Genomic DNA, 72,089 nt, shown 5'->3' with positions numbered 1-72,089 from the left:
TTATCCTTTTCATATTCAACTTTCTACTTTATCCTTTTCTGCTTCTTACTATTGACCCGTGAATTAATCTTCACTATATAATAATCGAGTTATCTGGTTGTTGTATAAAAATCGTTCAATCCCTCATCATCATTATCAATTAACTACTGGTATCGGTCTTTTATCTGTTGAACTAAAACTGAAATGGGCGATAGTATAAGCCCTGCCCTGTCACGACAGGTTTTTTTTTGTACCATAACTTGATTACGAAACAAACAGCAAAATCCATAAATGCGATTGTTATAGAAATCGTTTATTTAAACTATCTGTGAAATTTCAAATCATAATTCGTTTTATCAAATCTCAATTTTTGGAGTTAAAGATTTTGTTTAAAAAGACAAATTGGTGTTCATCCTAAAATTTGGAATTTGTTTTAATCTTGTAAGTCAAATTGATGATGCCAAAAGTTTCTAAGAGTGATTTACTGCCTTTTTCATGTTAACATCGTGAGCTATAACAGTGTCCAAAGTCCAATTCGATTTCAAGTTCATACGACCCCAATACAAACGGTTTCAGCATATTTATTTTTCTGTTGTTTATGTTTTAAATGTTTTAAACAATCACGAAGTATTTCTGATTCGTTTACAAATCCTAAAAAAAAAAAAAAAAAAATAATAAAACGAGTTGATAATGGAGTGGAACCTGGATCGAATTAGTGAGGAAGAAGATGAAATAAGAAATCAGGTTTTAATAATTTAGGACGGGTATAAAACAGAAAAACAGGACAGACGAGATGGTTGGTTGTTGGTTCGAGGTAGCAAGTGGTGTTAGGTTCGAGTCTAGGAGCTGGCACAATTTTTTTTTAAAGCTGTTTTAAGAGGTTCGTGAATCCGAGGCCAACCTTATACGTGTTCAATGATGTTATATGTATTTTTACTACAAAATACAGTATGGTGAGTATATAGTCCCTTTTAAACTCTAAATATTTTTGGGCTGAGAATACATGCGCTGTTTTTATAAATGATTTACGTTATGGACACAAGTAACTGAAAAATATATTCTACGTTGAGTTGTACCACTGGCATACTTCCCTGTAGCTTGGTAACTATCATTTACAGCGGTATTGTAAACGCGAATCCTGTTGATAGATCTATCGGGCTTGACAACCCCAACCGGACTGGACGACCAGTATTCAACGGTTGCACAGTACTTCGTTTCGTGACTACACTTGGTACAGTGTAGTAAGATTTCATATTAAAGGGAATATGCGACGTGATTAATTGTTAAGTATGGTTACCAAGTGCTCAACCACTTAGAATATTTTTATTAAACTGTTTATATACGAAATCTTGTGGTCTATATATATATTGCTGCCGGCACTAAACCTATATCTCACCAACTTTATGTTGACATTTTAAAGCATGTTATTCTCAGGTACGAATTAAGCCTTCCGCTGTGCATTTGCTCATATTAAGAACATTACTTGGAGTCGATCATCACAATGGAACCAACTGTTGAAGATTCCGTCCGGGAGGATTAGTCGCGGACCTTTCAGTTGGTATCAGAGCGTTGGTCTTAGCGAACCAGGTCTTGCATTAGTGTGTCTGACTAGTAGTTGTTAGGATACATTAATGAGTCTGGACTTTGGCCGTGTCTACCTGTCAAAAAGTTTTGCTTATCATTTCTAGTCGGAAACCATCTGCTTATCATCTTTGGGAATTGCCTGCTTATCACTCATAAGTCTAGACACGTCTTACTGCATTTACTGCATCGATAGTGTATAGACAAAATTCATATCTTAGCGTATCTGATAATTCATATCTTAGCGCACCTGTAGACTTGCCTAACAAATGCCGTAGGTTCCTTGGTAGTCTACGAAATCTCTAGTATTATACATAGATATTCTATATAGTTAGAATATCGTCCGACATTCGAAAATCATTTCACATCCAAGATCCTTTCCATTCACCAAATTGTCCCCTTGGCGATGAACTAGAATCACTTACCGGCGAACTTGTTCGAAAAACCATTTTCTCTTCTCTTTTCTGAGTATCTCATCACGATTACATACTATCCTATATTTTGAAATCTTATTCATTCGCTCGCTTCAACCGTCGATCATCCTGTAGTATTAGAAGGAGTTAACAAACTACGCGCTCGTGTGACGACTTTGGAGAAACTGGTGCGAAGGTTACGAACACCAGCAGCATAATCAGTACCAACATCATCGACGACGACAGTACCCTTATCATCCCTAAATCATAACCGCGCCGTAACTCTCAACATCACAATCTGTACCTCGAATATCAACATCACACGCCTCAATATTACCATCTGTATTTAGAGTATGATCTTCGTTCTACATATCGTTCTACATCGATTAATTTCGTTCTAAGTATTGTTTTACCTCATTTACCTTCGTTCGACATGACAATTATGTAATCTCTAATGTTTTAGAGATCATGTAATCAAGTGCCAACAATAAATCAAATGAGTATAATATTCTATTGACTCATTAAATTCATAATTACATCCGAAGAAAATATATATGCAGGTATATTTTCATAAAGATTGTAATTAAAACTTCTTTCGTACAAACTGCTAATGATGAGAATATTTTAACGGGTGGGTAGTACCCGAGGAGTATTTAGAATTCACATTAATAAGTTACACTGTACATTCTTCGAATCTGATTCAACGATCATTTACTATCCTACTTACAAATACCGATATACGTATCCGTTCACCACAGAATAACCATTTCTATTCAAATTTAATATTTGGATTTTAACCTATCAGAATCCAACAAGTGGCATAACGAAGAAAACATTGGACAAAAATAAAAAGTGTTAGAAACAAACGAATTAATTAATTGGAATTGTGATAGGATTTCACGCTAACTGTTCCGGCTAACTGTTCCCAGCTAACTGATTAACATTTAATTTATCGCAATTTACATTCTCGCAATTTTATTTATCGTCATTTAATTTCTGTTATTTATTTTTACGCACTTTAAATAACGGGACACGTATGCAAGGTTTCGACTTATCATATCGACCCATCTATATATATATTTCGGAACAACCGTAGACACTCTATATGTGAAGGTGGGAGTTGGCTATACAGGGTCGGTGTTGATTCCAAAATATATATATACTTTAAGTTGTGATCGACACCGAGACCGGTACACGGGTCACGATACGTATTATTAATTCGAATATTATATATTAAATTATATATGAATCATTGAACCATCGGACTATTAGACTGCTAACTTTGGAAAATTAAAATGAATTAAAATATTGATTATAACATATGAAACTAAATAATTCTTCAAGCTTGCCACTTGATTTCATCTTAAACCTCATTCGTATCTCGACAAGTTACAATCTGCATTTCATATCTTTTTATGATTCTTGAAAACACCTCGATCGAGAAGATTGAATCAGCCGCACCTCGTCTACAGAAGAAAGATTTATGCATACAGTTATGCACCCGAAAAACTCTCGAACCCAAATTCATAATTTAACACGTACCCGTGTTAAATCCTTCGCCATTTATCAGCAAGAACAACCTTTCGATTCTTTTCAAAGTAGCCAATTTTGTCACAGCTCCACTTCGACTCCTCAGAAAGACTACTCTTATTATAACCTCGATATTTATACCTTGTCCCTTTGCCATCGTTATCGGAAAACCTTTTATATTTCGCTGCATCATCATCGGATATATCAGCAGCTTGTCATCCCTTTGGCAAAATCCGCAATCAGTATTTTGAAAATCTCGCATAACTTCTCCAGATATACCTACAACGTTTATCCCTAAGAATTTCATACTCCGAATGTGAAGTTTCTGAAAAACACCCTGAACTATGAAGTAGTTTTTGAAATGCTGATGAAGCAGCAAAAACTGTAAACGACTTTGATAGTCAAAAGTTTGACGATAAAGTACAGTGTGTTGGTAAAGCTCAGAAAAAGAGAAGGGTTGGAACTGGAAAAATGAATTGAGCAAAGTATGAAGGAGGCTGTGGACAAATCGCAAAGAATAAGTTTGACTTCAAAGAATCCAAACGATTCAGTGCCTGCTGAACCCGTTAGAAAGAACCTTACTCCTTATTCTAAACCTTTCCAGATGATATTTTTCATCATCATCTTATCTTAGATATTATAAGGTATTTTCATATCTACCGTTATACATATTCTCCATATTTCTGGAGATATTCTCACAGCTGTTCTTATCCGAAATAATGTATTTCTCCGTAATATCTGCGTTACAATATAAAAGAAACTGTGTTAGTTTCTAAGTTCTAAAACCTTCGAGTTTAAAATAGGAATGTTCTGAAGCAGTGTTGGGAACTGATGCATGAATTAGTATAATATAATGAAACTTGATCAACTTCATTATATTACAGTAAGTCATGTTAAGTTTCTAATGGAATGTGATGATTCACAGTACCATCATCATGTGCCACGTTACACGACTCTTACATTCTATCCAATCCAAACATATCAGGAACATATCATTTTGATAATTCTATCGTTTCCAGGATATTCTAGTAATTTGACAAATCAAAAGCGTTCTATTACCATTTCTTTCTTAGAACATTAGTTATGTTCATTCTGAATTTCATAACTACGAATTTCGGACCATTACTCGCTTGACTCGAAGTCGGGAGGAGGAAACGAAAGCATGAAGCTCCGAAAAATAATGAGAAATATAAAGCTCGATAATAACCTCAAAATTTCAAACCGTGTATATCGGTGCAGAAAGTAATATAGAGACACGGGATAACTAGAAACACTATAAACACGAGAGTGTATAGTAGAAGTAAATAGATTTTTCTGGTGGTAGAAGAAAGAAAAAAAAAAATGACAGATGTGAAAATTTAGAATATATCAAGAATCAGAATGGGATGGAGTATATTGGTGAATGTCTTAAAGTAGGAATTATGGAGAAAGGTAAGAAGATGGGAATTGTGGAAAATAAGGAAACGAAAGAGTGGATTTATAGTAAAATATCCGACAGAAAAATCGAAACAGATAGCCGCATTAAATCAAAGAAGATTCTGAATTCCTAAATCGCCGAAGAATCAGATCTTATTACGTAAGATTTTTAAAAAAAAAAAAAAAAAAAAAAAATCCCGTAAATTCCGGAAATCAATCATAACTACGTCATCGGTTAAAACAAGTATATTTTACTCATTTCACTCTTTTGTGATAGCTTCACTCGTGCGCTTCACTTGATCGAATCGTTTTATCCATATCTTCCAATAATGATAAAACCCTATTATTACCTCATATTCGTCATGAAAACATTCCTATTGTTATTTATGACAACCTCTACCAAATTTCGGGGACGAAATTTCTTTAACGGGTGGGTACTGTAACGACCCGGAAATTTCCGACCAAATTTAAACCTTAAACTCTATATGTTTCCGACACGATAAGCAAAAACCCTAAGGTTGAGTCTAGAAAGTTTGAAATCTATATTCGGACAATCAGTTACCCTTTTGACCAAGCCTGACGATTCACGAACAACTATGTGTATTAGATATATTATTATAGATAATATATAGATATGAAATTTAATGCATTTAAATCGTTATCTTTACTAATATTATTACTTCCACTTTTATTATTAGGATATGTATTTAATACTAACAACAGGGTTATTATTAATATTTTGTAAAGATATGAAAATTTATAATTGGCTTGATATATATAATTACTATTATTATTAATATCATTAGTATTGTTGTATCATTATTTATATTGTAATTAGTAGTAAAATTACAATTTTAGTTACTAATAATGATTATGTATTATTATTATTATTATTATTATTATTATTATTATTATTATTATTATTATTATTATTATTATCTTTATCAATATTTCTATTAATAATATTATAAAATTTTAATACAACCTATTATTATTATCAATAATAATATAATTATGAAAAGTTTTAGGATTATTAGTATTTATATTATTTATTATTATTTTTAATATAATTGCTATAATTAATATCACATTTGTTAATTATTAGTATTAATATATTTAATAAATTATAAAACAATGAGATAGATACGAAATCTGTTCTCTTTATAAAATTCACTAAAATCGAATATTAGAAGATGAATTCTATATAAACTGTTAGCTATCCTTTTCTGCTTTATCCTTTTCATATTCAACTTTCTACTTTATCCTTTTCTGCTTCTTACTATTGACCCGTGAATTAATCTTCACTATATAATAATCGAGTTATCTGGTTGTTGTATAAAAATCGTTCAATCCCTCATCATCATTATCAATTAACTACTGGTATCGGTCTTTTATCTGTTGAACTAAAACTGAAATGGGCGATAGTATAAGCCCTGCCCTGTCACGACAGGTTTTTTTTTGTACCATAACTTGATTACGAAACAAACAGCAAAATCCATAAATGCGATTGTTATAGAAATCGTTTATTTAAACTATCTGTGAAATTTCAAATCATAATTCGTTTTATCAAATCTCAATTTTTGGAGTTAAAGATTTTGTTTAAAAAGACAAATTGGTGTTCATCCTAAAATTTGGAATTTGTTTTAATCTTGTAAGTCAAATTGATGATGCCAAAAGTTTCTAAGAGTGATTTACTGCCTTTTTCATGTTAACATCGTGAGCTATAACAGTGTCCAAAGTCCAATTCGATTTCAAGTTCATACGACCCCAATACAAACGGTTTCAGCATATTTATTTTTCTGTTGTTTATGTTTTAAATGTTTTAAACAATCACGAAGTATTTCTGATTCGTTTACAAATCCTAAAAAAAAAAAAAAAAAAAATAATAATAAAACGAGTTGATAATGGAGTGGAACCTGGATCGAATTAGTGAGGAAGAAGATGAAATAAGAAATCAGGTTTTAATAATTTAGGACGGGTATAAAACAGAAAAACAGGACAGACGAGATGGTTGGTTGTTGGTTCGAGGTAGCAAGTGGTGTTAGGTTCGAGTCTAGGAGCTGGCACAATTTTTTTTTAAAGCTGTTTTAAGAGGTTCGTGAATCCGAGGCCAACCTTATACGTGTTCAATGATGTTATATGTATTTTTACTACAAAATACAGTATGGTGAGTATATAGTCCCTTTTAAACTCTAAATATTTTTGGGCTGAGAATACATGCGCTGTTTTTATAAATGATTTACGTTATGGACACAAGTAACTGAAAAATATATTCTACGTTGAGTTGTACCACTGGCATACTTCCCTGTAGCTTGGTAACTATCATTTACAGCGGTATTGTAAACGCGAATCCTGTTGATAGATCTATCGGGCTTGACAACCCCAACCGGACTGAACGACCAGTATTCAACGGTTGCACAGTACTTCGTTTCGTGACTACACTTGGTACAGTGTAGTAAGATTTCATATTAAAGGGAATATGCGACGTGATTAATTGTTAAGTATGGTTACCAAGTGCTCAACCACTTAGAATATTTTTATTAAACTGTTTATATACGAAATCTTGTGGTCTATATATATATTGCTGCCGGCACTAAACCTATATCTCACCAACTTTATGTTGACATTTTAAAGCATGTTATTCTCAGGTACGAATTAAGCCTTCCGCTGTGCATTTGCTCATATTAAGAACATTACTTGGAGTCGATCATCACAATGGAACCAACTGTTGAAGATTCCGTCCGGGAGGATTAGTCGCGGACCTTTCAATACTAAATTCTACACTGAGTTTAAACCGAAAATCCCTTAGCTTTGGTAACTAGTAACTGCCAGTTATAAGAACTGGTGGGCGCGAGTAGTAGTATATGGATCCATAGGGCTTGACATCCCTGTCTGCTCCAGGTATAGAAACCCTAGCCTGAACTATAAAACAGACGTATGCTATTTGAGGTTAGTACACGTTAGTTTGCGTGTATTGTACATGTTGGTTGCATGTATGTTAAAACAGGGGTACTTATTATACGTTAAAGTTTAGTTACCAGGGTGCTCAATCTTGTAGAATGATTTGATAAACGTTTCTGGATGAAACAACTGAAATCTTGTGATCCACTTTTATGTACAAATTATGCAAAACATTAAAACTATGAACTCACCAACCTTTGTGTTGACACTTGTTAGCATGTTTATTCTCAGGTTCCCTAGAAGTCTTCCGCTGTTTGCTTATATGTTAGACAAGCTATGTGCATGGAGTCTTACATGGCATATTTTTCAAGGAAACGTTGCATTCACCAAATCATCACCATGTATATTATTTTAACTGCATTGTCAACGGAAGTACTATTGTAAACTATTATTTACAGTGATTGTCTATATGTAGAAATCATCAGATGTCGAAAACCTTTGATTTAAATATTCATTTATGGTGTGCCTTTTCAAAAGAATGCAATGTTTACAAAACGTATCATATAGAGGTCAAATACCTCGCAATGAAATCGATGAATGACGTGTTCGTCCATATGGATTTGGAGCGATCGTCACACATAGCGACCCAATCGACACCGGTACAGCCGGCGCTTTTGTCAGACGATTTTTGGCCCATGGTTACATCATATGCTTCAAAAGAAAAAGAAGAGACGTGCCATATAAGGTCGACATCCAAGATGAACACGATGATCTTTGGTTTGCGTTGACCCGTTTATTGACCTTGAGGTTCAGTTGATGTGAATTATGTTTGATGGCTGGTTTCAAATTCGGTGCTCGGACCGACATGGATCATTACGTTAATGTCGAGGTTAGGAAGACGACGCATCCTATTACACATTAGTGTTTCCTGGACGTTCTTTCTGAAGCCAGGTTGGCCAAGCTATCCATGTGTTTATAATTGGTTAGTACGTGACACATTACCACGTGTTTGTCATGTTTTAGTGCTTGGTGATCACACATCACGCACCAAATTTACACGCAGTGCGTGATGCATGGTCTGAAACCATTATTGTAATTTCAAAATATTATGAGTATATTATTAAATATTTCCGCATGGATATAAGAGCATTCTAATCAATTTCCCTAAACTTTTATTTTTGGCAAAAAAAAAAAAAAAAAAAAAAAAAACTTTAACATTATAAACTCGAGTTTCATCAAAAAGACGAAAACCCGCAATAAATATACAAAATGAGGCAACGAGGCCCGCACAAGACTAAGCAACAACTGCAAATACCCTAATATGCTAATATCAAAGAACTAAGAAACCAAAAAACTACATAAAACCTTCAATGTTAACCTTTCATAGTACCCGTTTTCTTAACCTTAAACCCCTTCCTCACTATATGTTTCGGAAGCGCCTTCTAATTAAGCAATTTACCTTCCACCCTAATACATCCTTCAAGATCTTTCGCCACCTCCTCAAAAAAACTAGTAGCCTTACCCGATGTGTTACCTTCATCTAGGCCCATCAAACCAGACCCAGTCCCATCAAGACTCTCAAAACCCACACATGCCTCCCGACCCATCTCCTCTCCCTGTCTATTTTGACCCAAATCAACCTGAGGACAACCATCATCCTCCACCACCATGTTGCAAACAAGATGAATATCAGAAACACCATTCACCTCCAGAAAATTAGGAACACGATCCGAACCACAAACCCCATTATCCATTTTGCAATTCTCCGAAACCACGTCATCATCATCCGCTAAACTAAAACAACGAGCGCTTTTGCGACTGCGAATACCATGAGAATCTAAAGCCGCTTGAACCTTGTCTACAGATAACGTAACCGAGGGAGACCGATCTAAACCTAAACCTGCACATTCAGTAGATTTACCCCCAATGCAATTGCCACCTGTACGAGGACCCGTATTCACCCGAGAACTCCCGACTTTTAAAATTTCCAAACGCAAAATTGCCGTCACTTTGAGCAAAGTGCTTGGACTGAACCACAAGACTTGACAGCACATCCGTATCAACCATTATAACCATAACAACATGGCGACCAACACTACCCAAAACAGAGGAACCGAAACAGACTCCTGTAGCCCGGGGAAGGTCACCCAATGTACATCCTTCAAAACAGAAGCGTACAACTCCTGCATAAAGTCACAAGAAAAAGAAAGAACCTGTATTCTCTGCACAGCCGATGTGTCGGAGAGCTCGTTAACCCAAATATGTCCTTTAGCAAGTGAATAGGAGATTAACGCCACCGGTACAAGCTCATGAAGATGTTTAACACATGTAGTTTCAATAAAAGCAAACGAAGATCCAATGCTTGATAAATCAGACGAGGGTTGAGCCACCTTCACTTCCGTACCCACATTGCTAGCAATTCTCTTAATATTCTCATCGGAAACATACTTGACCGAAAAATCTCGTAATTCAACCCAAACGAACCTAAAAAAACTCGCTAGCCTTTGGAGAAAAAGGAACCACCATCTCGAACCCGGACCCATCGCAAGAACCTTGGAATACGACTCTGAATCGACACAATCGACAACCCCAGCAAACGTGCCCATCTTTCTGAAAGTCGAAATACGCCCATTGCAATTGAGAAGGAACTCTTTAACCTTGGCCTCCGCAAGAGGCATATAATCAACCAAGAGCACACACTGATCCAAAATTATCAGCAACGGTTCGATTTGGTGTTGACACACAAGATCATGAGTGAACCCCACGAGTAAAATTCCCACCACTCCGCCGACATGGCCGTCCAACAAAGATAGGTTTTTCGAAGACAATAGAACCATTCATGTCTTGAATCGCCAAAAAAGCATGAGCAATTTGTTCATAGGTAATAAATGCAAATATCCGAAACGACCACACCTTTATTTCCTTAATCGGCCCAAACTTATCGAAAGTGTCTTCGAGCATATTATGTGAAATTCCTTCCTGTCTCAAGAAACCACGTTTAAAGACACAATAAAAATATAAAAAAATAAATAAAAAAGGTAATAAGCCCAATAGGCTCTTAGTCTGACCCAAAATTATTCACCCAATTGTGTAGTGTCACTAATAAGGCGCCCTACAACTACTCATCGTCATCGTTTTTACGACCTCCCTTACCGTCAGTCTCCGTTTATCTCCGGTAAGTGCACATAAACGCTGTTACTTATATCTCACGTTTCCATCATTCGTATCAAACTACGTTCTTAATGAAAATCTGTTTACACGTCAACACAGTAACAAAAATTAGGGTTTTAAAATTATCTGATTCTGCTATGTTGTAATTTATTCTGATGAATGTTAAATTAATATCGATTACGAATTTTGATAACAAATTAATTCTCAAATTATGTTGACCATGTATTGTTTCACAATTGGATTTATTTGTCTTTGTATCAATGGCTTAATTAGATTTTATATATTTGTATTTATTTATGCTTTTATCTCTCTTTGCTGAAATGATATGATTTATTTTTTATAAAACTTTGAGAGACTTACTTTTGAAGGCGTTTAGTTTATAGTTTATAGGATAAATTAAGGGTAAATGTTACAAATTGGTACTAACTTGTTCAAAATTCTCATTTTACACACTCAATTTTGTGTCTAGTGTGTGAATTTAAGTTATTAATTTCGTGTCGTCATCAAAAAGTGGACCTTCTTTATGAGTTTAAATATGTAAGGTATTTAAGTTCTTTTTGAGATTAAAAAAAAAAAAGGATTTTTTTTGACGTTGTGATGCTTCAAAAGCTAAATAAACATAATTTGTATTTGTATGCTAGTAAAAAGAAAGCTTTAGTTCAACTACCATCTAAAAAAAAATATTTTTTGATTATGATGCTTCTGAAGGTAAAAATAATAATCTCTTTTTTGTTGGTAAAATGAGACCTAGATTTTTTTAATTTGATCAAGAAATAGTTGAGTACCAGAAATGAGAAATTTAGTAAAGCTTTTTACCCTTTTGTTAATAATCCATAGACATAATAATGTGAATCAACAGATGATATAAAGCCATGAAGGCAAATATCCATATTTTTTTTATAATTTGGTACTTATGATTATTATTATTATTATTTTTTTTTTTGAAAGGCAATAGTTGACATTGAATACTCTCATATGCCACGCACACTGTTTTATGAAGGAATTTGTTTCATAATACTTATTGTGGATGTGATCAAATGACTTATTGTGGACCTTCACAATACTTATTTTCGACATGTATTTAAGTTTATGTGTTTCATAATACGTAAAATATATACACTTTATATCTTTTGTTATCCTTATTTTTTTTATCCAAAGCTAAAGTGCAATATCTTGGCTCACATAACTAATGCTTTGTACTTTTATGCCTTTTGTAGTGCATGACATTGGTTATATAACTTACGATTTTTTGTGAGATAAGAGCAAAATGGCAAACTACTCGGTTAAGGGAGCCCCTGCAAACGGATCTGTTTATGTTTGTAATCTGCCTCCTGGAACAGATGAAGATATGTTAGCCGAATTCTTTGGCACCATTGGCTTGCTAAAGGTATGGGTTCTAAAAAGGTATTTCTTTACCTGCATATTTCGTTTCATTATTCCACAATATCTCTTTTTTATACATTTCTTAAAGTCTATGTTTCCATTTTGTAGAAAGATAAAAGAACGTGCAGACCAAAGATTTGGTTATATCGTGACAAAGTAACAAACGAGCCAAAGGGAGATGCGACAGTGACATATGAAGATCCATATGCTGCACAAGCTGCTGTTGAATGGTTTAATAATAAAGATTTTCATGGGACTATAATTGAAGTTTTCATGGCCGAGTCAAAAAGTCAACATAATTTGGTTGCACCATCACTTGTTGAACCGAATTTGGTCAATGATATTGGACTGCATGAAAGTGTATTGAACGTGAGTGATGGTGGGGCCCGAGGTAGAGGACGTGGTGATGCTTCCGGAAACGTTTCTTCAAAGGCGTGGCAACAAGATGGTGACTGGATGTGCCCGAATACAAGGTCTGTGATATGACATTGGTGAGCAGCTGATTCTGGCTTTTTTTTAAAACTATTAATGATGTATTGCAGTTTCTTGTAACATGTTTTTGTATTGTTTTTTTTATTACCGTATATTGGTGGCAGTTGTACGAATGTGAACTTTGCGTTTCGTGGTGTATGTAACCGTTGTGGAAGTGCTAGACCAACTGGTGCGTCTGGTGGCGGTGGAGGCGGTGGACGTGGCAGGGGTCGTGGCTGTCCTGATGCAGGAGGTGGTCGTGGTGGAGTTGGTGGTCCCACAGGCCTTTTTGGTCCTAATGATTGGTCTTGTCCAATGTAAGCACTTAACAAGTAAATCATTGTGTTTTATTGTTTCGAATCGACATTTGTTCCTGCTATTAATAGTTAGGCTTTTAATAACGAGTGCCCTTGTGCACTCGTTAAAATTACCTGGAATAAATTTAAGCCGTTGTTTTGATATATTTGGTTTCTATAAAATGAAGACTATTTCACACAAGACATAGGTTAAAGATATTTGGTGATCATGTCTTATATTTAACGGTTAAACTGTTTGTGCAGGTGTGGTAACATCAATTGGGCCAAGCGATTAAAATGCAACATTTGCAACACCAATAAACCTGGTACTACTGAAGGGGGCGTGAGGTATTACAAAGGAACTGAAACTTTTTTTTTTTTCTCATCTAAATGGTAATGTCAAAGTTTGACCAAATATTGTGTTTCTGCTTCAAACCGTAAATGGTTACGTTTGATATCAATGAATGCGCCACTCAAGGCAGAATAGCCGCTTTCTCAAAAGTCGGGACTGCCTTCTTATACATTTTTTTTTTTTTTATATACATGGTATGGTATTCCCATTACATGTATGTTCAATTTAGTTGTGTGTTTAACTAATTGAATTCGAGCTTTATTTTATCTTTATGAAAGGTGAATTAAGACTATATGTTGTATGCTCTTTTTTCTTATGTAGAGGAGGACGTGCTGGCGGGTACAAAGAACTTGATGAAGAAGAACTAGAGGAAACAAAGCGACGCAGGCGGGAAGCTGAAGAAGTACGACCCATTTCTAATATATAATGTTCTTATAAACTTTTATTCTGCATTCGCAAGCCCTTACTATGCAATTTTAGGATGATGGTGAGATGTATGATGAATTTGGAAACCTCAAGAAGAAATTTCGTGTGAAACAACAGCAAACTGAAGTTGGTCAGGTGTTACCTGGAACTGGGCGTGCAGGCTGGGAGGTTGAAGATCTAGGTATGTTAATACTTTTTTGAATGCCTGTTTAATTATAAGTATGTGACAAACGTAGATCAATGTTTATTTATTTGTTTCAATTAGCGTGCTGTAGGCATTAAGTAGTCTTGGTACAGAATTTGATTAAGTAGGCTCATTCTGATCTATGTATCTATGTATAACTGTAGTTATTACTCCGTCTTTTGTTTACTGCGGAGTGTGAAGTATAATTTATGATTTTGGAATATCAAAATGAAAAAATGAATGATAATTTTTAAAAATCATGTGTCATAAATTATAAAAAAATTTGGTAAACTAGAACTAGACGGATAAGGTTTTGTGTTCAAGCTACCTGGTGAGGGTGAGCATTTTTACTCATATGTAATTGGTCTAAGCGGGTTATTCTGTGATCGTTTTCTGACTCTTTTTTGGCCACCACAAGATATGATATGCTGTTAGAACTATTGGTCAACTAAAACTATCGTTGCTTTTTGTGCTGGTTAATGGGAAAAAATGAATTTTAAAGGTCAACAAGATATGGCTAATTCGATAATAAAATCAAACCCGGGCACTCATACTACCCAAGGAACGATTGGCTAAAGCTCAAACTTATACAAATCGTAAACATGTTTTCATGTTATTTGCTGAGCTTTATTGGTTTTGGTTCAAGCCTAAAATTTAGATATTCTAATGGTCAAAAATCAACTGACACGGATCAGATAACTGATTAACCGAGCCACTCAAAACTAATACCTGTTGTTTGTCAAATTAATTAACCAAAAGTTTCAGTTACATGTTATGTTCACCATAACTGACTCGTACCCAAGTCCCCAATATGTTGGGTTAAAGAACATTCTGTGAGAGTTCTCTATTGTTTACTTTGCACAGCATGGTTGAGTGTAATATATTCAAACTCCCACACATTATTGTTCTATATCTCCATGCCTAATTGCACTTGAAATTACAATAACCTAAATTGTTCTGTGTTTGGGGCTTTGAGTTCCTTGCAAGAGGTCTCAGGTTCGAATCTCGTTTGGGACGAATATTTAGTGGTGGCCAGGGAAGGGTTGGAAACATCCATGGAGTAATCCTGTTGGGCTGCATACATCAGAGTATGGGGTCGGATTACTCGCCCTTCCGGGTAGCTCGAACAGGGAAAACCTTCTACCTTTTAAATTGTTCTGTGTGTGTGATACCTGTTTTTGCAGGAGAGAGAAGAGAAAGAAGCAGAGACAGAGGAAGGAACGAAAGAGAGAGTAGCAAGAATAGAGAAGGTGGTGGTGGTGGTAGGCGTAGAAGCAGAAGCAGAAGTCGTGAGAGAGATAGAGGTGGTCGGGATCGGGATCGGGATCGGGATTACAGGTACGACAGAGACAGAGATTATGGTCGAGAAAGGGGTGAGCGTGATCGTCACAGGTATCATCATTAACCCATTAATTGAAGTGGTGTTTATTTCTAAGATTTTTAAGCCGGTGATTGGTTTCGGGTTCGGCATTAGCATTGTGAAGTACTTGCATTCTGTCTTGGACAAGTCTAATCTGTTATGTGGATTCTTTCTGTTAAACAAACAGATATGAGTTGAAACATTTTAGCAGATGGGATATTTTGTTAGGACAGTTTTGGAACTTAATGGTGTCTTATACCCATCATGTACTTTTAAAATTTGTATGTTTTTATTATCTTCTATTATTATTATTATTTAGAAAAGATGGTGCGTAGCCAGTCTCATATAAAACTAAACATTATTATTTAGAAAAGATGGTGCTTAACCAATTTCATTTAAAGCTAAACAGATAAATTTCTGACTAAAATTGTTAACTACTCTTAACTTAATGTTAAAAACTATCAATCTGAAGAATAAAGTTGCTAAAAGCTCGTACATTATCATGTTAGATAAATTAATTTATGAATTGAAGAGATAAAAAGATTACAAAGAAAGATACTCGATTTCACGAATGTAAGTTTTGTTTAGCTCAAAGAAAATTGGACACATTCAAAAGAATTATTTTTACATTTTTTTTTTTTTTAAGTTCTTATTTTTCGTATAAGATGTCTACTTTTATTATAAAAATCATATTTAAGATAAATTTATTTTAAAAAACTGATATTATTATTAATCTATCTATCTTCTATCTTACATACTAAACCTCCACCTGTTTTTGGTCGTTTCATTTTTACGTTTTAAGTTTGCGTTCACACTACAAATGGTCCTCAAACTTTCGCACAAATTACACAACAACCCCTCAGCTTTACACTTTTTCAGGGGTAAAAAACGTAAATTTATAATTTAATTAAAATAAAAAAAACCTTACTCCACCCGAATTTATAACGGGCCCTATCTTCTCGCTCGGTGCGAGTTAAATTTTTCCGAGGCCACCGTTCAACTCGAAAAAATCTCACGAACCCAACGGGACTAACTATATGCAAAACGGACATCGTTAAAAAAACACTAAATAACGGGCCCTATATTCACGCTCGGTGCGAGTTAAATTTTTCCGAGACCACCGTTCAACTCGAAATAATTTTACGAACACAACGCGACTAACTATACGCGAAACGGACATCGTTAAAAAAAATAAATATTTCGGGCTATATTACATACATATATATACATATACAACACGACTAACTATACGCGAAACGGACATCGTATATTCAAATTGGACCGCGCGTCGAATACAACCGCAGCAACGCACGGTCGGATTTTTTCTAGTTAATCATATTTAAGATAAACCAAGTTTTTATAAATAAAGTTTATAATTATTTATACGCATTTTAAAAGATGAAAAAGTTTTATAAATTTACACTATTTAAGAACGAAGATTATATTTACCTTCTAATATAATCGAATTATCTCATAACTGTTTTTGATTCTATCACTTGCCTTACTAAATATGTGGCTAATTAGATTTGAACCCGAGTCCTATGTGGCTAATTAGATTTGAACCCGAGTTCTCTTATGAGAAAATCAAAATCGTAATCATTAGGCCAATGATTTAAGTAGATTATTAATTAATATTAATTATTACTCCGCAAGTTATTAAAGATTAAAAATAAAAGTTTTTTTGTCTCATAGGTAAGAGACTTGAATACCAGGGAAGCCATTTATTCCAATCGTCCCGTGTCTTATCTACGAAAAGTATATATGCTACTCCACATGTACCAATTTCCATTCATGCACCAATTTCTTACATTTCATCTTCTACCCATTATTAATTAATCTCTACTAATATTCTCTGTTAATGTATTTTTAGCATCATTTTTAGGAGGGCAGACTAAATAACCAAATTATATTAATTTTTAATAAGTACTTCTGATCATCTTTCTATAATATTTTTTGTTATTTTTTATTTGGTCAGATTCTTGATTCAACCAAATACTCATAGCATACTATATACTATAGTTTACTTACTATTTGCATTAAACACCCATTTATTTAAAGACATTATATGTGTGGACCCTTTACATTGTAACGAGATCATTGCTCAATTGTCAATTCCCTAGCACGTACGTTGTTATTTTCGTTAATAGTAGTTGTCGGTGATCGAATAAGTTTTGAGCATTTATTGATGAAGATATGGTGGAAGGATAAGGAACAAATAAGATGAGATTATTAGTGATAGATGGATTGCTAAAGAGACCCCATTGCAATGTAAAGGATGAATCTTATGATCAATCCATATGGAAGCCATGGATGGTGACTTATGGTGGGGTTGGATATTAAAGAGAAGACATATGTTAACAAAGTAAAGAATGAACACAAGTGCATGTTCTTGGGTGGGCGTATACAAACAAATATCAAGAAAGACAAACATCAACATTATTTTGATTGAAAATACTAAAATACCTTTTCAAATAATTGAATTTGGTATTTGGTATCTGGTATGTCTTTGGAAATAGTTAAATATATGTGTGCAAAATTAAGAACGGAAATGAGAATATTTTTGCAATTCTCTTAATTGTTGGCGCAATGATATATTCATTAAGTAGTCACGCGTGGTGCAAGATACCAAGCCGAGAAAGCCAAGCAACCACTCCGCTATGTGCCAGTCTCCAGTGCAACCAGGCCCCGATGCACTTGTCTTGTACAAGTTGTTCCCAACCTTGGCAGTAACCGTGAGTTGAAGGCTTTTTCCCACATACAAAATCTTCTTTCCTTATTGAGTCCTTCTGTTATTTCTTTATGTATATAGCCTCTGTTTTTTGTTGAGTATATGTTTGTTTTTGGTTAGCTTTCGGTCGAGTTGTATCATGGGTCCTTTGGACCATTCGGTTGTAATCTTGTTCATAAGTTTTAATAAAATTTGTTGGCTTAAAAAAAAAAAAAAAAGGCCCCATGCTCAATTCCATTGAAGATGCCTCAACTGATCAGAGAAGCATAAAAGGAGCTAGACAGTACTGTCAACGTCTTACTCTTCCTCACAGATGGTTTTAAGTTCAAAACTCACATTTGAGCATAAATAATAATTGCCATTTTCGAGTAGCCAGAAAAGGGTCATGAAGGGTCACAAAATAACCCGATTATAAAACGTACATGTGAGTATCAATCTCACCGTTTCTGCTTAGTGAAAAACTCATCCGTAAATTTGGACTAAAAAGGTTTTAGTTAATTTGGATCTTTATGGTTAGTTTTAGTGAAATGCCGAACCATAAACTGGTCTTTAATACTTTAGTCTCAATTGCCCAATAGTGGAACCTTACACTACCAAAGTAGTACAGTACCACTAGTGAATGGTGACTAGCATCCATGAGTAGTGTTTTATCAAAACTTAAACATGACATTTTTTGTTTGTTTCACTTGTTTTTAACATCAGAAGGAATCGCATATGGAGTTTAAAACTTCCAATAATAATAATAAGTTTTTTAACCCTCGCTTCGCGCTGGGGTTCGGTTTCCAATGTATTTTATGTTGCGTTTATTTTGCAAAATTATTTCGTGGCCAACGATGATGTCGTTGAAACGCAACTCGAGTCGAACGAAAAGGTATAACCCGTCAAAGATTTAAATGTTATCTTAAATTAACAATATATGTATATTTCCGCATTTCGCTATTTTTAAAATTTAACGCAATTAACTCGTTAGCTTATATTAACACTCCGTATGATTTAAGAATAGAATATTTACTGAGTAATATCAAAAAAATTACTAAATAATTTTCTTAAAAAATAATAAGACTCATATGTATATGTTGTTAATAGATGAAAATAGTTACGGAGCCCGTGAGGAAAAAATCAACGTGTATGAAAGGTGGATTCAAATATTTAGTGTTTTTAAAAAAAACGTCCGTTTTGCATATAGTTAGTGACATTGTGTTCGTAAAGTTATTTCGAGTTTAACGATTGTGTCAGAAAAATTTAACTCGTTGCGGGCGAGAAGATATGACCCGTTGAATATTTGAGTGGAGTTTATTTAAGATTTTTTTATGAAAATGTTGATTTGACACATTACCCCCTGTTTTGGGGGTCGATTTTAATTTTTGAACAAAGTGTGAGCGCCTTTTTTGAAGGGAAAAAATGGGAAAAAAGCCAAAAGGACGAAAATACCCTCGATACTATTCATAATTTTTGTCTAATAATAATAACTAGTTGTGGAGACATCGCTTCGCGCCGGGGGCTCCGTTTTGAATGCGAGTTAAAAAAAAAGTCTTGATCAATTTTGTAAAAAAGAATTTTTTTCGACATCTAACATTGAAGGGTTGTTTCTTTTGTGAAAGTTGCTTCTTTTAGTGTTCGGGTTTTATTTAAAAAAAAAAAAGTTAGTAAAGTGGGGGTTCGATTTGTTTTTTAATAAAAGTTATGGGGTTAAGTTTGTGAAATTTAAAAAAAATATACGTATAAAGTGGGAGTTCGATTTCTATTTTAATAAAAGTTAGGGAGTTAAGTTTGTGAAAATTGAATATTAGTAAAAAAAAAAAAATTTTAGTAAAGTGGGGGGTTCGATTTGTATTTTAATAAAAGTTAGGGGGTCAAGTTTGTGAAATTTGGGAAAAAATATACGTATAAAGTGGGGGTGCGATTTGTATTTTAATAAGAGTATAAAGTGGGGGTGCGATTTGTATTTTAATAAAAGTTGGGGGGTTAAGTTTGCCAAAAGTGAAAGAGGAATAGTACTATTCATTTGGCCTATCCCTTTTAGATATAGGTATATAATTGATCCTATCAACTTTGTGAACCAACACTAATTCGGCCCAACACTAATTTTTAGGATTAAATGTATATAATCATAAAGGAATTACAAAGTTTTGAGCCCCTTAAAATGTTTGGTCCCTATGCGATCACACACTTTGCACATATTCTAAGACGTCCCTGTGTACATGAGTGCTAAATGATCGCGAAGGTGATTAATACCTCTTGGGTGATGCCGACAAGTTGATTTTACAAAAAAATCATGTATTATCTTTGAAATGATCATTTTGTTATAACTAGTTATCGAACCCTCGCTTCGCGCCGGGGGTTCGGTTTTCAATGTATTTTATTGCGTTTAGTAAAATTATTTTGTGACTAACGATGATGTCGTTGAAGCGCAACTCGAGTCGAACTAAAAGGTATAACCCGTGAGAGATATAAATGTTATTTTAAATTAACAATATATGTGCATCTCCGCGTTTCGCTATGGAATTTTCGACTTTTAAAAATTTAACGCAAAATCAACGTGTATGAAAAGTACCCCAAATATTTAGCGTTTTTTAAAAAGCGTCCGTTTTGCGTATAGCTAGTGACATTGTGTTCCTAAAATTATTTCGAGTTTAACGATGGTGTCGGAAAAATTTAACTCGTTGCGAGCGAGAAGATATGACTCGTTGAATATTTGGTTGGAGTTTATTTAAGATTTTTTATGAAAATGCTTATTTGACTCTTTACCCCCCTGTTTGGGGGGTCGATTTGAATTTTTTAAAAAAGTGTGGGGGGCGTTGGTAAAATGAAATTTAGTTAAAATTACAAAAAAAAAAAAAATGTAAAGTCGAAAATGCCCTTAGTTACTATTCATAACTTTTGTGTATTAGTTAATATGTAAATAATAATAATAATAATAATAATAATAATAATAATAATAATAATATTAATATTAATAATAATAATAACAATAATAATAATAATAATAAAAATATTATAAATAGTAGTAAGTAGTAATAATAATAATAATAATAATAATAATAATAATAATAATAATAATAATAATTAATAATAAAAGTAATATTATGGAAAATGAATACTGATACATTAAACGTTTTCATTAAATTCTTATAACGTTTATGTATATTTTATTCAATTTATAGCAAGTTTAATTCCTTTAGAACATTAGTTAAAACAGTATAATTTGAATTTGTCTATACCAATTATAAATTATTGATTTAGTTATGAGCAGTCGTGATACAGTTAATGATAGGACCGGCGATCCTCCGGTTCAGGACTCTCTACCGGATGTCGTTGCCGTGCAGTTGTCGGAAGAAACCCAAACGTCGAGTGACCAGGTTAGGGTTCCCAATGTCGACTATGATGTTTCCGAGGATAGCACGCGTGACTCACGCCCCTTGCAAGTTCCAATGCAATTTCAAATGAATGTTGGGCTGGAACAAACAATTGGGTCGGAACAAAAAATTGGGCTAGAGTGTTCAATTAATTCTGAGAATGATAGCTGTTCGTTTAGGCATGAATGTGCCGAGATTGATCCTCCCCACAATGATTGTGACGTGGCCTCGATATTTAACCACACCGCGGTTGCTCGTTTTCGTGCTAAACAAAAATATGTCCATCCTCTAATTAAAAGCCACTTCATTAGGCATGTTTGGGGACGGAAATATATGAAACGTAACCGACGACGAGATAATTTTCGATGGCATGAAAGAATTTTTATCGAGAATGTGATGAGAGAATCGGAAGAGGAAGATGTTTGTTGCTCGTGTTGCTCCTCCTGCACGTCATCGGATTCGGATTCGGAATCGTAGTTTTAATTAGATTGTCGCGAAGCGTTGGTTTTAGTGTCTTTGTGTTTGTTTTCGAGTCTCTGTTGTATTCGTGCGTGTAATTGTGTGTACGCGTGTGGTCTAGCATCTTATCTAGCCCCTTGCTAGATTTTGTATCGTGTTCCTTTTTTATTTAATAAACTTGCTTGCCTTTCAAAAAAAATAAAAAAATAACCACTTTATTATTTTTTTTAATAATAATATAATTTTATTGTATACGGAGTATTATGTTTATTATGGATTATATAGCAAGTTTTACCATTCTTGGTCCATCTTTTTATAGGCATCAAAGGAAGTAGGTTTCATATATTTGTAAATGTGCATTTTCACCAAATTATGAAAGGGGATTATTTTAATTAGCCAGCTTTACCCAATTTTAACCTACTAAGCTTAATGATGATTCGGCTTTTCATTACATCCTTAATTAATTAAGAAGAAAGATTTAGCTTGGTGTCTCAACCAATGCTTCCGACAATAACATTTCAAAGGACATTTATTAAATCCATTTTCGACAAAATGAAATATAAAAATAATAAAATAATAAACATAAATTAATTCCCACTTGTCTAACTACTTCATTTAAAATCTAAATAAATTTTAATCACATCAAACATCAAATCAAATTGAGTTGAATAAAACATCAATCCGTGACTCAAATTAGGCAACTAGCTCACTTCATAATTTTCCCAAACAATGGTTCATGTGCTAAGCTACACAAGGTGATATTTACACATATATATCCTTGTTTTTAGCCAACTCATACTCTCTCTCGTGAGTCATTATTCGTTTATTCATATATTTGTTTGTGGTCCTAATATAATAAAATAAAAAATAAAAACGCACTCATGGATTGAGTAGCAACTAACTCTTTCTTACTTCTACAATCAATGCGAAAGAAGCTGCAACATCATATCATCAATGGCAGCAGAACTCTGTGATTTGCAGGTCCATATAAATGGGCAACAAACATTCTATCTACATGAGGTACTAATTTACCAATCATTATTACAAATTCCTTTTTATTATTATTTATAAATAATCTGATCGACATGGACCTGAATCTTGATTATTATAAGAATCCTAATTAGGGTTTTCATGCAGAAAACGATATCAAGATTCTCAAGGAACTTAAGAAAGATAATCAAGAAAGAGAAGAAAAGAATCCAGATTCGAAAAACCGGAATAGAGATCAATGATTTTCCTGGTGGATCAAATGGGTTTGAATTATATTCAAGATTTTGTTACAATAATGGCGAAATCGATATCTCGGTTTCAAACATCTCTCTCCTTCATTGTTGTGCGGTTTTTTTAGGCATGAATGATACTCTTTTGCCTAAAACTTCCGAGATTTTATCACGGATGTCCGACTGGTCACTGGCGGACATCCGTGATTGTCTCAAGAATTGCACATCAATCATTTCGTATGCCGAATCTTTCGGCATACTTGAAAAACTCATATCTAATCTTGTTATTAAAGTTACCCAAAACTCTGATTGCACAACTTTAATCCCATATTCATCTTCTTCATCTTCTACTGATAGTAGTAATATGAAGTCTAGTACTTTATTAAGATTATCATCTAATTCATCAACCAAAAATTTATGGTGGTTTGATGACTTGACAATTTTACCACCAATGATTATAGAAAAATTTATAAAAGCTTTAGGAGCTTATGGCAATGAAAACAATAATTTAGTTGTCACAAGATTCCTTCTACATTACTTAAAAACTTCATCTCAATCAAAGGTACAATCTTTTTCAAAAAATGAGTATAGTGGTCTTGCTGACTCAGCAGTTTATGGAGTGATATTAATGGGAAAAAATGCATTTTCATGTAGAGGGTTATTTTGGGTATTAAGAATTGTTTCAAGTTTTGGGTTGAGTAGAGAATGTAGAGTTGGGTTAGAAAGATTGATTGGTGGGGTGCTTGATCAAGCAAATGTGGATGATTTGTTAGTGAGTAATAATGGATCAAGTGGTGTGTATGATGTAAATCTTGTTTTGAGATTGATAAGAGAGAGTAATAAAGTTGAAGGGGTGTGTTTGGAAAGAATGAAAAAGGTTGGGTGGTTGATTGATAAATACTTGGGAGAGATTGCACCAGATCAAAATCTGAAGATATCAAAGTTTTTAGGAGTTGCGGAGAGTTTATCAGATTGTGCAAGAGATTGCTTTGATGGGGTCTACAAAGCCATTGATATATATCTTGAGGTAATTGTTCTTTTTATTCACTACATTATATTCATATTTAACTTTAAGTATTTTTCTAACGATAGGCTCAAAAGGCTAAAGGTTCGTTGATAATATGCATTAGTACATTATACGTGGCGGTTATTTAATGGTTACCTTTAGTGATGACTATTCGTATGTACAAAATATTTAAACATCTTAATGACAATCTAAGAGATGACATAAAAAAATCCTTAGTTTAATTAAATTATGGTGTAACATGTTACATGTTATGAATAACCTTATATATGTAAATATACCTTAACTACAACCATAATCATAATAATTGATTGAAACCTGAAAGGCTGAAATGTACCAAACAGTTGCTTGAAAGCATATTATGTTGACAAATAGTGAAAGATTTCATTTTAGTGCTTTAAATATAACAATCGTACATTTTAAGTAATCGTTTCTTATATGTAGAAGGGTTATACTTAAAGGACTAATTAAAGGGAATTTATTAGTTTAAAGTTGTGAGTTTGAGTCTTGTCGTGAACAAACAAATGTGTGTGTTTGCTATTAAAAAAAGTAATCACTACTTAGAATAATATTGCAAAGAATAATATTGCAAAATGCATAGGAAATAATTTTATCTCGGTCATTACTTAATTAAGAGTTGTATACGGTAGTATGAAAACTCTATATATTACTTTAGACAATGCTTGATATTAATGTATTTGGAATTAGTTTGTTAACGAGCTGGACGAACATGAGTGAAGCTTTTTTTTTTTTTTTTTTTTTTTTTTGACAAAAAAAACATTACAACATTCAAACGGATCCGAAGATCAACAAGTACAAATGATACAAGGTGATCCAACAGACGTTACATAACCAAACAGCCCATTAATAAAGTAGGTAAAACCCTTCACTACGAAACAAAATGAAGCCAACCTATGATCACCTAATAAACGTTAGCACTAAATTAAAATAACCAAGAACAACCACCGTCATCTAAACCAAAAAAAAAAAAAAAAAAACGTCGTCTACCCAGCCAGAAAGAGAATTCGACTATCTTCAAGAAACACTTCAAGAAAAAATAAGCAAACATCATGAGCACACAGGATGGAAACAGAACCTTCTGCCAAAAATCTAGACGGCCAGAAAAAGAACCTCACCCACTATATGAACCACCTGCAAACAAGAGACAAAAACACCAAAATCTAGCAAGCACCATCCTTTTCTGACATCAAAGGATGAAAGTAGTCACACATGCAACAAAGTCGACTATTCGAACCAGTAAGAACTCGCCGTCTGAAAAACAGAAGGCGGAAGAGGAGTTGGTTTTGAACTCCGGGGAAGACATCCCAAGAACCACGATCTAACTCAGAAAATTGAAGAAATGTCTGTATTAGTTCACAGTAATTGAACTATGAACACCAGACTCTCACTCAAACAATAAATAAGAATTAATGATACAGAGAATGAGATAACACGATTATAGAATAGAAGACAAATGATATTAATCGTGAAAGTACATATATCAAATGAATCATACGTCCCTATTTATACAGATCAAAAACCAAATCTGGAGATTTGGTTTCCAAAACTACTTTGCTACAAATAAGGAAAAGATAAACTTAAAAACTTAATAAAATAATTCTGAAGTTAATCTTCTGGAGATAAAACCGAATCAAAACATATCTTCTTAATATTTAAACATATCTCCAGAATCTTCCTTAGCTTAGCCATCAAGACATCTTCAAATCGTTGACTTCAATAAGCACCAGAGTCTGCAACCTCAGACTCTACATCTCCAGACTCTAGAATCTGCAAAATACTTTTTGACTCATTAGATCATAATTCCCAACAATCTCCCCCTATCTGATGATGTCAAAACAACCTGTTCACCTACTTCTTCAACTTTGCATACTCCTTTTCAATCAGTTTACACTTGCTCTTCATAAAATGAATTTTCTTCAACATGGACAGTTTGCTGTACAAGTGATCCAACAATTTGACTCTAAAAGGATAAGTCTGCTCTGTCACACATCTGGTTAACAAACTGATCAACAACTCAATACTAGCTCCTTCAAACTGTTCAACCCTAATCAACATCCTTTGATTTCCATTTGTCTTGATCATCAAAGCATCCAAATACTCAACATACTTATCATCAACAAATTCTAAATGTTCAGGAACAGCATACCTTTCTACATGTCCCTTAGCTCTCATCTCCTTCATCTCTAGATCAAACATCCCACAAAATACTTCATAATCCTTGAAACTTATAAACCCTTCTTCAAACACCAAATGTACCAGCATATAAACTCTCTTCAACACTTCATCAACAACAGCTTGATCCCCTGCATATTCTCTGATATACACAGCTATGCCCTTCCATTCACAAAAACCCAAACGCACAATTTGATTCAACTTAACTCTTAACCTCCTATCTAGCAAATGAGTCATGGTAAGCAATAGAGTGACACCTTCAAATTCAGATTTATCAACCTCAACCTTGACAACATCACCTTCATATCTTCTGAATCTAAATCTCTTATTTATCTGAGCCCTTAAATCACCATCTGCTCTTTGAGTAGCAGCAACCACAACAGCACTAGAACTCCCCTGAATATCACCAACACCACCAACAGCAACCATTTGAGTATCACCAAAACCCCTATCAGTTATATTCTCCCCCTCAACCTGATGCTCCCCCTCAATTTGAGCTCTCTTTGATTGCTCCCCCTCAACACTTGCAAAACCTGCATCTGCATCATCTGACCTCTTTCTTTTCTTCCCCTTTTTGACATCATCTAAAGGCAGAGAAGATATGACCTTCCAAATTTCAGTTTGTTGATTTTTGAGGGAACAAATATCAGAAGCAAACCCAGTAAAGCATTGTCTCAGTTCATCAACACCAACCATCCTTTTCTCCAGCTCAGCCAACCTGTGATTAATTTCTGCACCAGACCCTGAATCACCTGCACTAGACAACCCCTGCATATCCCCAACCAACCTCCTTACCTCAAACAGCTCATCTTTTGATACAAAATTATTATTAAAGTTAAGATTATTAATCTTAGACTGCACACCAGAGTGCTTGTCATCAAACTCCTTAGTCAACTTGGTCAAAGCCTGATGTAGGCCAACCATGGTGACTGGTGCCTCAGTCTGAGAAGTAGTGCCAGAAGATAAGGGTAGGGTTGGTATGTCCTCACAGCCTTCCTGTTGTAAAGAAAGCTGATCCTTAGACATAGAAGATTTTGAGGCATGTATCTCACCTTGTGACATGAGTGTGATATTGGCAGCCTGTGCAAGTAAGTGTAAGGATGGAATATTTGGAGTGAGTAGTGGCAGACTTAAGTCTGGGGTAGCAGTTGAAATGTCCCGTTCTTATTGATTAAAAACGTTCCATATTAATTGATGTCGTTGCGAGGTTTTGACCTCTATATGAGACGTTTTTCAAAGACTGCATTCATTTTTAAAACAAACCATAACCTTTATTTCATAAATAAAGGTTTAAAAAGCTTTACGTAGATTATCAAATAATGATAATCTAAAATATCCTGTTTACACACGACCATTACATAATGGTTTACAATACAAATATGTTACATCGAAATCAGTTTCTGGAATGCAGTTTTTACACAATATCATACAAACATGGACTCCAAATCTTGTCCTTATTTTAGTATGCAACAGCGGAAGCTCTTAGTAATCACCTGAGAATAAACATGCTTAAAACGTCAACAAAAATGTTGGTGAGTTATAGGTTTAACCTATATATATCAAATCATAATAATAGACCACAAGATTTCATATTTCAATACACATCCCATACATAGAGATAAAAGTCATTCATATGGTGAACACCTGGTAACCGACATTAACAAGATGCATATATAAGAATATCCCCATCATTCCGGGACACCCTTCAGATATGATATAAACTTCGAAGTACTAAAGCATCCGGTACTTTGGATGGGGCTTGTTGGGCCCGATAGATCTATCTTTAGGATTCGCGTCAATTAGGGTGTCTGTTCCCTAATTCTTAGATTACCAGACTTAATAAAAAGGGGCATATTCGATTTCGATAATTCAACCATAGAATGTAGTTTCACGTACTTGTGTCTATTTTGTAAATCATTTATAAAACCTGCATGTATTCTCATCCCAAAAATATTAGATTTTAAAAGTGGGACTATAACTCACTTTCACAGATTTTTACTTCGTCGGGAAGTAAGACTTGGCCACTGGTTGATTCACGAACCTATAACAATATATACATATATATCAAAGTATGTTCAAAATATATTTACAACACTTTTAATATATTTTGATGTTTTAAGTTTATTAAGTCAGCTGTCCTCGTTAGTAACCTACAACTAGTTGTCCACAGTTAGATGTACAGAAATAAATCGATAAATATTATCTTGAATCAATCCACGACCCAGTGTATACGTATCTCAGTATTGATCACAACTCAAACTATATATATTTTGGAATCAACCTCAACCCTGTATAGCTAACTCCAACATTCACATATAGAGTGTCTATGGTTGTTCCGAAATATATATAGATGTGTCGACATGATAGGTCGAAACATTGTATACGTGTCTATGGTATCTCAAGATTACATAATATACAATACAAGTTGATTAAGTTATGGTTGGAATAGATTTGTTACCAATTTTCACGTAGCTAAAATGAGAAAAATTATCCAATCTTGTTTTACCCATAACTTCTTCATTTTAAATCCGTTTTGAGTGAATCAAATTGCTATGGTTTCATATTGAACTCTATTTTATGAATCTAAACAGAAAAGTATAAGTTTATAGTTGGAAAAATAAGTTACAAGTCGTTTTTTTAAAGGTAGTCATTTCAGTCGAAAGAACGACGTCTAGATGACCATTTTAGAAAACATACTTCCACTTTGAGTTTAACCATAATTTTTGGATATAGTTTCATGTTCATAATAAAAATCATTTTCTCAGAATAACAACTTTTAAATCAAAGTTTATCATAGTTTTTAATTAACTAACCCAAAACAGCCCGCGGTGTTACTACGACGGCGTAAATCCGGTTTTACGGTGTTTTTCGTGTTTTCAGGTTTTAAATCATTAAGTTAGCATATCATATAGATATAGAACATGTGTTTAGTTGATTTTAAAATTCAAGTTAGAAGGATTAACTTTTATTTGCGAACAAGTTTAGAATTAACTAAACTATGTTCTAGTGATTACAAGTTTAAACCTTCGAATAAGATAGCTTTATATGTATGAATCGAATGATGTTATGAACATCATTACTACCTTAAGTTCCTTGGATAAACCTACTGGAAAAGAGAAAAATGGATCTAGCTTCAACGGATCCTTGGATGGCTCGAAGTTCTTGAAGCAGAATCATGACACGAAAACAAGTTCAAGTAAGATCATCACTTGAAATAAGATTGTTATAGTTATAGAAATTGAACCAAAGTTTGAATATGATTATTACCTTGTATTAGAATGATAACCTACTGTAAGAAACAAAGATTTCTTGAGGTTGGATGATCACCTTACAAGATTGGAAGTGAGCTAGCAAACTTGAAAGTATTCTTGATTTTATGTAACTAGAACTTGTAAAATATATGAAGAACACTTAGAACTTGAAGATAGAACTTGAGAGAGATCAATTAGATGAAGAAAATTGAAGAATGAAAGTGTTTGTAGGTGTTTTTGGTCGTTGGTGTATGGATTAGATATAAAGGATATGTAATTTTGTTTTCATGTAAATAAGTCATGAATGATTACTCATATTTTTGTAATTTTATGAGATATTTCATGCTAGTTGCTAAATGATGGTTCCCACATGTGTTAGGTGACTCACATGGGCTACTAAGAGCTGATCATTGGAGTGTATATACCAATAGTACATACATCTAAAAGCTGTGTATTGTACGAGTACGAATACGGGTGCATACGAGTAGAATTGTTGATGAAACTGAATGAGGATGTAATTGTAAGCATTTTTGTTAAGTAGAAGTATTTTGATAAGTGTCTTGAAGTCTTTCAAAAGTGTATGAATACATATTAAAACACTACATGTATATACATTTTAACTGAGTCGTTAAGTCATCGTTAGTCGTTACATGTAAATGTTGTTTTGAAACCTTTAGGTTAACGATCTTGTTGAATGTTGTTAACCCATTGTTTATTATAACAAATGAGATATTAAATTATTATATTATCATGATATTATGATATATAATATATCTCAGTATGATGTATATACAGTTAAATGTCGTTACAACGATAATCGTTACATATATGTCTCGTTTCGAAATCATTAAGTTAGTAGTCTTATTTTTACATATGTATTTCATTGTTAATACACTTAATAATATATTTACTTATCATTTAACATAATTAACCAAGTGTATCAATATCTTAATATGATTCATATGTACCTAGTAAGACGTTGTTATAACGATAATCGTTATATATATCGTTTTCGAGTTTCTTAAATTAATAGTCTCATTTTTATGTATATAACTCATTGTTAAAATACCTAATGAGATACATACTTATAATAAAAACATGTTAACTATATATATAACCATATATATGTCATTGTATAGTTTTTACAAGTTTTAACGTTCGTGAATCACCGGTCAACTTGGGTGGTCAATTGTCTATATGAAACATATTTCAATTAATCAAGTCTTAACAAGTTTGATTGCTTAACATGTTGGAAACATTTAATCATGTAAATATCAATCTCAATTAATATATATAAACATGGAAAAGTTCGGGTCACTACAGTACCTACCCGTTAACTAAATTTCGTCCCGAAATTTTAAGCTGTTGAAGGTGTTGACGAATCTTCTGGAAATAGATGCGGGTATTTCTTCTTCATCTGATCTTCACGCTCCCAGGTGAACTCGGGTCCTCTACGAGCATTGCATCGAACCTTAACAATTGGTATCTTGTTTTGCTTAAGTCTTTTAACCTCACGATCCATTATTTCGACGGGTTCTTCGATGAATTGAAGTTTTTCGTTGATTTGGATTTCATCTAATGGAATAGTGAGATCTTCTTTAGCAAAACATTTCTTCAAATTCGAGACGTGGAAAGTGTTATGTACAACCGCGAGTTGTTGAGGTAACTCAAGTCGGTAAGCTACTGGTCCGACACGATTAATAATCTTGAATGGTCCAATATACCTTGGATTTAATTTCCCTCGTTTACCAAATCGAACAACGCCTTTCCAAGGTGCAACTTTAAGCATGACCATCTCTCCAATTTCAAATTCTATATCTTTTCTTTTAATGTCAGCGTAGCTCTTTTGTCGACTTTGGGCGGTTTTCAACCGTTGTTGAATTTGGATGATCTTCTCGGTAGTTTCTTGTATAATCTCCGGACTCGTAATCTGTCTATCCCCCACTTCACTCCAACAAATCGGAGACCTGCACTTTCTACCATAAAGTGCTTCAAACGGCGCCATCTCAATGCTTGAATGGTAGCTGTTGTTGTAGGAAAATTCTGCTAACGGTAGATGTCGATCCCAACTGTTTCCGAAATCAATAACACATGCTCGTAGCATGTCTTCAAGCGTTTGTATCTTCCTTTCGCTCTGCCCATCAGTTTGTGGATGATAGGCAGTACTCATGTCTAGACGAGTTCCTAATGCTTGCTGTAATGTCTGCCAGAATCTTGAAATAAATCTGCCATCCCTATCAGAGATAATAGAGATTGGTATTCCATGTCTGGAGACGACTTCCTTCAAATACAGTCGTGCTAACTTCTCCATCTTATCATCTTCTCTTATTGGCAGGAAGTGTGCTGATTTGGTGAGACGATCAACTATTACCCAAATAGTATCAAAACCACTTGCAGTCCTTGGCAATTTAGTGATGAAATCCATGATAATGTTTTCCCATTTCCATTCCGGGATTTCGGGTTGTTGAAGTAGACCTGATGGTTTCTGATGCTCAGCTTTGACCTTAGAACACGTCAAACATTCTCCTACGTATTTAGCAACATCGGCTTTCATACCCGGCCACCAAAAATGTTTCTTGAGAACCTTGTACATCTTCCCCGTTCCAGGATGTATTGAGTATCTGGTTTTATGAGCTTCTCTAAGTACCATTTCTCTCATATCTCCAAATTTTGGTACCCAAATCCTTTCAGCCCTATACCGGGTTCCGTCTTCCCGAATATTAAGATGTTTCTCCGATCCTTTGGGTATTTCATCCTTTAAATTTCCCTCTTTTAAAACTCCTTGTTGCGCCTCCTTTATTTGAGTAGTAAGGTTATTATGAATCATTATATTCATAGATTTTACTCGAATGGGTTCTCTGTCCTTCCTGCTCAAGGCATCGGCTACCACATTTGCCTTCCCCGGGTGGTAACGAATCTCAAAGTCGTAATCATTCAACAATTCAATCCACCTACACTGCCTCATATTCAGTTGTTTCTGATTAAATATGTGTTGAAGACTTTTGTGGTCGGTATATATAATACTTTTGACCCCATATAAGTAGTGCCTCCAAGTCTTTAATGCAAAAACAACCGCTCCTAATTCCAAATCATGCGTCGTATAATTTTGTTCGTGAATCTTCAATTGTCTAGACGCATAAGCAATCACCTTCGTTCGTTGCATTAATACACAACCGAGACCTTGCTTTGATGCGTCACAATAAATCACAAAATCATCATTCCCTTCAGGCAATGACAATATAGGTGCCGTAGTTAGCTTTTTCTTCAATAACTGAAACGCTTTCTCTTGTTCATCATTCCATTCAAATTTCTTCCCTTTATGCGTTAATGCAGTCAAGGATTTTGCTATTCTGGAAAAATCTTGGATGAACCTTCTGTAGTAACCAGCTAGTCCTAAAAACTGGCGTATGTGTTTCGGAGTTTTTGGGGTTTCCCACTTTTCAACAGTTTCTATCTTTGCCGGATCCACCTTAATACCTTCTTTGTTCACTATGTGACCGAGGAATTGAACTTCTTCCAACCAAAATGCACACTTTGAAAACTTAGCGTACAGTTTTTCCTTCCTCAATACTTCTAACACCTTTCTCAAATGTTCACCGTGTTCTTGGTCATTCTTTGAGTAAATAAGTATGTCATCAATGAAAACAATGACAAACTTGTCAAGGTATGGTCCACACACTCGGTTCATAAGGTCCATGAACACAGCTGGTGCATTAGTTAAACCAAACGGCATGACCATAAACTCGTAATGACCGTAACGTGTTCTGAAAGCAGTCTTTGGAATATCATCTTCTTTCACCTGCATTTGATGATACCCGGAACGTAAGTCAATCTTTGAATAAACAGACGAGCCTTGTAGTTGATCAAATAAGTCGTCGATTCTCGGTAGTGGGTAGCGGTTCTTGATGGTAAGTTTGTTCAACTCTCGGTAGTCGATACACAACCTGAATGTACCATCTTTCTTCTTGACAAACAAAACAGGAGCTCCCCACGGTGATGTGCTTGGTCGAATGAAACCACGCTCTAAAAGTTCTTGTAATTGGCTTTGCAGTTCTTTCATCTCGCTGGGTGCGAGTCTGTAAGGAGCACGAGCTATTGGTGCAGCTCCTGGTACAAGATCTATTTGAAATTCAACGGATCGATGTGGGGGTAATCCCGGTAATTCTTTCGGAAATACATCGGGAAATTCTTTTGCAATGGGAACATCATTGATGCTCTTTTCTTCAGTTTGTACTTTCTCGACGTGTGCTAGAACAGCATAGCAACCTTTTCTTATTAGTTTTTGTGCCTTCAAATTACTAATAAGATGTAGCTTCGTGTTGCCCTTTTCTCCGTACACCATTAAGGGTTTTCCTTTGTCTCGTATAATGCGAATTGCATTTTTGTAACAGACGATCTCTGCTTTCACTTCTTTCAACCAGTCCATACCGATTATCACATCAAAACTCCCTAACTCTACTGGTATCAAATCAATCTTAAATGTTTCGCTTACCAGTTTAATTTCTCGATTCCGACATATATTATCTGCTGAAATTAATTTACCAATTGCTAATTCAAGTAAAAATTTACTATCCAAAGGCGTCAATGGACAACTTAATTTAGCACAAAAATCTCTACTCATATAGCTTCTATCCGCACCCGAATCAAATAAAACGTAAGCAGATTTATTGTCAATAAGAAACGTACCCGTAACAAGCTTCGGGTCTTCCTGTGCCTCTGCTGCATTAATATTGAAAACTCTTCCGCTGCCTTGTCCATTCGTGTTCTCCTGGTTCGGGCAATTTCTAATAATGTGGCCCGGTTTTCCACATTTATAACAAACTACATTGGCATAACTTGCTCCGACACTACTTGCTCCGCCATTACTCGTTCCGACACCATTTGTTCCTTTCGTTCTATTAACCCCTGGTTCGTAGACCTCACACTTCGCCGCGCTATGACCATATCTTTTACACTTGTTGCAAAATTTGGTGCAGAACCCCGAGTGATACTTTTCACACCTTTGGCATAGCTGCTTCTGATTGTTGTTGTTGTTGCGGTTATTATTGTTGTTGGGATGATTGTTGTAGTTGCTGTTGCTGTTGTTGTTGTTGTTGTTGTTGTTGTTGGGCCGTTTGTTGTAGTTGCGATTGATGTTGCGATTGTTGGGATAATTGTTGCGATTATTGTTGTAATTGCTGTTGTTGTTGTATTGGTGATTCTTATCACCGTTTTCCTCCCACTTTCTTTTGACTTGCTTCACATTGGCCTCTTCAGCAGTCTGTTCTTTAATTCTTTCTTCAATCTGGTTCACTAGTTTATGAGCCATTCTACATGCCTGTTGTATAGAGGCGGGCTCGTGTGAACTTATATCTTCTTGGATTCTTTCCGGTAATCCTTTCACAAACTCGTCGATCTTCTCTTCCTCATCTTCGAATGCTCCCGGACACAATAGGCACAATTCTGTGAATCGTCTTTCGTACGTGGTAATATCAAATCCTTGGGTTCGTAACCCTCTAAGTTCTGTCTTGAGCTTATTGACCTCGGTTCTGGGACGGTACTTCTCGTTCATCAAGTGCTTGAATGCTGACCACGGTAGTGCGTACGCATCGTCTTGTCCCACTTGCTCTAGATAGGTATTCCACCATGTTAACGCAGAACCTGTGAAGGTATGCGTAGCGTACATCACTTTGTCCTCTTCAGTACACTTACTTATGGCAAACACCGATTCGACCTTCTCGGTCCACCATTTCAATCCGATCGGTCCTTCGGTTCCATCAAATTCCAAAGGTTTGCAGGCAGTGAATTCTTTGTAGGTGCATCCTACACGATTTCCTGTACTGCTAGATCCAAGGTTATTGTTGGTATGTAGCGCAGCCTGTACTGCGGCTATGTTTGAAGCTAGAAAAGTACGGAATTTCTCTTCATTCATATTCACGGTGTGTCGAGTAGTCGGTGCCATTTCCTTCAAAATAGTCAAATGGAACAAGTTAATCATACAGAATATTAAGAGTAGTTAATAGTATTTCGTAGCATAATATGAACTCATTTATAAAAGCTTTTTCTTCATATTAGCGTTTTATAAGTTTAAATTCGGGTAGTACCTACCCGTTAAGTTCATACTTAGTAGCTAATATACAATTCAACTACTACAATTCTATATGAAAAACTGATTATAATAATATTTCGCGTTCAAACTTTTATACAATATTTTACAAACTTACAATACCGCTTATTTTACATAAAGCATGAAATATAGCACACAATAACTTTGATACAAGATAGTTGTGAAGATAATTCTAGCTAGTACACAAGTCGTTCAGCAAAGGCAATAAAGACACGTAATTCATACGTCCAGAAACAAGTCATGCATTCTGGTTTTACTAGGATTACTTCCCATCCTTGGTCTTGTGGAACATAACCGTTATGGCCGTTGATAAGACAGCGTGTTGTAACGTCGTCAAAAGGACGAGGGTTACGTAATGTCCAACAGTCCCGTAACAATCTAAAAACCTCATTTCTTACCCCAATTACCGACTCCGTCACTTGTGGAAACGTTTTGTTTAATAGTTGTAGCCCGATGTTCTTGTTCTCACTTTGGTGAGAAGCGAACATAACTAATCCGTAAGCATAACATGCTTCTTTATGTTGCATGTTAGCCGCTTTTTCTAAATCACGAAGTCCAATATTCGGATATATTGAGTCAAAATAATTTCTTAACCCGTTGCGTAAAATAGCATTTGGGTTCCCCGCAATATATGCGTCAAAGTAAACACATCGTAACTTATGGGTTTCCCAATGTGATATCCCCCATCTTTCAAACGAAAGTCTCTTATAAACCAAGACATTCTTGGAACGTTCTTCGAATGTCTTACAAACTGATCTCGCCTTAAATAGTTGTGCCGAGGAATTCTGACCAACTCTAGACAAGATTTCATCAATCATGTCTCCGGGTAGGTCTCTTAAAATATTGGGTTGTCTATCCATTTTGTGTTTTTAAACTGTAAAATAGACAAGAGTTAGATTCATAAAAAAATACTTATTAATACAAGCAATTTTTACATATATCATAAAGCATAAGCACACTATATTACATATATTACACCACACGAATACAACTATCTTATTCCGACTCGCTCGTTTCTTCTTCTTCGGTTTTGGTTCGTTTTGCCAAGTTTCTAGGGATATATGATGTTCCCCTAATACTAATTGTCGTTTTCCACAACGGTTTAGAAAAACCTGGTGGTTTAGAGGTTCCCGGGTCATTGTTACAACTTAAGGACTTCGGGGGTTGACGATACATATAAAGTTCATCGGGGTTGGAATTAGATTTCTCTATTTTTATGCCCTTTCCCTTATTATTTTCTTTTGCCTTTTTAAATTCAGTTGGGGTAATTTCTATAACATCATCGGAATTCTCGTCGGAATCCGATTCATCGGAGAATTTGTAATCCTCCCAATATTTTGCTTCCTTGGCGGAAACACCATTGACCATAATTAACCTTGGTCGGTTGGTTGAGGATTTTCTTTTACTTAACCGTTTTATTATTTCCCCCACCGGTTCTACTGCTTCATCCGGTTCCGATTCTTCTTCCGGTTCCGATTCTTCTTCCGGTTCCGACTCTTCTTCCAGTTCCTCTTCGGGAACTTGTGAATCAGTCCACGAATCATTCCAATTTACATTTGACTCTTCATTATTATTAGATGAGTCAATGGGACTTGTTCTAGAGGTAGACATCTATCACATAATATCAAACGCGTTAAGAGATTAATATATCACATAATATTCACATGTTAAAAATATGTAGTTTCCAACAAAATTTGTTAAGCAATCATTTTTCAAGTAAACACGGTCGAAGTCCAGACTCACTAATGCATCCTAACAAACTCGATAAGACACACTAATGCAAAATTCTGGTTCTCTAAGACCTACGCTCGGATACCAACTGAAATGTCCCGTTCTTATTGATTAAAAACGTTCCATATTAATTGATGTCGTTGCGAGGTTTTGACCTCTATATGAGACGTTTTTCAAAGACTGCATTCATTTTTAAAACAAACCATAACCTTTATTTCATAAATAAAGGTTTAAAAAGCTTTACGTAGATTATCAAATAATGATAATCTAAAATATCCTGTTTACACACGACCATTACATAATGGTTTACAATACAAATATGTTACATCGAAATCAGTTTCTGGAATGCAGTTTTTACACAATATCATACAAACATGGACTCCAAATCTTGTCCTTATTTTAGTATGCAACAGCGGAAGCTCTTAGTAATCACCTGAGAATAAACATGCTTAAAACGTCAACAAAAATGTTGGTGAGTTATAGGTTTAACCTATATATATCAAATCATAATAATAGACCACAAGATTTCATATTTCAATACACATCCCATACATAGAGATAAAAGTCATTCATATGGTGAACACCTGGTAACCGACATTAACAAGATGCATATATAAGAATATCCCCATCATTCCGGGACACCCTTCGGATATGATATAAACTTCGAAGTACTAAAGCATCCGGTACTTTGGATGGGGCTTGTTGGGCCCGATAGATCTATCTTTAGGATTCGCGTCAATTAGGGTGTCTGTTCCCTAATTCTTAGATTACCAGACTTAATAAAAAGGGGCATATTCGATTTCGATAATTCAACCATAGAATGTAGTTTCACGTACTTGTGTCTATTTTGTAAATCATTTATAAAACCTGCATGTATTCTCATCCCAAAAATATTAGATTTTAAAAGTGGGACTATAACTCACTTTCACAGATTTTTACTTCGTCAGGAAGTAAGACTTGGCCACTGGTTGATTCACGAACCTATAACAATATATACATATATATCAAAGTATGTTCAAAATATATTTACAACACTTTTAATATATTTTGATGTTTTAAGTTTATTAAGTCAGCTGTCCTCGTTAGTAACCTACAACTAGTTGTCCACAGTTAGATGTACAGAAATAAATCGATAAATATTATCTTGAATCAATCCACGACCCAGTGTATACGTATCTCAGTATTGATCACAACTCAAACTATATATATTTTGGAATCAACCTCAACCCTGTATAGCTAACTCCAACATTCACATATAGAGTGTCTATGGTTGTTCCGAAATATATATAGATGTGTCGACATGATAGGTCGAAACATTGTATACGTGTCTATGGTATCTCAAGATTACATAATATACAATACAAGTTGATTAAGTTATGGTTGGAATAGATTTGTTACCAATTTTCACGTAGCTAAAATGAGAAAAATTATCCAATCTTGTTTTACCCATAACTTCTTCATTTTAAATCCGTTTTGAGTGAATCAAATTGCTATGGTTTCATATTGAACTCTATTTTATGAATCTAAACAGAAAAGTATAAGTTTATAGTTGGAAAAATAAGTTACAAGTCGTTTTTTTAAAGGTAGTCATTTCAGTCGAAAGAACGACGTCTAGATGACCATTTTAGAAAACATACTTCCACTTTGAGTTTAACCATAATTTTTGGATATAGTTTCATGTTCATAATAAAAATCATTTTCTCAGAATAACAACTTTTAAATCAAAGTTTATCATAGTTTTTAATTAACTAACCCAAAACAGCCCGCGGTGTTACTACGACGGCGTAAATCCGGTTTTACGGTGTTTTTCGTGTTTCCAGGTTTTAAATCATTAAGTTAGCATATCATATAGATATAGAACATGTGTTTAGTTGATTTTAAAATTCAATTTAGAAGGATTAACTTTTATTTGCGAACAAGTTTAGAATTAACTAAACTATGTTCTAGTGATTACAAGTTTAAACCTTCGAATAAGATAGCTTTATATGTATGAATCGAATGATGTTATGAACATCATTACTACCTTAAGTTCCTTGGATAAACCTACTGGAAAAGAGAAAAATGGATCTAGCTTCAACGGATCCTTGGATGGCTCGAAGTTCTTGAAGCAGAATCATGACACGAAAACAAGTTCAAGTAAGATCATCACTTGAAATAAGATTGTTATAGTTATAGAAATTGAACCAAAGTTTGAATATGATTATTACCTTGTATTAGAATGATAACCTACTGTAAGAAACAAAGATTTCTTGAGGTTGGATGATCACCTTACAAGATTGGAAGTGAGCTAGCAAACTTGAAAGTATTCTTGATTTTATGTAACTAGAACTTGTAAAATATATGAAGAACACTTAGAACTTGAAGATAGAACTTGAGAGAGATCAATTAGATGAAGAAAATTGAAGAATGAAAGTGTTTGTAGGTGTTTTTGGTCGTTGGTGTATGGATTAGATATAAAGGATATGTAATTTTGTTTTCATGTAAATAAGTCATGAATGATTACTCATATTTTTGTAATTTTATGAGATATTTCATGCTAGTTGCCAAATGATGGTTCCCACATGTGTTAGGTGACTCACATGGGCTACTAAGAGCTGATAATTGGAGTGTATATACCAATAGTACATACATCTAAAAGCTGTGTATTGTACGAGTACGAATACGGGTGCATACAAGTAGAATTGTTGATGAAACTGAACGAGGATGTAATTGTAAGCATTTTTGTTAAGTAGAAGTATTTTGATAAGTGTCTTGAAGTCTTTCAAAAGTGTATGAATACATATTAAAACACTACATGTATATACATTTTAACTGAGTCGTTAAGTCATCGTTAGTCGTTACATGTAAATGTTGTTTTGAAACCTTTAGGTTAACGATCTTGTTGAATGTTGTTAACCCATTGTTTATTATAACAAATGAGATATTAAATTGTTATATTATCATGATATTATGATATATAATATATCTCAGCATGATGTATATACAGTTAAATGTCGTTACAACGATAATCGTTACATATATGTCTCGTTTCGAAATCATTAAGTTAGTAGTCTTATTTTTACATATGTATTTCTGATGTCGAACGAGGTGTATATAAAATAGCTTATATTTTACGCAGAAAATACTATTAAATACGATACAATTTTACACAAGATATTTATTTATTTATAGAATGGATATACTTAAACCTTGCTACAACACTTATAGGCAGTGTACCTAATCGTACAGTAGTGTAGTTTTTAGTAAGTCCGGTTCGTTCCACAGGGAAATCTTTAAGCAAAGCTCAACGCTATATTAGTTTACTTTTATAAAAATACAAATATATATATAGGTAATATTATTATTATAAAGGGGGGTTTTTACCGTTTAATGACCGGTTTGTCGATTTTAAAACTTTAGTCGCAGTTAAAACCTAATGTAAAATATAAAATAAATACAAGACTTTAAATTAAAGCGTAAAGTAAATAACGATAATGAAATTGCGAATAATAAAAATGCGATAAAATTAAATTGCGATAATTAAAAAGTACGATAATTAAAAGTGCGATTAAATAAAATAACAATAAATAAAAGTGCGATAATTAGAAGTGCAATTAAATATAAAATAAAGGAAATTAAATATGAAATAAAAGAATTATGCTTATTTAAACTTCCGTAATCATGATGTTTGACGTGTTGATTTTAGTTTTATGCCCTTGGGTTAATTGTCCTTTGTCCTGGATTATTCAATATGTCCGTCTGGTTTTTGTCCATAACAGTCCATCAGTCATAAATATAAATTGCAAGTGTCCTTGTCAAATTATTATTATACCCGAAGATAAATATTCCAACTAATTGGGGATTCGAATTGTAACAAGGTTTTAATACTTTGTTTAATGAATACACCAGGTTATCGACTGCGTGTAAACCAAGGTTTTACTACTTTGTTAACAATTACACCAATTACCCTTGAATGTAATTTCACCCCTGTTTTAATTATTCTAGTGGCTATTAATCCATTCCCGTGTCCGGTTAAATGAACGATTATTCGTACATATAAATACCCCGCCCATCGTGTCCGATCGAGTGTATATGGTAATTTATAGGGACGCCCAATTGTAAATCTTTATATTAACATTAACAAACTTTCATTTAGTTAAACAAATATAAAGCCCATTAATAGCCCATAGTCTAGTTTCCACAAGTGTCGTTCTTTTGTCCAAACCCCAATTATGGTACAAAGCCCAATTACCCAATTTTAGTAATTAGCCCAACATCATGATTACTTCGTTTTAAACAAGCATAATAATAACTTAGCTACGAGACATTAATATAAAAAGGTTGAACATAACTTACAATGATTAAAAATAGCGTAGCGTTACACGGACAGAATTTCGACTTACACCCTTACAACATTCGCTAACATACCCTTATTATTAGAATTATAATTAAAATTAAAATATAAATTATAAATATAAATATATATTACTCGTATATATTGAGAGAGAGATGAAAAAAAAGATATGTTTTCGATCAGAATTCGGTTGGCTTTATAGCCAGAAATGAAATTTGGGGCTCCGCGACTCGCGGCAAAAAGCCCTTCAAACTCCGCGAGTCGCGGAGAGGTATTTTCATTTTACACCCTTGGAGTTTCTGGCTGCCGACGGTTTTAATAATATATATATATAATATATATATAATTAATATAATTAATTATATATTATATTATATTTATATACATAGTTAACTTGTAATTTTTAGTCCGTTGCGTCGAGCGTTAAGAGTTGACTCTGGTCCCGGTTCCGGATTTTCGAACGTCCTCGCGTATAATTTAATATCTTGTACTTTGCGTTTTGAATCTTGTACTCTTGTGATTTTGAGACGTTTCTTATCAATAATTGGAACCTTTTTGATTGTCTTTTGTTCTTTTGAGCTTTCTGGTCGTTTGCGTCTTCAAATCGTCGAATCTGTCTTTTGTCTTCACCTTTTATTATTTAAACGAATATCACTTGTAAATAGAACAATTGCAACTAAAAGCTTGTCTTTCTTGAGGAATAATGCTATGAAATATATGTTCGTTTTTAGCATTATCAAATATTCCCACACTTGAGCGTTGCTTGTCCTCAAGCAATATCGTCTTGAAATACTAGAATCACTTCTTTATTCTTCACACTTTGTACATCAGTGATTTCTATACGGCGGTATAAACAATGGTAGTAACGATATGGTTTACAGTCCCACATGACTTATAAAAATTTAGATCCATTAAGGAAATTGGATCTTTATGAAAACATTTGATCTTTTGAAAATTAAATCTAGTTTTTACCCTAGATAAATTTTCCGGAATAACCCTTTACCGGTGTTTGCAAAATATTTTTGTGGGTTTGGTGGGTTTCAGATTTGAAAATTTTAGCTCAAAACTTGCGGTTTTGTGTCACCCACTTGCTAACCTTGTATTTGGAAAGCAACACGTCCAGTTTACTTGTTCCGTATATTACCTTTCGGCAAACTACCGTCCGGTTGTAAAGGAAAGCGTTGAACAAGCAACTGTTTAAGGCAATGTCCCGTGACATGCTTTTGATTATGGTCTATAACGTGTCGGACGCAATTACTATCCTTGGTAGGAGCAATAGTAAAGCTCACCCTTATAATTTGTCGGTCTGGCACAAGGTCCTGTCTTTGACCATGCTATGCAACCACCGTTCTTACGGTTGACACCCGATTTGGTTCAGGTGACCTAATGAATTCCAGGTGAATTCCTAGGATTTTACGTTCAATGGTAATGAACGTATTGAAAATAGGGTTTTCAGAAAACAAATCGGTTTGTAATTTTGATCAAAATATTTTCTCGTTTAAGCTCGAGTTTAGATATCATTGAATTCCATGAGTTTGTAATTCTCAATCTTTAAGGTCAATCTCAAGGATTGAGTAATATCAGGCTTAAAAGCTGATTTTTGATCTTTAAGGAGATTATCCTTTCTGGGGATCTGATTCATTAGTCTTATCCAGCTAATTTGCACGGTGCCTCCCCATTGTACGAGATAAATCCTTCTCATGGTTAGGATAAATCTGACCACTTGGCGACCCTGTTTAATGCTGAGGTCCGTGGATTTCCTGCTGATTTTAGTGATGACTTTTCTAGATTTTTCGTCAACCTACAGCTGGTCTGAACGACAACTTCATGACCTAAATCAAGAAGCGCGTTTCTTTTTCGGAAGACTTTACTTCCTTTTAATGATGGAATTGATTCATCGTGTAGATCCATCTCTTCTTTTCTTTCATTGGGTAAAACAGTTTAGTTTAGTTCAAAGCAAAAGTATTTTCAGTTATTTGTTACAAATATATGTGGCATATGTTTAAAATAACTTGGTAAATTTTCCCACACTTGGCTTTTTATTTTTCTTTTTATCGTCCTCTATTCCATTTTAAATGAATTTTGACGTTTTAGTTTGTTTCTCAATTTATGTCCTTTTTGAGGTAACAATAATTTCGGTGTTAAAACCTAGTTTTATCGTTCATAAATATGTATAAACATGTTTTTGAATTCATTTAATTGAAAATTTTTAAAAATTTTACTAGAATTGGGTAGTCAGTATATAAGACCAGGGCTGTTCTTTATTATCAGAGAGCACTAGATTCTAATACAACTACTGCTTTACTAGTATTTTTAATGGTAACCAAGTGTATAAAGTAAAAGTTTTAAAATCCGAAAGAATTTAACCCCTTCCCACACTTAAGATCTTGCAATGCCCTCATTTGCAAGAAATCAGTAACAATTTAAATTATTGAGGGTGATTTGTGTGAAAATGATTAAATTTTTACCAAAGTTTCCAAATATATTGGCGTTTGTTTGCTGAATGATAAATGGTGCACGTCATTTGTTCATTCCGTCTTGTTGTTATTTCACATATATTTTGCATCATTGTCGTCAAAATTACTTGCTTTTGCTGAACTTAATGCCAGTCTTTGAAAATGCGTTGTTTTACCCTGTTGTGTACATAAGATAAACTGCAAACATATATACATATTTTTGAAGTTTGGTATATTACCCCACATTCAAAAATTATTAAAATCTAAGAATAAAAGTTAGATAAATATAAAAATGATTACAATATTAACAAAAAAATATTAAACATATCAATAATTACAAATTACAAAATAAAAATAAAAATAAGTAAACTAAGGATGATATTGGTACCAATAGGGGTTCCACGCATAACCATAAGTGCTATAGAATGCCTCGGCAGGGTCATACGTAGGATATGGTGGTTGCATCTCTATCGACCAAGGAGGGAAGACGGGTTTCGGTGTAGGAATATAGTTTCTACCTATGTGTTGGCAATGCGCTATGATCTGGTTCTGATGAACTTGCCAATCTTCAAATGCTCTCTGTCTAGCATTTTCGTATTCCTGAGAAGCTATAAACCTTTGCATTTCTTGCATCTGGTTCCCCCCTCCTACATTACCTTGTTCCTGGTTTCTCTCTACCTGTGGATGTCTACCATTGTATCGTACTGCGGCGTTATTTCGCCGCTTCAACACTTTTGCACCATGGTATACATTTAAACCTATAGTGTCGCGGGGTTCCGGCTCTTCTACTAATAATCCCCCCTGACTTATATCCACACCGAGATATTCACCAATCAAAGTAATAAAAATACCACCTCCTATTATGCTATGTGGACGCATCCCTCGAACCATAGCTGATAAATAATAACCCACACAATATGGTATACTTACAGCGCTGTGTGGGTCTCGAATACACATATGGTAAAACAAATCTTGTTCATTTACCTTTTCTTTGTTTTTACCCCTTTGTGTAATCGAATTAGCTAAAAATCTATGTATTACTCTTAATTCGGCTCTATCTATATCCAAATAAGAGTAGTTTCCCCCTTTAAAACGGTGGTGGCTTGTCATTTGACTCCACACACCGTGTGTATCAAAATTCTCATCTATTTTCCTACCGTTTAGTATCAATCCTCTACAATCGGCAGACGCTAATTCCTCAGGCGTATATATACGTAAAGCCTGAGCCATGTCTAGTAAAGACATGTGGCGCATCGAACCGCCTAACAAAAATCTAACAAAAGAACGATCGGTTAAACTGGCTACCCGATCATTCAACTCTATACTACATAACAACTCTTCACACCATACTTTATATACAGGTCTGCGTATGGTGAATAAACATATCCAGTCATTAAAAGAAGAATTACCATACCTCTGTACCAGTAATTCCCTAATTGGCCCGGCCAATTCTACAGCTTCCAAGGGTCCCCATTCTATGACCCTTGGTACCTCAACAACCTTAGAGTGAAGAGTATGCAAACCCCGTTGATATTTTGGATAATCTATCCAAAGTCTGTCAAATCGCAGGTTCGGGTGCAACTGTTCCAAGTGCATATCTGAAAAGGTCATGACTGGATGAGGTACATCCTGCTTGTAGTAGTTATCTACCTCCTGTTGTTCCAAGTTCTCAGCAGGAGCATGGCGGGCTTGGGATGAAGATTCACCCCTTTCAGTCTGTTTTCTTGAGTAGTTCCTAGATATCATCCTTCTCAACATGATTATAGCAAAAAATTTGGTGATTAACGGTTAAAAATTGAGATTTTTGGAGTGTTTTTGGGTGTATTTTCGTGGGTTTTCGGGTTCTGTTCGAGCTGTATTTGTGTGTGTGTTATTCTGTTCGTGCAGCTGGTTATATTTTTTTTTTCTGTAATTTTGTCCCTCCGCGAGTCGCGGAGGTTTGTACTTAAAACTCCGCGAGTCGCGGAGTTATTTTTTTTTTTTTTTTTTTTTTTTTTTTTTTTTTTTATAATCTTTAACTTATAAAACAATTAAGAAATTAATTTTAAAATTTTGTTTCCCTTGTTATTTAGGACGAGGTCGTTTCGGATCGATGTCCTAGTCCGTCCCTCGACAAAATTTTAAAATTTGTCTTTTTGTAGCGATTGTTTTAAAAGCTAAGATTTTTGGGTTTTTTCAATGTTTTTGGCATACTTTAAATCAATAAGATTAAAAATAATGATAATAAAAGTTCTCGTCCCTCCCTCGGGTAAAGCAATTTCGGTTCAGAGACCTAGTCTTCAACTTACGACGAATTTTTAAAAATCATATTCTTAACTTAATGAGATAAAGTAAATTTTTGTTTTTAAATTCACACAACTTAAATATAAAATTCAAAATTAATATTAAAAATTCACACCAAACTTAATTTAAAAATTCATAAATTAAATTCATACCAAACTTATATTAATTTTTCAAATATTTACAATTTTAAAAATATTGTTTTTACAAAGTTTACAATATTAATTTAAGATTTAAATATTAAGATTAAAAACATAATAAAATTAAAAATCTTTTTGTCTTTTTATCCCACTTTAATCAATCAAATATTATCAAAAAAAAATGCGCCCCTCTTTTCGGTAAAGTAATTTCGGTTCCAAGACCTAATTTAACTCATGACGAATTTTTTTGAAATATTTTGGTTTGATTGTTTAAAGATATTTATACCTTAAGAATAAACGTTAAATTTCGCAGTGATGTAATAAATTTTTGAACGATATCAATAATTTCGGTCGCCAAACCTAATTTTATTTAATACCAATTTAATACTTTTTAGCGAACAAATTAGCGTTTATTATCAAAAGGTTAAAAATAAAAATAAAAATAAAAACTGTACAGACATACCTGTGAAATAGATTTCTTAGTTATATGATCTATTATATTCATAAGATAGTCGGTTTAATTGGTCTTCCATGGCTGCATAGGCGTAACCTCGAGCATTCATTGTCTTTTCTTCTAAACATATGAACGGTCCGTCTCTGCATAAAGTAACAAATTCGGTATTTGAATAAGTTTGATTATTAGAACATTTACCTCCATGTGACCATTTTCCGCATTTGTGACATTTTTCCAGGTGTCGTGCTCTTCTTTTCGCTGCGGATTTTGATTTTCCTTTACCAAATTGTAACTTATTATCTTCGCATCTGGATCCTTTTCTAACTCCGTCCATTCTTTCTCTGATTACTGATACTAATTCACTCGGTAGTATGTCATTATTTCTTTTAGTGATCAAAGCGTGTAGCATTAGACCATGGTTTAGTTCACAGGCAGTCTTCATTTTGTAAAAACCTAAAAAAATAAAAATTCAGAATGGGGGGAGAAGACTAGTTCTTTAGGGTCTGCTAGGGAAAGACCATACGTGTTCCATTTTTGAGAACTACACGAAAACAGACAATCTAACTCTAACAGAAATACATATTATCCTTTAAAGACTTGATTCTCCCCACACTTAGTTAGCTGTGGTGTCGAAATTGTGATTAACTTCGTTGTCGACTTCCATCGGACCATGTATGTAATGTTTAACTCTGTGACCATTAACTTTAAATTCAATCCCATTTGAATTTATCAATTCTATCGTTCCGTATGGGAAAACTCTTTTGACTATGAATGGTCCAGACCATCTTGATTTCAATTTTCCAGGAAATAGCTTGAATCGTGAATTGAAAAGAAGAACTCTGTCTCCTTCTTTGAATTCTTTTGAACTTCTGATTCTTTTATCATGCCATTTCTTCGTTCTTTCTTTATAGATTAACGAATTTTCGTATGCTTCATGTCTTAATTCTTCTAATTCGTTTAGTTGACTTAATCGTAGACGTCCGGCTTCATGTAAATCAAGATTACATGTCTTCAAAGCCCAAAATGCTTTGTGTTCAATTTCTACTGGAAGATGACACGCTTTTCCATAAACAAGTCTAAAAGGTGTGGTTCCAATTGGAGTTTTGTAGGCTGTTCTAAAAGCCCAGAGTGCATCCTCCAATTTAATGGACCATTCCTTCGAATTTGATCCTATGGTTTTCTCTAGAATACGTTTTAAAGCTCGGTTGGTATTTTCAACTTGTCCACTTGTTTGTGGATGATATGCGGTGGAGATTTTATGAGTTACTCCATATCTTTTAAGAACTTTCTCAAGTTGATTATTACAGAAATGAGTACCCCGATCACTTATTAAAGCTTTCGGTGTTCCAAACCTTGCAAAAAGACGTTTTAAAAAGTTTACTACAACTCGTGCATCGTTAGTTGGGAGAGCTTGTGCTTCCGCCCATTTAGATACATAATCAATGGCTACGAGTATATATAAATTATTATGAGATTTTGGTAATGGACCCATAAAGTCAATACCCCAAATGTCAAATACTTCACATACTTGGATGACATTTTGTGGCATTTCATCACGTTGACTTATTTTTCCGGCCCTTTGACATGCATCACAGGATTTGCAAAGAAGGTGTGAGTCTTTGTAAATTGTAGGCCAATAGAATCCAGCTTCATAAACTTTTCTTGCTGTTAGTTGAGGCCCATAATGCCCTCCTGTTGGTCCTGTGTGACAATGGTTTAAAATTTTACTAGCTTCATCTCCAAATACACATCGGCGTATTATTCCATCGGGACAACTTTTAAACAGATGTGGATCTTCCCAGAAATAGTGTTTTATATCACTGAAGAATTTCTTTCGTCTTTGGTACGATAATCCTTTTTCAAGGAATCCACAAACTAAGTAGTTTGCATAGTCTGCAAACCATGGGATTTCTTTATAATCTATCTTCAATAGATATTCATCAGGAAAGTTGTCTTGTATGGCCGATTCATTCAGAACTTCTAATTCGGGATTTTCAAGACGAGAAAGATGATCAGCGGCGAGATTTTCTGCTCCTTTTTTATCTCGGATTTCAATATCAAACTCTTGTAAGAGTAAGATCCAACGGATTAATCTTGGTTTAGCATCTTGTTTTGAAAATAGGTATCTAAGAGCAGAATGGTCGGTATAGACCACCGTTTTTGCTAGAACGAGATATGATCGAAATTTGTCAAAAGCAAAGACAATAGCAAGGAGTTCTTTTTCAGTAGTTGTATAGTTCGTTTGTGCTCCTTGTAATGTCTTACTAGCATAATATATAGGTTGAAATCGTTTTTCAATCCTTTGTCCTAAAACGGCTCCCATTGCAAAATCACTTGCATCGCACATTAGTTCAAATGGTAGATTCCAATTTGGTGTTATCATGATCGGTGCATTAGTGAGTTTTTCTTTAAGAATATTAAAAGATTTGATACATTCATCTGAAAAGATGAATGGCGCATCCTTTTCTAGGAGTTTATTCATAGGAGTGGCAATTTTAGAAAAATCTTTTATGAAACGTCGGTAAAAACCGGCATGCCCTAGAAAACTCCTAACTCCTCTAACATTGGTGGGATGTGGAAGTTTAGCAATTACATCTACTTTAGCTCTATCCACTTCAATTCCTTCTTTTGAAATTTTATGTCCAAGAACGATGCCTTCTTTAACCATGAAATGGCATTTCTCCCAATTAAGTACTAGATTTGATTTTTCGCATCTAATTAGCATTCGTTCCAGATTAACTAGACATGATTTAAATGTATCACCGAAGACTGAAAAGTCATCCATGAATACTTCCATGCATTCTTCTATCATGTCATGAAAAATCGCCATCATACACCTTTGAAAGGTTGCAGGGGCGTTACAAAGTCCAAATGGCATGCGTTTGTAAGCAAAAGTACCATAAGGGCACGTGAATGTGGTTTTCTCTTGATCTTCGGGTGCTATTGGAATTTGAAAATATCCGGAAAATCCATCTAGAAAACAATAGTAACTATTTCCGGCTAATCTTTCCAACATTTGATCTATGAAAGGTAAGGGAAAGTGATCTTTTCTGGTGGCGTCATTTAATTTTCTATAATCAATACACACACGCCATCCTGTTACAGTCCTAGTAGGAATAAGCTCATTTTTCTCATTTGTAATGACAGTCATGCCACCCTTCTTAGGCACGCATTGAACTGGGCTTACCCATGGACTATCAGAAATTGGATATATCAAACCTGCATCTAGCAGTTTAATAATTTCCTTTTTAACTACATCTTGCATATTAGGATTTAGTCTTCGTTGGCGTTGCACATACGTTTTATGACCTTCTTCCATAAGGATTTTATGTGTGCAATACGAAGGACTTATTCCTTTAATATCATGAATCTTCCATGCAATGGCTGGTTTATGAGCTTTCAACACAGAAATGAGTTGTGATTTCTCATTTTCAGTAAGAGAAGACGATATTATTACAGGTAATTCAGATTCACCATGTAAATAAGCGTATTCCAAATGGTTTGGAAGTGGCTTTAACTCTAATTTCGGAGGTTCTTCTATCGATGATTTATATCGATATCTGTCTTCTTCTTTTAGCATTTGAATTTCTTCTGTTGTTGGTTCATATCCATTAGCTATAAGTGTAGCTAACATTTCAGCTTCATCAATTGGTTCATTTCCTTCTCCTAAAGAACATTCTCCTGTTCCTTGTAATTCTGGAAATTCTTCTAACAATTCTGCATGTGCATCTATAGTTTGAATATAATAACATGTATCATCTGCAGATTGTGGTTGTTGCATTGCTCTATCAACTGAAAAGGTAACACTCTCATCCTCTATACTTAGGGTCAGTTTCTTACCGAACACGTCTATCATTGCTTTAGCCGTGTTTAAGAATGGTCTTCCTAATATGAGAGGAACTTGAGAATCTTCTTCCATGTCTAAAACAACAAAATCTACTGGAAATACTAAAGTACCAACTTTAACTAGCATGTTCTCCATTATCCCTCTAGGATATTTTATTGATCTATCGGCTAGTTGTATGCTTATTCTGGTTGGTTTCAATTCTCCAAGGTCTAGTTTAGCGTATAGTGAATACGGCATTAGATTTATACTAGCACCTAAGTCTGCCAATGCTTCTATTGAACTAAGACTACCCAGAAAACATGGAATTGTGAAACTTCCTGGATCAGATAGTTTTTCTGGTATCTTATTCAACAGCACTGCTGAACAATTAGCATTCATAGTAACAGCCGAGAGTTCTTCCATTTTCTTTCTATTTGTAATCAGATCTTTCAAGAATTTAGCATATCTAGGCATTCCTGAAATCACATCAATGAAAGGAAGATTTACATTTATCTGTTTAAACATATCCAAGAATTTGGATTGCTCGGCTTCAAGTTTTTCCTTCTTCATTTTACTCGGGTAAGGAAGTGGTGGTTGGTATGGTTTAACATAAGGTTTATCCTTAACTGTGTTATCTTCATTAACCTTTTCAACTACCGGTTCTTTTTCCTTATCTTGATCAGGTTGTGGTTCTTGTGGAGTAGGAATAGTTTCATCAGAAGTTACAGGTATTTCAGGTGGTTTAAGTGTTGTACCACTTCTTGTGGTAATAGCTTTAGCTGTTTCATTCCGGGGGTTAGCATTTGTATCGCTAGGTAGACTTCCCGGTTTTCTTTCACCTATTAACCTTGCTAGGTTACTTACTTCTTGTTCTAGATTTTGAATAGAAGCTTGTTGATTTCTAAATGCTTGAGCATTTTGTTCATTGGTTTGTTTTTGAGATGTGAAAAACTGCGTTTGAGTTTCAACTAGCTTCGTCATCATATCTTCTAAATTCGGCTTTTTATCATCGGTTTGTTGTGGTGGTTTGTTTTGAAAATTCGGTCTTTGCTGATTATAAGTATTGTTGGATACTTGTTGATTGCTAGGACCTTGTTGGTTATTGTATGGAATATTTCGGTTATAATTCTGGTTTTGATTGTAAATCGGTCTTGGCGGTTGATAATTATTCTGATAATTATTTCCAGGCCTTTGGTTTATGTATGAAATATTATCTCTTTGTTCCATTGTTAATTCAATACTTAGACAATCTTTTGTCAAATGTGGTCCTCCACACTGCTCACAACTAATTCGTATTGAGTGAATATCCTTAGTCATCTTTTCCATTCGTCTTTCCACAGCATCTATCTTTGCGGAAATGGAATCTAAATCATGGCTAGAATCGGCTCTAGCTGCTTTAGATGATCTAATGATATCTTTTTCTTGGTGCCACTCATGTGAGTGGGAAGCAGTATTATCAATAATTTTGTAAGCATCAGTTTCGGTTTTCTTCATAATAGAACCACCAGCTGCTATATCTATGTCTTTCCTTGTAGTGATGTCGCATCCTTGGTAGAATATTTGTACTATTTGACAGGTGTCTAAACCATGTTGCGGACATCCTCTTAACAACTTTCCATATCTTGTCCACGCCTCATATAGAGTTTCATTTGGCTTTTGTGTGAACGTAACAATTTCTGCTTGAAGTCTTACGGCTTTAGATGCAGGAAAGAATTGTTTAAGAAATTTGTCAATTAAAACATCCCATGTATCAATCGCTCCTTCAGGTAACGATTCCAACCAATCTTTGGCTTCTCCCTTTAAAGTCCAGGGAAATAACATGAGATATATCTGTTCATCCTCCACTTCTCGTATTTTAAATAGTGTGCAGATCCTATTAAAGGTACGTAGATGTTCATTTGGATCTTCCTTCGGCGCACCACTAAATTGGCATTGATTAGTCACCATGTGTAGAATTTGTCCTTTGATTTCATAATCTGGCGCATTAATGTCTGGATGAGTAATTGCGTGACCTTGGCCAGTGCGTTTAGCTCTCATTCGGTCTTCCATACTTAAAGGTTCCAGATTTTCCATAATTGAATTTGTTGACTTGGTATCACTAGATGGTTCTGATTTAATAGTTCGTTCCTCAACAATCTCTGTTTGAATGATTGGTGGTTCCGGAGGAAAGTTTAATGGTTCAGGATCTATGAACCGTTCCTGAATATTTTCTGGATTCTCAATTGTGAGGTTGGGTTCAAAAAATGGATTATCGGAAATTTGAACTGAAGTACTTGGTCGACTGGATGACGATTCTAAAGAAAAATCAACGGCGGTTATATTTGTTAAACGATGTCTTGATCGAGTTACAGGTGGTGAACGTACAAAAGGTGATGAACGTCTTGCTCGGTGCATTCACAGAATATCCTATTAGTTTTTAAAAGGAAAGAAAAATTATAATAAGTTATCCAATCAATAGACTTTTCTGATTTTGCCCACGTTTCGAATAGCCAAAAGATGCAGCAGAGGGGCAGGATTCGTTTGGTCTCAATATAATTGAGGACTGTTTGGCTCCAATAACCCGGTCCACGTACAAATCCAACTATTACTACGAACCAGAAAATTTTGATGTCTATTAATTTAACTACTTAAAATAAATTTTCGTAATTTTAAGAAATTTAGATAAGAAGTAGAATAAAATTCTAAGTCCTAAAAACTAGAATGGCGAGAAATAAGAGAGAAAAAGATTGCGCGTCGAAAAATGTCGAAAAAGAAAAATGGTTGAAAAATAAAAGGTGACGGAAATAAAAGAAACTTATCAAAACTTAAAAATACTTAACTAATTTAACCTTATTACTACAACTAACTTAAAATTATAATCGCAAATTGAAATTATTAATTGGAATGATAATTGATACATAGTAAAAGGTCTAAAAATATTAAAGCTTACAAGAAAAACTAAATCCCAAATGGAAATAACTTAAAAAGAAACTAAAACTTAAAAAGGCGTCGCAAAATTCTAAAGCACCTAATTCTTAGTCTAAAGAAAAAGCACTTAAGGAATTCTACGGCAAAGCCTAAAAATCTAGGAGTAAAAATAACTATAGCTAAAACTAAGTTTAAAATTAATTATGAGCTAAAAAATACAAATATTACGCTACAATGATTAAAAAGGTACAAAATATAAAAATATACAAAAAGTTGTAAAAAGTACAATTTTTATAAAAATATTATTTTTATATTATTTATTTAATTAAAACTACTAATTTTACAATTTTAATAAAACTAATTAAACAAAATACATAAATATAAAGTAAAAAGTAAAAATAAAACTAAAATTAATAATAATAATAATAATTAAGTAATTAATAATAATAATAATAAATTAAAACCCGTGATTAGGGTTTTGTCCGTGTGTCAGAAGACCTCCGCGAGTTGCGGTAAATAAAGAGGAAAACCCCGCGAGTCGCGGGGTTCAGAAAAACAGTTGACAGGTTTCACTTTTACGCGTTTTTCTTTATTTTTTTTTTTTTTTTTTATTTTGTTTTCTGTTTTTAATTTAAATAAACGATTTTTAATAAAATTTATATTTTTATAAATTAAAATAAAGATAAAGAAACTTATAAAACTTAAATATTTAACAAAATCCTAAAAATACTTATATTTTTGTTTTTCTTTTTATATTTTTGAATGATTAAAACGTAATTTTTACAAAAACGACTTTTAATAAAAGTAAATAAAAATCTTTTTTTTTTTTTTTTTATTAGCGTTGCGCTTCCGGCTTTTAAGATGTAATTTCCCCGGCAGCGGCGCCAAAAATACTTGATGTCGAACGAGGTGTATATAAAATAGCTTATATTTTACGCAGAAAATACTATTAAATACGATACAATTTTACACAAGATATTTATTTATTTATAGAATGGATATACTTAAACCTTGCTACAACACTTATAGGCAGTGTACCTAATCGTACAGTAGTGTAGTTTTTAGTAAGTCCGGTTCGTTCCACAGGGAAATCTTTAAGCAAAGCTCAACGCTATATTAGTTTACTTTTATAAAAATACAAATATATATATAGGTAATATTATTATTATAAAGGGGGGTTTTTACCGTTTAATGACCGGTTTGTCGATTTTAAAACTTTAGTCGCAGTTAAAACCTAATGTAAAATATAAAATAAATACAAGACTTTAAATTAAAGCGTAAAGTAAATAACGATAATGAAATTGCGAATAATAAAAATGCGATAAAATTAAATTGCGATAATTAAAAAGTACGATAATTAAAAGTGCGATTAAATAAAATAACAATAAATAAAAGTGCGATAATTAGAAGTGCAATTAAATATAAAATAAAGGAAATTAAATATGAAATAAAAGAATTATGCTTATTTAAACTTCCGTAATCATGATGTTTGACGTGTTGATTTTAGTTTTATGCCCTTGGGTTAATTGTCCTTTGTCCTGGATTATTCAATATGTCCGTCTGGTTTTTGTCCATAACAGTCCATCAGTCATAAATATAAATTGCAAGTGTCCTTGTCAAATTATTATTATACCCGAAGATAAATATTCCAACTAATTGGGGATTCGAATTGTAACAAGGTTTTAATACTTTGTTTAATGAATACACCAGGTTATCGACTGCGTGTAAACCAAGGTTTTACTACTTTGTTAACAATTACACCAATTACCCTTGAATGTAATTTCACCCCTGTTTTAATTATTCTAGTGGCTATTAATCCATTCCCGTGTCCGGTTAAATGAACGATTATTCGTACATATAAATACCCCGCCCATCGTGTCCGATCGAGTGTATATGGTAATTTATAGGGACGCCCAATTGTAAATCTTTATATTAACATTAACAAACTTTCATTTAGTTAAACAAATATAAAGCCCATTAATAGCCCATAGTCTAGTTTCCACAAGTGTCGTTCTTTTGTCCAAACCCCAATTATGGTACAAAGCCCAATTACCCAATTTTAGTAATTAGCCCAACATCATGATTACTTCGTTTTAAACAAGCATAATAATAACTTAGCTACGAGACATTAATATAAAAAGGTTGAACATAACTTACAATGATTAAAAATAGCGTAGCGTTACACGGACAGAATTTCGACTTACACCCTTACAACATTCGCTAACATACCCTTATTATTAGAATTATAATTAAAATTAAAATATAAATTATAAATATAAATATATATTACTCGTATATATTGAGAGAGAGATGAAAAAAAAGATATGTTTTCGATCAGAATTCGGTTGGCTTTATAGCCAGAAATGAAATTTGGGGCTCCGCGACTCGCGGCAAAAAGCCCTTCAAACTCCGCGAGTCGCGGAGAGGTATTTTCATTTTACACCCTTGGAGTTTCTGGCTGCCGACGGTTTTAATAATATATATATATAATATATATATAATTAATATAATTAATTATATATTATATTATATTTATATACATAGTTAACTTGTAATTTTTAGTCCGTTGCGTCGAGCGTTAAGAGTTGACTCTGGTCCCGGTTCCGGATTTTCGAACGTCCTCGCGTATAATTTAATATCTTGTACTTTGCGTTTTGAATCTTGTACTCTTGTGATTTTGAGACGTTTCTTATCAATAATTGGAACCTTTTTGATTGTCTTTTGTTCTTTTGAGCTTTCTGGTCGTTTGCGTCTTCAAATCGTCGAATCTGTCTTTTGTCTTCACCTTTTATTATTTAAACGAATATCACTTGTAAATAGAACAATTGCAACTAAAAGCTTGTCTTTCTTGAGGAATAATGCTATGAAATATATGTTCGTTTTTAGCATTATCAATTTCATTGTTAATACACTTAATAATATATTTACTTATCATTTAACATAATTAACCAAGTGTATCAATATCTTAATATGATTCATATGTACCTAGTAAGACGTTGTTATAACGATAATCGTTATATATATCGTTTTCGAGTTTCTTAAATTAATAGTCTCATTTTTATGTATATAACTCATTGTTAAAATACCTAATGAGATACATACTTATAATAAAAACATGTTAACTATATATATAACCATATATATGTCATTGTATAGTTTTTACAAGTTTTAACGTTCGTGAATCACCGGTCAACTTGGGTGGTCAATTGTCTATATGAAACATATTTCAATTAATCAAGTCTTAACAAGTTTGATTGCTTAACATGTTGGAAACATTTAATCATGTAAATATCAATCTCAATTAATATATATAAACATGGAAAAGTTCGGGTCACTACAGCAGTTGGCTTGGTCATTGCAGTAGGTTATTGGATTTGTTTATTTGAGTCCAGGATTGGGACTTCTTCATGTAAGTCAACTGAGTGGGTTTTCTCAGTGACTGTAGTGTGGGTATCCAAGCTAATTAACCTACCAGGTTCAGGCTAGGTTAAAGCACTCTTCTCACCAACCTCTAGCAGAGGTGGTGGAATAGTACGTGCAGCACTTTTTCTAGTGAATTTTTGAGGTGAATTCACAAGTGCTGTAGAATCTAAGGTTGTAGATATGGTGGTATTCTCAGTATGAACTGGTGGGTTCATAAGGTGGGTTAAATGAAGATTTTGTTCAGTAGCAGCGGGAGAAGATGGGTTAGAATGAGGTGGGATTTCCTCATTCATGTCCTCAGCCTGCTCTGTATGTGTAACATCATGGGGTGGAGTATACCGTTAATTCGAATGATACCAAATAGGCTCTCGTTATTAGTTTTAGCCCCAATAAGGCTCTAGTGTGCGGTTCATCCGCGGGTTACAAGCTTGTGTATTCAAAGTTTTTCCCTGTTTAGAAACAACCACACGTCGAGTAAAATTACCGAGCCAACTAAATCCGGTGTCGGTGTAGGGCGGAAAAGATACTCGAGAATGGCAATTTGTACAATTCAATTCAATTCAATTCAATTCAATTCTTGGGTAACAACTTTGACTCTGATTGCTCAGAATCTGCAGGTTGATCTGTACGGTCAAGATTAACCCAATGCATCATAACAGAAAGTTATCAAAAAGATTGACACAATCATTATCAAATTAATACTCCTGACAAAAATTTTTAAAAAGTTACCATTAACTCCCTTCATTAATACCAAATTTGACCCTTTTATTTTAGGAAATAGAATAAAGAAAAAAAAAATTAACCTAAAAATGAAATTTAAAAAAAACTTTATTTGACTAAAGAAGGAAACAAATTTATACACAAAAATACACTTGAGTAAACTTTCCCAGACTCTGAACAATATTACGTCACCCAGACTCTAAGAAAATAATTCAGACTCAAGAAATATCATCACTGGACAACATTTCAATAGATGGATTTAACATTCCAAGTTGTCCAAGAAGATAGAAATGTCTTTCCTCAGGAAGTGCTTTAGTGAAAATATCTGCCAATTGATCCTTAGTGCCAATATGCTTTAAAAATAATTTGCCCTTTTCAACACAATCCCTTATAAAATGATGCCTGATTTCAATATGCTTGGTTCTGGAGTGAAACACTGGATTCTCAGTAATAGCAATTGCACTTTCATTATCACACATTATTGGAGTTTTGGTCAATGATAACCCAAAATCCAAAAGTTGATGTTGCATCCAAAGTAATTGAGCACAGCAACTTCCTGCAGCAACATATTCAGCTTCTGCTGTGGAATTGGCCACAGAATTCTGCTTTTTACTAGACCAGCTGACCAATTTTCCACCTAGCAATTGACATCCACCAGAAGTGCTTTTTCTGTCTAATTTGCAACCTGCATAGTCTGCATCTGTGTAACTAATTAGATCAAACCCTGAGTCTTTAGAGTACCAAAGACCCAGGTTAGGGGTACCTTTTAAGTACCTAAAAATTCTTTTCACAGCTTTATAATGAGACTCCCTAGGATCTGATTGGTAACGTGCACAAAGACATGTAGCAAACATTATATCAGGTCTACTAGTAGTTAAGTATAGCAAAGATCCAATCATACCTCTATAGGTTGATTGACAAGTGAGTTTTCCAGATTCATCTTTATCAAGCTTTTCAGAAATACTCATTGGAGTTCTTAAAGTAGAACAATTTTTAAAACCAAATTTAGTTAACATGTCAGAGATGTAGTTACTTTGGTTAATAAAAATGCCTTCAGAACTCTGTTTAATTTGCAACCCAAGAAAATAATTTAAAGTACACAAATTGCTCATTCTATACTCTTCAGATATAATGTCAGAAAACCATTTTCTTAAGTGTAGATTAGTAGACCCAAAAATAATGTCATCAACATAAATTTGAACAAGTAACACATCACCTTTGTCCTTTTTGATAAATAAAGTCTTGTCAATGGCTCCTCTGAAAAAAGTCTTTTCTAGAAGAAATGTTGACAAGGTATCATACCAGGCTCTGGGAGCTTGCTTCAGACCATACAATGCTTTCTTCAATCTGTAAACATGTTTAGGAAATTTCTTACTTACAAAACCAGGAGGTTGTTTCACATACACTTCTTCTTGCAATTTACCATTCATGAAAGCACTCTTCACATCCATTTGAAACACCTTGAAATCTTTGTGAGCAGCATATTCCAGAAACAGTCTAATAGCTTCAATTCTAGTAACAGGAGCAAAAGTCTCATCATAATCTATTCCTTCTTCTTGTCTATACCCTTAAGCCACTAACCTTGCTTTATTTCTAATCACAATACCATCTTTATCAACCTTGTTTCTGTAAGCCCATTTAGTGCCAATTGCAGTTTTACCATCAGGTTTTGGAACCAACTCCCATACATCATTCCTTTCAAATTCTGTCAACTCTTCAGTCATAGTCTCAACCCAATCATTGTCAGCCAATGCTTCATATACATCTTTGGGCTCAATTAGTGAAAGAAAATAAGAAAAGAAGCAGTAATTTGCAATAGCAAAGTCAGACACAGGTGTCTGAGAAGAAGAGCTAGGTTTAGGCAAACCAGTAGGATCCACAACATAATCCTCAAGATGCTTTGGAGGAACTATATTTCTAGATGATTTTCTAGTAGGAACAGCAGGATCCAAGGTGGTATTTGATGACTGATCACCCTCTTGAATAACAACAGACTCATCTTCTTGTGGAACTTCTTCTGTATGAGAATCATCTGCATAATTATTTTTCAACCCAGACAAATTTGGTTCATCTGACTCAGACTCTGAATCCAGAGTCTGAACACTGTTTCCAGAAATTAAATTTGACAATTCACCAAGTGCAGATTGCTCTGTACTAGATGACTGATCCATTTCAATAGAACTTTCATCAAAGGAAACATTAATAGATTCTTCAATCTTCATTCTCCTCTTATTATATACTCTATAAGCTTTAGACACAGAAGAATATCCCATGAACACACCTTCATCAGATTTTGGCCTCATTTTATCAAGCTGATCCCTATGATTCAAGATATAGCACTTACACCCAAATACATGAAAATAATGAATAGTAGGCACCTTTTTGTGATATAACTCATAGGAAGTTTTGCCATGTTTCTTCACAATCAAGGACCTATTTTGAGTATAACATGCTGTATTAACTGCTTCTGCCCAGAACCTTAGTGCAACATTTGATTGACATAACATGGTTCTGGCTGCTTCAATAAGTGTTCTATTTCTTCTTTCAGCAACTCCATTTTATTGTGGAGTTCTAACAGCAGGGAAATTTTGACCAATTCCAGACTCTTCACAAAAGTCAATTAGTGTAACATTTTTTAACTCAGTACCATGATCACTTCTCAATTGTTTAACAAGAACACCTTTTTGAACCTGCTCTCTCTTGATTAAATTGATGATTTCTTCAGGAGCATCACTTTTTGCAGATAAGAAAATAACCCAAGTAAACCTAGAATACTCATCAACAATTACTAGAGTATATCTTTTCCCACCCAAACTACTAGTGTTCATTGGACCAAATAGATCCATATGAAGCATGTGAAGTGGATCACTGATAGTAGCCAGGGTTTTTGAAGGAAACTTTATTTTGGTCTGTTTACCCATAATACAGGCAGAACAAGGTTTATCTTTCTTAAAAGGTTATTGTGGAAGACCTCTTACAAGCTTCTTTTTGGAAAGCTCATTGATGTTTTTAAAATTAAGATGAGAAAGCCTTTTGTGCCAAAGCCAATTGAGCTCAGGGACAGTCTGAGAGTACAGACATGTCTCAATTTTAGCATTCACAGATTCTAGATCCAGCATATACACATTTTGAAATCTCCAGGCCACAAGTGTTGGTCTTCCTTTAGGATCATAAATAATACCAGCTTTCTTCTTAATTCTGATTTCACAGTCTTCATCAGCAATTTGGCTCACACTTAGCAGATTATGCTTCAGCCCTTCAACCAAAGCAACTTTCTTAAATGTAACACTTCCAGCTTTAACAGTACCATAACCAATAGTCTTTGCAACTGAATTATCACCATATCTTACAGAAGGACCTTTTTCTTCAACAAACCCTACAAGATGCTCTTTGCATCCAGTCATGTGTCTTGAGCAACCACTGTCCAAATACCACATATTACCCTGCTACACAAGACACAAACAAAAGAAAATGGTTAGTTTTTAAGGGGAACCCACTTTTCAGTGGGTTCAGTTGGAGTGCTCTTCACTCTCCAAACAAAAGCTTTGTTTCTAATCCAAATCAACTTGTCCTTAACAGATTTAAAGACACTTTTATTTTCACAAACTTTGGGTTTCCATTCTTTCTCAATTTTCTTAGGAAAACAAAATGTTCTCTTAACTGAAGGTTTTTCTTGACTCTTGATTTTTTCATTGAGTTTTGAAATTTTCCTTTTGAGTTTTTGAATAGTCTTAGCTTGTTTTGACTTTGACCTTCTTTTAGTTAACCTTTTTGGATCTGGACAAGTGTCACGAGGATGATTCAGAATTGCTCTTGCAACTTGACTCTTGGGTGTCAGACTCTAGGTCAGAACATACACTATTATTTTGAGAGACTAAACTATTAGAGTCTGAAGGTTTTAAAAGTTCAGACTCTAGTGGATTTCTGCTTTCAAGTATTATAGTCTCAGAAGATTCAACGGGATCTAAAGATCTTACAAAAGCATTAGTTAAAATCTTTTTGTCACCATCAAATTTTACAAATGTGTTTGGTAAAATGTCAGGTTTAAATACACTTGGATCAACTTCCACATTATTATTTAATATGTAGTTTTCACCTAGTATAGCTTTGACATCATTTGGAATTTGTTTGGCAATAGCATCAGAATTCTTTTTGGAAGATACACACCAGGATTTACAAATTGTTTCATAATGTTTTGACCTTTTAATTGATCTTCCTAATTCAGTATTTAACCTTTTAGTTTCTTCCGTGTATGCCATTTTATAGGTGTCAAGTTCAGCCTCACATTTTTTTAAGCCTTTAATTTCAGCATCTTTGTCTTTGATGACATTTTTAAGATCAAAAATTTGTGTTCTTAACCTATCAATATCTTCTAAACACCACTTAAAGTCAAGCAACAAGTACTGAAACATTCTCACTTTTTCATTATCAAGATAATTCACAAAGTTTTGTACCTTATAGGCAGAAGCTTTATTGCAAATAGAGTCCTTATCCATCTTCTCAACAGCTTTCAGATCTTCCTGAAACTTGCTAGAACCACCAGCCTTTTCAATTATAGCCATATCTGGGGTAGTAATAATACTGATAGACCTTTTGATTAAAGAATATGGATCGTTTTAAAGATCACCGAGATAGGATTTACACCTTTCCCGCTCTGATACCAGTTATTAGTTCACAGTAATTGAACTATGAACACCAGACTATCACTCAAACGATAAATAAGAATTAATGATACAGAGAATGAGAGAACACGATTATAGAATAGAAGACAAATGATATTAATCGTGAAAGTACATATATCAAATGAACCATACGTCCCTATTTATACAGATCAAAAACCAAATCTGGAGATTTGGTTTCCAAAACTACTTTGCTACAAATAAGGAAAAGATAAACTTAAAAACTTAATAAAATAATTCTGAAGTTAATCTTCTGGAGATAAAATCGAATCAAAACATATCTTCTTAATATTTAAACATATCTTCAGAATCTTCCTTAGCTTAGCCATCAAGACATCTTCAAATCGTTGACTTCAATAAGCACCAGAGTCTGCAACCTCAGACTCTACATCTCCAGACTCTAGAATCTGCAAAATACTTTTTGACTCATCAGATCATAATTCCCAACAGTCCGTATATAGCAAAGAGATCGAAAGAAGGTCGATCGAAACCGACCCAAAAGAACACCCAAAAGAGATCCAATGAGTCTAAGAGTCACCGGAAAAACATAAGTTTTCCTGAATAAATGAAGGAACAAGCTTGTTCGTGTTTGTTCATTAATTTTTTCTTAAATAAATGAACGAACACGGATAAAAACGAATAAACTAATGAGTTTCTTTTTTTTCATTATTGTTCATTAAGAAAACATGTCTGTTCATTAACATAAAAGAATGTACAAGAAAACTTATATTAACATTGACAAATCTACTATCAGAATTCAAAAAGGTCCTGAACATATATATTAAAAAGTACTTATATTTAAAATGTATTTTAGCAGCTGTTTACCTCAAAACAACTATAAATCTAATAAATATATGGACACCTATACTTCAATTTAGTGACATTGAATACAAACTGAATATTTACACTCAACAAATTGTGTCACGGGGGCTCCTAAAATTGCCCTTTCATACATAAACTAAAATGAACGGACTTTACCGAACGTTAATGAATATATTTTAATCAACAAAAAATTCAATGACATGACATGAGACTTTCACTAATCAAAACACAATGACATGACATGGGACTTCGAGAATTGTTAAACATATTTTTCTCTAAACAACAAAAAATACAAACATATTTTTCTCGAAACACAATATATTTAGTGTTTTTTTTATTTTACTAAACAACAAACAAACAAAAAGCCTTTTGAGAAATGCTAAACGTACATAAAATCTACAAACAAAACTCCACATGATAACATGGCATGACACTTACATCAATCAAAACACATGTTTTTTTTTCCCTTCTTATTCTCTTTCTTTACATGATTGGTTCAATGATTATGTAACGATTTTCTTGTAGAATTATGTAAGCCTAGCACCCTTGAACTTCATACATAACAATTCACAAAATGTATTCTGAATGTTCAATTTCCTTGCAAAGTTGCAACTTGCAAGCCTACTTAAATTTATACTATTTAACTATTTATATGAATTTATCTTTTAGTAAACATCGAAATTGAAATTTTTGTTCATCTGAAAGTCAAGAGATGCCATTGAATGAGTATAGGTGATGGGACACACAAACAAAACATAAGACAAATTATATGTGCTTATTACCAATTTACCCATTTTTGGAATAGCATTTGATAAACACATACCCCGTTATATTGGTTTTTTTTTTTTTTTTTTTTTTTTTTTTTTTTTTTTTTTTTGTGACTTAAAACTATAACTGAATATGCGTGTGTATTTCATGATCAAATTTCATATATTTTTATGCTGAATATTTCTGTTTTTTTTTTTTTTTTTTTTTTTTTTTTCAATGTTTACATGTTACATTGATCATTTTTCAATTAGGTTGTTTTGGTTATAGTAAAAGCAGAGAGGAGAAAAAGAAGTAAATTAATATGAATTGTGATTGGTTAATTTCATCAACTACCATCTTTTTTTCATTTAGTTTTGTGAATTGTTTTGACCATAACATCCTCATGAAATAATTTATCCCGATCATATTTAGTGATAAATAACTATCTAATTTACCATAATATTTTATATTTTTATTTATTTTTTTCAGTGAAGCTCTATATTATCATTTTATAATGAATTTCGTGAGAAAAAGAAAAAAACTCTTGCACAAAACGGCTATATATTTAATTTAAAGTGACGGTTACGAAATTATATAGTAGTACAATTTAACTGCATCTTAATAATAGTTCTTAGGATTGTGATTAAGCTGCCAGAAAAAAAAAAAAAAAAAAAAAAAAAAAAAAAAAAAAAAAAAAGACTTGTAAATATAGACTTTAAAATGTCGCTGTGGTGTAAAATAGAATTTTTCTTTTTAATAAGCTAACTACTAGACTTTACACAACATATTATTAATTAATGCATCTTAACATAAGAAATTTTCTTAAAATTTAACATAAAGAATATATACTAATAATTTTGGAATCAGTTGAATACACTCATTAAACTTGTCAAACTAGCTATGTTTAGACCCACTTCTTTGGGCTAGAAGCTGGGATCGAAAAAGGAAGAAGAAACGAAGGATTAAAAATATAGCATGGGAGATGTCCACTTCGTTAACCTAAAACATTTGTACACATTCCAATAGAAAAATCAATATATAAGAACAAAGGTGATTTTAAAAAGATGAAATTAAAATGCCCTTACACTACAACAACCAAAACTACACCAACAAATGCACAAAATGACAAAAATGACTAGAGCCATTATACATATATTGGAAATGGAAATACATAGAACAATAATTAAATTTTCATATTCATAATAGCGACTTTTTTAATGATAACTCTAATGATTGTTATTAAAGTGCATAAAATTCTAGTATATAACGGTTACATAATTTAATTAAAATGATAAGGGGTATTTATTAAATTATACAAGAATTTTGTGTATTCCAATGAACTTTTAGAGTTCTTTACAAAAATAAATTAATAAATCAAGAATTTATACGTAATCTACAAACTACGTACATGTCTGTCATCATCTCATCAGTTTGCTCCTATCTGAGACCCATGTCCTTATGAACACGCTGTACTTTTTTCTGTCCTAACTCCTGTCTCCAATTATTATATCTCATACTTTTCTATCACCTTTTTCCATTTAACAATCACTCTGAAATACATCATGTTGTCTACATAGCATAAATTCTAAAACTATATATAATCATGCTAAAATGATAAATTGATAGTGAAATACATAAATTCTGAAATACATCATTTGTTACTTGCATAGACGATTCTCATCTATATCTATGAAATTGTTGTTAATAACGGTATGATTAACGATACGCTTAAGCTTAGAATTTGACCTTTTGATCAATAGTAGTTATAAATAAGATGTTATACTGTAACAAAATTGTTTATAGTAATAAGAAAAATAGAAAATGGTAAGAACGTGAGTTAGGGAAAAAGGGGAATCAAAGATCAGAAACTAGGTGGCATGCAATTTCTTTTTGTCATGTAGTCAATGGATCAAGAATCAACTAGACGGCCACATGATTGGTTTCTATGTTCTTCACCTCACCCGATCATGAACTCCCGTTATCTCTTTACATTTTCCACGTGGCACCACGCATGGAAAAGGTCGTAAATGTTATATTCCGGTCATTAAGGTTGGGACATGCATCTCATTGAAAAGAAACTCATTCTCATTGTTTATTCCTTATTATTAGATTATTAGATTAGATGAATGACAACCATTTTTGTTATGTACATATAATCAATCATATTTTAAAGTGTTGTATAGTACAACAATGTAAAATATAGTTGGTTTTGTACATAATAAAAATGATTGTGTACATATCATCACCCTTATTTTTATTCTTATTACACTTATAGTGAGAGTTGGCGTGTTTTGATGAAAATCACGCCTCTTATGAGGTGTGATATATTCATTGTTTTTTTACGTCAGAAAGTTTGTAGCCATTTAGCCTTAATACTTTAAAATCAATTGATAGTGAATGGAAATTTCTTTAGATTTATATATACACATTTTTTTCCTTTAGTATCTTATGTAGAGCACTCATTAACCGATTATCTCTATTAATAAGTTTATTGTATCAATAGTTGAGTACAACCAATGACACAATCGGTTACATATATCGCTTATTTGTTAACTATTGTTAGTATTTTTTATTTTAATCATAAGGTGTTTGAACATGCAGTCACACCCCTGTCTATCATTGGAAGAAAGATCAAGGTTATGTAGGTGCTTAAACTATGAAAAGCTAAGTTTAGAAGCATGTAAAGACTTGGCCAAAAACCCAAGGATCCCACCAAGAATCGCGATCCAAGCGCTCAAATCACAACACTCGAATATACCAGTAGATCATTACAACGACGATCATCATCATCCTCAAGAATACTCATTCAAAGACGTCCAAATTCATGAAACCCCTTTAACTAAAAGCAATAGAGAACTTATGGTGCTCTACAACAATAATGGCAGCCATGACCATTTTCAATGCGATTCAACTGATCGTAGCTCGAGAAGTAGCTCACAACATGATGATCATAAAGAGATTGATGATGGTTTGGTGAAACTAAATTTGCAAAAGATGCAATGGAGAGTGGTGGAATTGGAGAAAATTTGTAGAGAAATGAAAGGTCAAATGTCAAAAATGGTTAAGGGTGATCGAGTTGTGACGTCATCTTCGTCTCACGGTAGACCATTGCCAAGATTATGTTGAACCTCTTTGTAAGTTTTATTGTTACTTTTTTTAGTAAATTTTGGTATTTCAAGTGTATAATTAAGAATGTGTTATGAGTGTGATTGTATGTAAATTAACTAATATATAATCAAGTGTGCGGTTTATGAAGCATCATTTGAAAATATATAGGTTTTTAACTTTTAAGCGATTGTATTAATTGTTTAGTACTTTGACTCAACAAATTAATAATTTAATCACGCAGACTTGACTGAGTGGTCAGGGGTTGCCCAATGAAACGCACCACTCGGGTTCAATTCCTGGATATGCCAAATTGTTCAAAAAGGAAGTGCATAATGTGCAATTCACCCGATATCAGGTCTCGCACTCGGGGGACTTGATTACCTGAGGTTTTATCTTCTACAGGAGAGCCAATGTGCTCCTTAATAGGAGAGTTTCCTCGCTTACAAAAAAAAAAAAAAAAAAAAAAAAATTAATAATTCACGGTTATTAAATGATATTTTCATTTGACTAGAAGATCAATCTAAAACAACAACCACCACGACGCCGCCGCCGCCGATCTAAAACAACAAATATATATAAATGTAGAATGATAGTTTCAGGTCCATGAATATTAGATCAATGTTGAAATGGAGTGTAAAACAAACCATAACCATTCACTAATCAACCAAATATAACAGAATTACAACAGGATCTCAATTCAGTAATCACAATCCAAACTATCTAAAACAACAATCGTATACACAAAGAATTAATACAGGAACAAAACCTCACAATCAAAACCACAAGATGTGGATTGATAATAAAATCACTCAATCAAGAGAAAAAAAACTCCAAATCTAAATTGTGAAAAACTAGAGAGAAAATTGTGTAACTGAATGAGAGAAGAAGCACTCGAATATATCATCTAACCATCTAACACGAAGTTAGATGATTTTATACTGAATAAAGCACCATACCACATGACTAACGGGCTATTCATTCATTGGGCTTCTTTACTTGAAAATATGCCCAATACTCCTTTAACATGTAAACTCCATCCCAATCATCAATATAAATTAAATAAATTATTAGTGCAACTGTATCCTTGACTTCTTAGCTCTTCAACTTGACATAACCAAAGATCACTCACTATCCAGCTGCAACCAGTAATTCAGAATCAATCAACCAGAAGTATATCCTACAATTATTCTAGGAAACACCAGATTTGAGTAAAGATAAATACATGAAGTTTCAAAATAAGTTTGCCTTATATTATTTCGAACACTCCCCCTCAAACTTATTTTGAAACAAGTCTAGCAATCTCAATTGTTTAACCAATTGTTCATGCTGACTTACACTTAACCCTTTGGTTAAGATATCAGTAAGCTGACTATCTGAACCAACTTTTAAAGTTTTTATAACACATGCAGCCACTTTTTCTCTTGTATAATGTACATTCATTTCAAAATATTTTGTTCTTTCATGAAAAATAAGGTTGGCTGCAACTTTTAAGGCTGAACTTTTATCACAAAACAAATTCACAAGTAACTCAACCATTATCCCCAATTCAGCTAAAAGATTTATAATCCAAACAATTTCACAAGCAGTTGATGTCATCTCCATATATTCAGCTTGAGCTGAGGACCTAGAAATGGTTGTTTGTTTTTTACTTTTCCAAAATATTAAAGAATTACAGAAATATACCTAATAACCAGTCATAGACTTCCTATTTAACTTGCATTTAGCATAATCTGAAGCACTATATGCATACAACTTAAAAGAATCACTTTTAACAAACTGAACTCCTTTTCTAGGAGTACCGTTCAAATATCTCAAAACTCTAAAAGCTAGATTAAATAAGATTGTAATGGAGCATGCATGTATTGACTCAAGCTTGCATAGAAAAGGCTATATTAGGCCTTGTAAGAGTTAAATAGATTAATCTTTCAACAAGTTTCTAGTGTTCAGTAATATTTTTTAGCTAAGGGTCTTTAATACTTGGTTCACTTTCAACATTCATGTTAGGTTCAATAGAAGTGTCAATAGGATTACACCCAAGCATCCCATAATCATTCAACAACTCAAGACAATATTTCCTCTTATTCAAACAAATACCCTTATCATTAGGTAAAACTTCAATATCAAGAAAGTATTTTGAATCTTTTATCATAAATTTTGTTTTCAAAAAACTTTTAAAGTTTTCAATTTCTTTTAAGTTATTTCCTGTAACAACAATATCATCAACATAAATAAGTAAAGTTATAAAGATATCATTATCAACTTTAACATACAATGAATAATCACAAACACTCTGTTTAAAACCATGCTCAACCAAGGCAGAATTCAATTTAGAATTCCACTGTCTTGGGGCTAGTGATTTCACCAACTTACAAACTTTGGTCTCATTTTTTAGAAAATAACCTTCAAGCAATTTCATATAAATTTCTTCATGTAAATTCCCATAAAGAAATGCATTATTTATATCTAATTGATAAAGTGGGCAACCACTTTACACAGCCAAAAGTAATTATACACCTAACAGTAACATGTTTCACAACATGTGAGAATGTTTCTTCATAATCAATACCTTCTTTTTTACTGTAGCCTTTAGCTACAAGCCTAGATATATACCTCTCAACCTCTCCATTTGATTTATACTTATCCTATAAACTCATGTACACCCAATAGGCTTTCTATAAATCTGTAATAATCCAAGTTTTATTTCTGTTAAGTGCTTCAATTTATTGATTCATGGCCTAAACCAAATTGCTATCTTTTGATGCTTTGAAATAAGTTTAAGTTCATAAGACTTATTAAGATTTGAAGTGAAGCATTTATCTTTTGATTTAAAAAAGAATAATTGATCACTTTTTCAACTCCATATTTGAGTTTGCCTTTAATAATAAAAATCATCAAATCTTTTTGGCAAAACAAACTCTCTGGAAAACCTTCTTACAGACTGAATGTGACTAGGACTTCTAACATTTGTATTTGGAAAAGAGTTGCCCTCTGGAGATGATATGTTATCCATGGGAGTTGCAGAAGTACTTTGACATTCATTAATTACATTATCACTACTAGAAAGATTGCTTTCTTTTCTAGGACTATGTTCAATAATGTAGCCACTTGTACTACTGCTTTCACCATCATATGCAGCTCTCCCTTCATCATTGGGTCTTTTGATGTCTTGGTCATTTGTAAAAAGTTGATCAAAAAGAATTAAACTGTCTTTATCAGAAGCAGAACCACTTAAACTATTGTCAACAAGTTTTGACCTTAAAGGAAAGATGTTTTCATTAAACTTTACATCAGAACACTTATATTTTCTAATTTTAAAAGCTTATAACCCTTTTGAACGATACCAAAACCTATAAAAACGCACTTATAAGATATGCTAGAAAACTTGTTTTCGGGATTTAAAACAGTTGCATAACATAAACAACCAAAACATCTTAAGTGAGAGAGACTAGGGTCCTTTTTAAAGACACATTCATAAGGAGTTTTTCTAGAGAGCACACTTGATGGGGTTCTGTTAATCAAATATCAAGCAGTTAGGATACAATCACTCCACATGTTCAAGGTAGCCCCCCTTGAAACATAAGAGCCCTTGCTACATTGAGCAAGTGCCTATATTTTCTCTCAGCTATGTCATTCTATTGTGAAGCATATGCACAAGATGTTTAATGCACAATACTATTTAGTTTCAAGAAGTTATTCATTTTATTATTAATAACTAGTTTCATTGTCACTTCTTATGACTTTTACACTTTTATTAAATTGAGGTTTAACGAGATTAACAAAAGTTTGAATATTATCAAAGGGTATCCTCTTTTGTTGTTAACAAAAAAATCCAGACTGCTCTTGAAAAATTATCAACAATGGTTAGAAAGTACTTATAACCTTATTTACTTTGAATTTTAAATGAACCCCAAGGATCTAAGTGTATTAAATCACCTAACCCTTATGATTTATGATCACTAAGGGGAAAGGGTTCCATGGTTTGTTTTGCTTTATGGCATATATCACAACGACAATTTTCCTTAAAGTCCTTAATATAACGCTTATGTTTATAACTTTCAAGAGTTGATCAGATGGATGACCAAGTCTTGCATGCCACAGCTGAGCAGAAACAAAATGAACACACACACACACATTATAAGTCATACATAACACATTCTCATTACATTTATCAAACAGATATAAACCACCAGATTGACTACCAGTTCTTACAGTTGTCATTGCTTTCAACTTCTGAATAAAACATTATTTTTCATCAAACTGATAGTTAATTTACTATCTTTAGACAACTTTTGAAAAGACAAGAGACTAACACAGTATTCAGGTACAACCAGCACATCATATAACATTACATTATATGAAAGTTTTAAGTTTCCAACTATTATTACTCTAGCTTGAGTTCCATTAGAATGACCCACAGTTTAGTTTAGTTGAGATATATCAACAATGTTATTTAATCCAATATCAGAAACAATCATATGTTGATTATCACCTGAATCTATAATCAATCCTTGACTTTTATTCTTTAGTTGTCATTTATATGACTATTTAAGAATCTTTTGAAATTTGTATTAAACAAAGCATTATGATTCACAAAATTACCTTCCATGTTTGCATTAGCCTCCACAGGTGTTGCGTTATCATTAATTAGGCTAAGAAGCTTCAT

The 72,089-nt window shown here is 33.6% G+C and overlaps 2 protein-coding genes across 3 annotated transcripts; both read left to right on the top strand.

Annotated features, from left to right (window-relative positions):
- Nucleotides 1-10,896: 10,896 nt before the first annotated feature.
- LOC139847370 (transcription initiation factor TFIID subunit 15-like) lies at nt 10,897-15,776 on the top strand. 2 transcript variants are annotated; one of them, XM_071837035.1, is made up of 8 exons: nt 10,897-10,995; nt 12,209-12,378; nt 12,483-12,847; nt 12,971-13,162; nt 13,406-13,489; nt 13,815-13,896; nt 13,974-14,100; nt 15,288-15,776. In XM_071837035.1, exons 2-8 carry the CDS (start codon nt 12,259-12,261, stop codon nt 15,506-15,508), a joined length of 1,191 nt encoding a protein of 396 aa, XP_071693136.1. In that variant the 5' UTR covers nt 10,897-10,995; nt 12,209-12,258; the 3' UTR covers nt 15,509-15,776. The 2 variants fall into 2 exon arrangements, with proteins under 2 accessions (XP_071693136.1, XP_071693137.1); XM_071837036.1 differs by lacking the exon at nt 10,897-10,995 and having other exon boundaries at nt 12,264-12,395.
- Nucleotides 15,777-22,788: 7,012 nt separating this feature from the next.
- LOC139847588 (BTB/POZ domain-containing protein At1g50280-like) lies at nt 22,789-67,573 on the top strand. Its single transcript, XM_071837287.1, has 3 exons — nt 22,789-23,026; nt 23,144-24,253; nt 66,920-67,573. The coding sequence occupies exons 1-3, from the start codon at nt 22,961-22,963 to the stop codon at nt 67,442-67,444; spliced, it is 1,701 nt and encodes a 566-aa protein (XP_071693388.1). The 5' UTR covers nt 22,789-22,960; the 3' UTR covers nt 67,445-67,573.
- The last annotated feature ends 4,516 nt before the right edge of the window (nt 67,574-72,089 follow it).

The sequence above is a fragment of the Rutidosis leptorrhynchoides genome, chromosome 5, assembly GCF_046630445.1.
Source record: "Rutidosis leptorrhynchoides isolate AG116_Rl617_1_P2 chromosome 5, CSIRO_AGI_Rlap_v1, whole genome shotgun sequence".
Taxonomy (NCBI): Eukaryota; Viridiplantae; Streptophyta; class Magnoliopsida; order Asterales; family Asteraceae; genus Rutidosis; species Rutidosis leptorrhynchoides.
This window is presented reverse-complemented; position numbering and strand designations above follow the sequence as displayed.

What these genes read in the sequence shown, in the direction of transcription:
- LOC139847588 (XM_071837287.1), top strand. Translation starts at nt 22,961, where the DNA reads ATGGCAGCAGAACTCTGTGATTTGCAGGTCCATATAAATGGGCAACAA. An exon ending in AAACATTCTATCTACATGAG is followed by an intron (nt 23,027 to 23,143) that starts GTACTAATTTAC and finishes GTTTTCATGCAG; the next exon opens with AAAACGATATCAAGATTCTC. An exon ending in CCATTGATATATATCTTGAG is followed by an intron (nt 24,254 to 66,919) that starts GTAATTGTTCTT and finishes TTGAACATGCAG; the next exon opens with TCACACCCCTGTCTATCATT.
- LOC139847370 (XM_071837035.1), top strand. Translation starts at nt 12,259, where the DNA reads ATGGCAAACTACTCGGTTAAGGGAGCCCCTGCAAACGGATCTGTTTAT. An exon ending in ACTACTGAAGGGGGCGTGAG is followed by an intron (nt 13,490 to 13,814) that starts GTATTACAAAGG and finishes TTTCTTATGTAG; the next exon opens with AGGAGGACGTGCTGGCGGGT. An exon ending in CTGGGAGGTTGAAGATCTAG is followed by an intron (nt 14,101 to 15,287) that starts GTATGTTAATAC and finishes CTGTTTTTGCAG; the next exon opens with GAGAGAGAAGAGAAAGAAGC.